General features: G+C 41.6%; 1 protein-coding gene across 21 annotated transcripts; it reads left to right on the top strand.

Moving 5' to 3' along the window:
• The first annotated feature begins 12189 nt into the window (after positions 1-12189).
• On the top strand, positions 12190-37162 carry LOC148777100 (syncytin-1-like). Of its 21 annotated transcripts, XM_088838783.1 has the most exons (6): positions 12195-13686; positions 17862-17939; positions 21119-21195; positions 21535-21621; positions 28586-28742; positions 36360-37162. In XM_088838783.1, the coding sequence occupies exons 4-6, from the start codon at positions 21572-21574 to the stop codon at positions 36579-36581; spliced, it is 429 nt and encodes a 142-aa protein (XP_088694909.1). In that variant the 5' UTR covers positions 12195-13686; positions 17862-17939; positions 21119-21195; positions 21535-21571; the 3' UTR covers positions 36582-37162. The 21 variants fall into 21 exon arrangements, with proteins under 21 accessions (XP_088694899.1, XP_088694900.1, XP_088694898.1 ...); XM_088838782.1 differs by having other exon boundaries at positions 17862-21195; XM_088838784.1 differs by lacking the exon at positions 17862-17939.
• Positions 37163-72089: the final 34927 nt, after the last annotated feature.

Here is a 72089-nt window from a genome sequence, read left to right on the forward strand (position 1 = left end):
CCAAGACCAGATCTTCTGAGTCACATCTTTGTATATACACTGTGCATCTCTTTTCTCAATGTGTCCAGGCTGAGTGTCCAACGGAGTAGTGTGGGACAGTGTCCACTCTATGCCCCTATGCTGATACTCTAGTCAAAATCCTACACGTTCTTTATTCTGGGAAACTTGCGTATCTCGTGTTATTTTTAAAAAAGGACATTATATGACCATCAGATTCATTCATTCCACATTTTCGGGCACCACCATGAACCACACTGTTTTCAACACATAAGGATGCAACAGTGAACAGATAGAAAATATTAGCCCTTCCTCTTAGAAGAGGGAAAAAAAAAATAGATGTGTAAAAACAAAAAATCTCCACTTTCTGATTGTTAAATGCATTGAGAAGGAAGCAGAGCAGGGGAAATATGTTAGGGATGTCTGGGGAAGTGAGGTGGAGGTGATGAGTAAGGTGATGTCGGTGGTACTATGTTTAGAAGGATGTTCACCGTCAGCCTGTCTCAAAACCTTCAGAGTTATGTATTACAGGTTCCATGCCAACAGATGAATTCAACGGATGCATTGCATTAGATCTTTCATAAGGAATGGTTTTTATCTTACAGTTTGAAAAAGGAGAAAGAAACTAAGAGAGAGGTCAAGGAGCTTGGTTAAGTTCACACAGGTAATTTGTGCAAGGTTAACTGCAAGGAGATCCAACCAGTCCATTCTAAAGGAGATCAATCCTGGGTGCTCATTGGAAGGACTGATGCTAAAACTGAAACTGCAATACTTTGGCCACCTCATGCGACGAGTTGACTCACTGGAAAAGACTCTGATGCTGGGAAGGATTGGAGGCGGGAGGAGATGGGGATGACAGCGAATGAGATGGCTGGATGGCATCACCGACTCGATGGACATGAGTTTGAGTGAACTCCAGGAGTTGGTGTTGGACAGGGAGGCCTGATGTGCTGTGATTCATGGGGTCGCAAAGAGTCGGACACGACTGAGAGACTGAACTGAACTGAACTGAGGGCCAGGATTTGGTTTTCCTGACTCCCATGATCAAGCCTCCTCCATCACACTGTGCAGTGTTTATCGGCACGAGCCATGCACTCACCATTCAGCAGCTTAGCTGGTCCTTCTACCTCATGCCAAAGGCTAGGGAAACTCAAGCAGGGAGACAAACAGCGTGTTCTAGGTAACTCAGAGTCATATTTCCTAAGAGCATGTTCACCCTGAGTGTGTTAGTATGCATGCAGCTTATCACAAGTTTCCAGATTTTTGGTTGTAAAAACAGGGTGTGTGTGGCAATAGGGCATGGATTTTTCCGGGACTCAGAGGACCTCTGGGCTGTGGTGATTTTTTGTGAACTATAAACAAAGGATTTGGCAAGGCCGATGGTTCTCAGGCCACGTGGCCCGTGGAAACCCAGTTGGGTCAGCTTAGATTCAGTCATTTGGTGCCATTCCCAACAGCTCACCTCTCCATCTCTATGGAGTAGACCTGGAAACACAAACTGGCCTCAAAGCCACTCGGCCGAGTGAAGTGTGCCAGTCCCAAGTCTGTTGTTTCAGTTCATTTAATCATTTTTGGCTCCACCCTTGGAAAAGTACTTTCATATAATTGCAAGAGCAAAATGTTTTATTTTTTCGCTGTAGGGAAAAAAAAATGCATGCTCATTGCAGGCAATTTAGAAATTATTGAAGAACACAAAGAAGAAATGTAAATCACTCACTCTAATCTGATTACCTGACAATGATTATTAGTAAATGGAAAGCAAAGCCTCCGTCTATTTTTCCATGACTTAAGATACCTTTTAAAAAATAGAAAAAAATGGGATCCTGCTGTAAATTGCATGGTAATTGGCTAATTTTAATTTTCTTAATATCGTCCTCCTAATAATTTAATCTGAATTTTTATTGGTTGTCTACTACAACTCAGATACAAAATTTCTGTGCAACAGCTGCTGCAATTCCTATTTTACTGCTGAAGAAACAAGGATTCTGAGATTGTTTATTCTTCCTCTCCACTGTCTCATTAGATAACCTCATTCCTGGCCAGGTCTCACAGTTCGTTTGTAAGCTCTAGCTCAGAATTTTATTGTCAGTCCTGACCTTTCCACTCAGCTTTAGGCTTTTATTATCCAGTTGCCTGTTTGACATCTCAATTTGGATCTCAAATGTGCCGAGGACTCAACCCATCCAAAATCGTGCCGAGGTCCTCTGCATTGTGCAGGACCAGGTCTGTCATCACAGCCTTGGTCTGAGCTACCATCTTAGCTGGTCTCTAGCAATACACTCTTGACCTTCTTGAATGTATCCTCTACACAGCAGCCAAAGGATCTTTTCAGAATGCAAATCTGATTATACTGCCACAGACTTACAACCCTTGAATGACTTTCCTCTGCTCATCAGGTAAAGACCAGAAACCTTAACGTGACCTCCTAAGCCGGCATGATCTGGCTGTCTCCCCAGCCTCAGTTCATACCATGCTCCTCACACTCTGCATCCCAATCACACAGATATTCTTTTAGTTTATGTAACTAAACCTCACCAGGCTTTTTGCACTTGCTGTCCCTTCTAATTGAAATGTTCTTCTCACATCTTGTTTATTCTCTATCTAAATAATTCCCACTTTCTCAGGTACCTCAGCATATGCAGTAGAGGAGGGAAGGTTGCATAATTTGTCCAAAAGCACAGGGCCACTAAATGGCTCCTGACCTCGAATTCACATTCCCAGACTCCAAGTTTGATGATGTTTCCATTGCCTCTTGTGTTTGGGTTAAGTGTTAAAACTTAAGCTCTATTTCTCTGAAATCTCTGTGAAGATTCCCACAGAGGCGGAGGTTCATCTTCCAAGTTGAAGAATATACTGGGAATAAGACAGAACTTGGAAATAGCCCTGACCTCTCCTAGGCTCTTCCCTTCTCTCTCCCAGCATCAGGCAGGATGCCAGCTCTCATGGAGCTCTCATGATTTTGTACCAAGTTCAGCAGGGAGTTTTGGATTAAGATTCTCATGTTGACAGCAATTTTTCTTGTGAAGATGCACAAAGCCAGCCTTATGAATTCCTTTCACACCTGGGAGGATTGAAATATATTTCCGTTTGCAAACATATATACCTTGATACATATCTCATAAAAAACAGAAATGTGGTTTCTTTGAAAATAATTCACAGTTACTCTTCCATTTCAATCATTTAGTGAATTTTAAATGTGCTTTTCTTTCCAGAGTCCATGAAAAGGTGTTTGTTTCCCCCCCTCTTTTAACTAGCTGGGTGCCAACGTTTTCTTTCCTTCCCTTGATCTGACGTAAGTTCCATGTTTTGCTTCTGTCTGCTATTCCAGCTGGTAACCTCAGGTTGTTGGATAAAAGAAGCTTTCTCTCAACTCAGGCAATGCACCAAGTCCCACCCCAAACACAGATATACACACACACACAAACACTGTGGAGTACAATAGTTTGACGTACAGGATGCTCTGAAGAAAGAGGGCAGTTCACTTCCACCCACAGGCCTCTGCAGGGCAGTTCGGGGCAGTGAAATTGGCTGCTATCCGTGCAAATCAGCATCCTGGCAAAGGAAGGTCTGGGTCAAGAGGAAGGAATATCCTATCCTGAGGAAGAAAGATTAGGTTTGTTCTGTATGATTGCTTGGGGATAGCTTCCAAATTTACAATGCACTTCAGCTCTTAAATTAGCCTCCTATCAGTCTAAGATTGTGAAACTGTATTTAGAAGAAAGACACATTCATTATTGTTATTAAGCACCCTAATTTTAGAACTATTACTAGAATAAAACATAGTAATATGATAATATTTAACTAGAAATGTGACTAATAAAGCTTCCCCTCTTTCCACATTTAGGTATTAATTGCAGAATTAAATGTAAGTAGTGAAACAGGGGAAACTTCTTTTGGGTAGTATGACAAAGAATGAATTGCTTTTAGCGAGCATTGTTTGGTTGAGTGAGTTACTCAAATGACAGATTTCCTTTTCAGATTTGGTCCCATTTTAATTAGATTAGAGGCTGACTATAAAACATACTCTTTTTATTTAGGCAGGATGGAGACAAAGGATTGCTTCTAGTTATCACAGGACACACAGTTACTTTTTTATAGATCAATAAGGAACCACCTTGGATGCTGTGAACATAGGATCAGAGACACAAATGAGATGTTGAGACTAGGAATTTCAGGTAACTTAAGTTTTCACTCAAATCTAGTATATAATAGTATTGTTTGTTAACTTGATAAATTTCCCTCCCTCCTTTCTTATATGCATCAATCTGTTTGTTATTTTGTTTTCTTGCCTAATTGCTTTGGCTAAGACTTGAAAATGATACTAATTAAGGATAATGATTGTAGGTATTTTCATCTTTTTCTTGACTTTGATGAGAAAACTTACAGTTTACTTTCAATTATGATAACAGCTGAATGTTTTAAGTTTGTATTCTGTCTCTGTCTCTTGTTGCACTTATTGGTAGACCTTGGAATAAAGCATTTTATGACCTTTATCATTTAAGACCTGCATGGTTCTCAGGTCACTGCAGCTGTATCCTTGTCCGTACCCAGTTAGCTTTGTGTAAGTCTCAGGACCAGTTTCTACCCTGAGTCAGAAAAAACTTTTGGAAGTCTGGCTTAGCATGCTAGGATGCACCACTAAGTTATCTTTGATGATAATCTATCATTGGACATATGCTTTGGCCCCGACACGTGGATTTTCTGCATTGTGCTTGACTTGACCTTGTACCACGTTCTGTTAAGTGAATTTCTGTGCTTGTGTTTTTGTCTCTATAAATGCCTACAACAGGTACTAGTTAGCATAGTGACTCTGGACCATAGGTCCTGGGTTCAAATCCTGTTTCTTCTATTTATTAGCTGTTTAACCTTAGGCAAGTTTTTCCACGCTTTTGTGATTTCTCAGATGTCAAATCAGTATAATAGCGGTACTTATCTCAGAAGGTTATTATGAACTTTAAATTAAATACTACATATAAAATCCTTGGAAAGATGTTGGTACATACTATGGCACTCACTAAAGGCTTGTAGTTATGCTTATTGCCAGTAGAAAATGCAGTAGTACTATTGTCCCTTTGAATGTTACCTGACTTTTTTCTATCATCCTTCTCTCAAGGTTGGGTTTCCATGACTTGAGTCTCATGTTGGTGGTTGGGTATCTACTGCCTGCTGTTAGACTTGTCTTCACAGGACACTGCATGTTAACATATTGTCCTCTGAATACAGAGTGTTTTGAAACTATCCTACTGCCTGACCTCAGGTTACACTATTCTATCTGGTGGGTGAAATTCTTTACAAAGACTCACTTCTGAGTTTAATTCTACTGCTTACCTTCCTTTCCACTGTTGTAAGCCTTCTCCTAAAGGCTCTAAAATCTCCTAAAATCTAAAGATTTTAATCAGCATATTCATGTTTTTTTTTTTTAACAGCATCTAACACACTCATTTAACTTATGTTAGTGCTTTTCCAGAAGTGACACTGATTTGTCATTAGGGATATTGTTCCAACTGTGTAAAAATCCCTACTATTTATTGTGAATGAGAGTTCACAAATATAAATTCATGAGAATTAATCAATATGTTTATTTAGTACATATTTATTTAACCTATAATCTAGGGAAAAAATTGTGTTAGGACATAAATACAAAATAATGTAAGACATGACTCTTGAAGAGATCTCTAGTCTTTCCTATTCTATTGTTTTTCTCTGTTTCTTTGTATTGATTGCTGAGGAAGGCTTTTTTATCTCTCTTTGCTATTCTTTGGAACTCTACATTCAAATGGGTATATCTTTCCTTTTCTCCTTTGCTTTTGGCTTTTCTTCTTTTCATAGCTATTTGTAAGGCCTCCTCAGATAGCCATTTTGCTTTTTTGCATTTCTTTTTCTTGGGGATGGTCTTGATCCCTGTGTCCTGTACAATGTCACGAACTTCTGTCCATAGTTCATCAGGCACTCTGTCTATCAGATCTAGTCCTGTAAATCTATTTCTCACTTACACTGTATAATCATAAGGGATTTGATTTAGGTCATACCTGGATGGTCTAGTGGTTTTCCCCACTTTCTTCAATTCAGAAAAATATCTATTTTGGCTTTATTGACTATGCCAAAGCCTTTGACTGTGTGGATCACAATAAACTGTGGAACATTCTGAAAGAGATGGGAATACCAGACCACCTGGCCTGCCTCTTGAGAAACCTGTATGCAGGTCAGGGAGCAACAGTTAGAACCGGACTTGGAACAACAGACTGGTCCCAAATAGGAAAAGGAGTACATCAAGGCTGTATATTGTCACTCTGCTTATTTAACTTCTATGCAGAGTACATCATGAGAGACGCTGGGCTGGAGGAAGCACAAGCTGAAATCAAGATTGCCGAGAGAAATATCAATAACCTCAGATATGCAGATGACACCACCCTTATGGCAGAAAATGAAGAAGAACTAAAAAGCCTCTTGATTAAAGTGAAAGAGGAGAGTGAAAAAATTGGCTTGAAGCTCAACATTCAGAGAGCTAAGATCATGGCATCCGGTCCCATTACTTCATGGCAAATAGATGGGGAAACAGTGGCTGACTATTTTTTTGGGCTCCAAAATCACTGCAGATGGTGATTGCAGCCATGACATTAAAAGATGCTTACTCCTTGGAAGGAAAGTTATGACCAACCTAGACAGCAAATTAAAAAGCAGAGACATTACTTTGTCAACAAATGTCTGTCTAGTCAAGGCTATGGTTTTTCCAGTGGTCATGTATGGATATGAGAGTTGGACTATAAAGAGGGCTGAGTGCAGAAGAATTGATGCTTTTGAACTGTGGTGTTGGAGAAGACTCTTGAGAGTCCCTTGGACTGCAAGGAGATCCAACCAGTCCGTCCTAAAGGAGATCAGTCTGGGGTTTTCATTGGAAGGACTGATACTGAGGCTGTAACTCCAATACTTTGGCCACCTCATGCGAAGAGTTGACTCACTGGAAAGGACTCTGGTGCTGGGAGGGATTGGGGGTGGGAGGAGAAGGGGATGACAGAGAATGAGATGGCTGGATGGCATCACCGACTTGATGGCCATGAGTTTGGGTAAACTCTGGGAGTTGGTGATGCACAGGGAGGCCTGGCGTGCTGCCATTCACGGGGTCGCGAAGAGTCGGACACGACTGAGCGACTGAACTGAAGACATGGCTACTACCCTTGAAGAACTTACCCTTTAGTTGAATAAGTCAGAGACCATGATTGTCTGAGGCCCAGCTATGGAAGTGAAGGTATGAATGGACAGCTTTGGAGGGAAGTAAGATCCTAGTTGAATCATGTAATTTTTATTTTTTAAATTGTGAAAGTAGGATAACACATTTACAGGAGACTTGGGAATATAGAAAAAGGTTACATATAGTTCCGCTATATATTACAATTATTTTTTTAAGTAGATAAGATTTTCAGTTGGAGTTTCAATATCAAACTCTCAATTTGAATTAATTCAGCAAATATACAGTAAAGTAGAAGCATATAGTATACCTGAAGAGGTATGAACCAATTCAACATAATTAAGATTTATACAGTTTTCACACACCAGTAGGATACAGATTCTATTCAAGTTCCCATAAACTATAAACTAGGAGACATTGGAACATATCCAGGGACATAAAACAAGGTGAATCATGCAATTTTTAAATATAGCACAATGAGTTTTGGTGAAGGAAATGGCAGCCCACTCCAATATTCTTACCTGGGAAATTCCATGGACAGGAGAGTCTGACAGGCTATATAGTCCATGGGATCACAAAAGCTGGACACAACTTAGTGACTAAACAACAACAACTGTGAATTTTGCATTTTTTTCCCTAGAGTCCATGAAAAAGTGTTTGCTCTTCTCTTAACTACTCTCTAGTTGCCTTTAGTATATTATCACTGTATTGGTTAATGCAGTTGTGAGACTGCAGTTCAGTGTCGTCCGTCCCCCACACAAAGCATTTTCCTTGTGAAGTTCTATGTCAATCGCGTTTTCTAACGGAGTAGTTGCAGTTCCATGTTTTGAAACACAGAAAAGGTAACTTTAAAGTGGACGTCGTCTGCTCTCCAGTTGCCTTGCTTGGGCTTCTTACTGTGCTGGCTTCTCTTATTGCAGAGCATGGTCTCTAGATGGACAGGCTTCACTGGTTGCAGCACAGGACCTCAGAGGCTGCAGCTCGCCAGCTCCAGAGGGTTCAGCAGTTGTGGCACACAGACTCAGCTGCCCCACTGTATGTGGGATCTTCCTGGACCAGGGATGGAACCTGTGTCCTTTGAATTGGCAGGTGGATTCTTTGCCACTGGACCACCAGGGGAGCCCTTCTTTTTCCTTCTTTTGATCTGAAGAAAAAGGAGGGGGCTCCAAATGGAGTACTAACATTGTATGTTGGTCCAATTTGATGATATTAATTACAAGTGATATGATACACTCAGTTGACTAATTCAGCTATTCTGTGCTATTTTCATGATTTTCCCTTGTCTGTACATTATTATCTGCACCATTATTTACTTAATGGTTTTAAGTCCCTGTATTTTTTTTTTGTTGTTGTTGTTGCTAAATAACTTTATTAAAGAGTTGTCATCATCTTAAAATAGAGAAGTAGTATACGTTGCCATAAAAAGATAGCACAGAAGAGATACACAACTATTCAAACCCATAAATCACCTACAGTTGTCTCCATATTGGTACTGGGTAGCTCTGGCCTTGCCATTCTGATGCTCTTGTGGGGAGGAACCCTGGACAGTTTGTTGAGATCTCTGTTTCAAACGCTGCTTGACATTTCATTCCCCCAATTCTAGTTTCCTCCCATTATTCCATTCCTGATTTTATTTTCTTCACAACATGTCTTATTTTCTAAAATTGTATTATTTATTTCCTGGCTTATTATCTGTACTTTATGGATAAAATATAAGCTCCAGGAGAAGAGGGACTTTGTCTTGTTCACTGCTGTTCCCTAGGTCTTCGTGTATATTAAGCACCAGTTGCCTGGCTTTCATGGCAAAGTGTAAGAAACTGCAAAAATCTGTCCTTGGATAAAATAACCCTGCTTGCTAGCTCAGCGCATTATGACTTGATTTTTTTTTTCTTTCCTGTGTTTTTGATGATCTACTATGACTTTACACTTCATTTCCCTACCTGAGCTCATGGGATCTTTTTATTTACTTCTCTGAATCTTTTTACCTTCTTGCACATACTTTTTTTTTTTTCTAAAAAGTGAACCTGTAGGATCCAAATCCTTTCCTGCCTAGGCTTCCTAACAAGGCACTGACTGGATTCCCCTATTCTGGTAGCTTCCTGGACTGCCCATCATTATGCATCTAAGCGGCAAAGAAAAAGCTGTATAGCATTTGTCCAGGAAAGGCAGCTATACCAATTCAATCATCCTGGATGGTGTGCTCTAACATTTGAAAAATAAACAATAGGACAATGCACAAGCACATTTGTCTGTTTGTGCCAAGAGTAGCTCTCCTCAGAGTAGGAAATGGCTACCCACTCCAGTATTCTTGCCTGGAAAATTCCATAGACAGAGGAGCCTGGCGGGCTACTGTCCATGGGGTCGCCAAGAGTCGGACATGACTAAGTGATTAAGCATGCATACATGCCAAGGGTAGGTTTAACTAAAGGCTTAGATATATCCCTCAATTTTGATTCTGAAAACTTTTTGGATTTTTCATTCTTAAGGCAATGGATGATTAATCATCAAGAATGTTCTCCCAATAGATGAGGTGATTTTCAGTAGATTTGAATGAATTTTACTCTTATTTAAAAAAATGTTTTGCTTGATATTTATGTATCAGTCAGAATCATTTAAAGAGAATATGATCTACAAGATGTTGTTGTTTAGTTGTTCAGTCATGTATGACTCTTTTCCAACCCTATGGACTGTAGCCCACCAGGCTCCTCTGTCCATGGGATTTCTCAGGCAAGAATACTGGAGTGGGTTTTCATTTCCTTCTTCAGGGGATCTTCCCAACCCAGGGATTAAACCCATATCTCATGCATTGGCAGGCATGTTCTTTACCACTGAGTCACCAGGGAATCCCATGATCTATGAGATAGAGAAATGTTATTTAAAGTATTTGCATCTAGGTTTTTATTCTTTAAAGAATCTGTTTGCTTTTTCCTACCTAATTAGATAAATAGTCAAGGGGATGAAAGTCTATACCTACTTCCTGTGACAAACCCAATGCCTGTTAAGGCCGGTTGATTAAAGAAGCCACAGTTCTTGGTGATAAATGGCTGAGTCTACGATAAGGCTCATGCACTTCCAGTGAAATCTTTCATGTCGTGAAAGAGGAAACAAGATTGCAAATTTGAGAGTAGATGTTAATGATTAGTATTGGGTGCTATTTATAATCAGTGACACAGGATGTTAATTAGTTGTTTTCAATACAGTGACTGAGCTGATCCCAATAGAAAAAGCATATGTGATTTTATAAATGAAAACTATTTTTTGAAAGTACTGAAACATTTCATGGCTTTGGAAAGATTAGGAAGAAAGCATGCTGAGTAGTTAAAAATGACACAATCGGCAATTTTTACTGTGAACAGAGATGATTATTTTAGATTTATTTTAATAAAATAAGCAACAGAGTATTTGAAGGAACTTGGGTATGTATTCATAGAAAAAGGGACCTTTCTACTTTGGCACTGATTATCCTCATAAAATAATGTTATATTCTCCAAATATACAAAGCATTTACCCTGTGGGAATAAGTACGAAATGTGATAGTAACTGACCTAAACTACAAAGATACTCTTTAATGCACTGTGGGAATATTTATTAGTGAATACCCATGTGGCCTGAAAGAGTTGATTGATGTCATTTGCTAAAGGGCCTAACTTGTTCCCAGAGAGCCATTCATAAACTGGTAGCATTTGGCGATTATTGAAAAGCATGACCCTCTCGACAAAAGTAAAACTTGTAAGTGAGCTGATAAAGAAATTCAAGTCAGAAAAGGACCAGTCTGATTATAAAACACATTCTATCTGTACAGTAATTGGAGGGCTCACCTAAACAGTGGCCAGGCATCAGAGTGAAACAGCTTACATAGTGTTTCCTGTCCTTAGTGGCCTTGATTCTTACACATCAACAGGTTTAAAATATTTAAGTAATTTAACTAAAATGACTAGCGATAATATGTCTTTATTGATATCCTACAATGGGCCAGACACTTTGTTATAATATATACATGCATTGTCTAGGTGGATTCTTGCAAGAGCCCTTAAGAAGTAACATTTTCAAAAGGAAGACACTACCTCTGGGAGAGAGGTTCTGAAACCTGTCCAGGGTAGGAGAGCAGGGCGGTGGCAGAGTCGGGACTGAAGCCTGGGTCTGCCGAATTCTGAGGTGACCTTCTATCACTGCGGTAGGGCTTGAAACAGTCTGCAGCATCAGTCCCTGCTCTTCTTCTCTGCTTGCCCCATCCTAACCCCTTCTTTCCTTCAGTAGATAGATCTCCAGCATTTGGAGGTTCTGTTTTTTTTTTTTTTTCCTTTCTTAATTTTGAAAATATTGCGTATGTGTCTTAGAGTCATTTGTATTTTTTTAGAGTAGTTTTAGAAAACCTCTTCTTATTTTTTGTAGAAAAACTGAGCAGAAAGTACAAAGCTCCGACTCACCTCTCCCCTCCCCGTGTAGCTGCTATTTGCCTGTTGTGGTTTTGTTCTTACAGTTGATGACCCAATACTGATACATCACTATTAGCTAAGGTCTACAGTTTATATTAGGGCTCACTCTCTGTGTTAACAAATGCTCCAGATTTTGACATATGCATAATCTCATGTATTCACCTTTATAACATCATACACAATAGTTTCACTGTCCTAAAAATTCCTTTTTGCTCCCCTTATTCATCCCTCCTTCTCTCCTCCCAGGGCCTTGGCAACCACTGATTTTTTTTTACTGTCTCTGTAGCTTTGCTTTTCCCAGCATGTCATATAGTTGGAATTATACAGCATGTAGTCTCTTCAGACAAGATCTTTTGGGCATAAAAATATGTATCCCTTCATGCTTTTTTGGTGGCTTGAGAGCATAATCATTTCTTCCTTTGCTGACCTATATAGTAGACTGCCAGAAGCAAAGACTTACTCAGAGCTTGTTTTTCCTGAACCAGTGTCTTCCAGGTAGGAGTTCTTCAAGACGACAGGGCTGAATGTTGACTTCGTCTTCTCAGTTGTTTTCTTTTACTCATGTGACCTTGTTATTCTTTTCCATTTGAAAAATAAAAGAGGACCAGGACCACAGGATGAGAAAAAAGAGCCCTAGTCAAAGGGACCCTGGGGCATTTTCCCCTTTAGCCTCAGCTGAGCTTGGAGCTGTAGGGACAATGCCCAGTCCCTGAGGGTGCCTTAGTCACTTTAATGCGCCACACAGCTCATGGCATAATTGATTGGGCCACTGGGAACATTATTGATCATGGAGATGACCAAAATAATTGGAGCAGCCAAACTGTGGTTCAGTCCAGTAAGTATGAGCCTATTTGATGAGTGTTCTTGTAATTTGGTGATTTTTCTTTGTTTGTTACAGAATTTCAGTGTTGGAAGGGATCTCAGAAATCATCTGGCATAACATTCTTATTTTAGAGATTAAGTCATTTCATTCAGAGGTTAAAATCTTGACCCAAGGCCTGTGTCTGGTGGTTGAAACATTTGTTCCCAGGCTCCTAATATCTTTTGCTTTCTACTGCAGGTGAGTAGGGGACTTAGAAATAAGCTTCTGCTTTTATTTGTCTCTGACATTTCGTTTTCACTGTAACTGCAATGTAACCTAGCCCAGGCTGTCTGGTTCTTGTATGACTAATTGTATGAATAATAGAGTCCTATGGACATGTACGATTCCTTTGAAAGGAAGAGGTGGGTGTAGTGCCAAACTCATAGTCCCACACACCAGTGTTGACTAGCTACTCTTTCAGAGACTTGTAGTATAAGTGTGTGTGTATGCTTGCATGCTTAGTCAATCAGTCGTTTCTGACTCTTTGTGACCCCATGTACTGTAGCCCACCAGGCTCCTCTGTCCATGGAGTTTTTCAGGCAAGAATACTGAAGTGGGTTGCCATTTGCTACTCCAGTGTATATGTTGGGGTGTGTGTGATTGTTGTTACAATGTTATATTTAATTTTACATAAATATTACATATCTTTCTTGAGATTTAGAGCTCTTTTCAGGGAATCTATGGGTTGGAAATTTATTTTCTTGAAGAATAGTTTGTAAAATCAAGGAAAATAAGGTAGACTCAGAATGCCAGCTATCAGTCCTAATTTATGGACCATTTGTTGGGATTCAGAAACCAAATCAGAGAGTAGATTGAATCATTCAAGAACTTCTCTTTTAATGGCCAAAAGTAATATATAAAAATCTCAACTCATTGAAAGAAGTTAAAAAACTTAAAGGGGGTTTTGACAAAATAGACTGAACTGATAGTATTTGAAGGATGTACATTTCCAGCCAAGCTAACCCATGTTACCTGCAACCCTGGAGATCCCACAGCTCTTAATTATAGCCCTGAGTGTGCAAAGGGGGCCAGAGAACTGGCTGGTGCCCTCAAAGTGGTGAAGACTGGGTCCCACCAGGGGAAGACCTGTTCTAGTCCAGATCCTGTGCCCAAGAAGCAGTGGAAATGATGGGAGTGGGACAACACCAACCTGGATACCTGTTCTACCAAATGAGCTCTCCTGGAAGCAGATACTTGAACAGGAGGTAAGGTGGTGGTGGTGTTGTTATGTTCTTAGGCTTCCCAGAAGCAATGACATTTTCTGAGAAGCTTCATAACACTTTCAGAAGTTCCAGTAATTATTTCAGGCTCTAGACTCTGCTGACAATAACACAGACGTTGGAAACATCCCAGGAGCTGTTTGCCAGAAAGAATACCCTCCATGCTCCTTATGATTCACATCTGACTGTTCACCTTTCCAAATTCCACAGATGCTTCCCCTCTACCTCTGCTTTTGTTTATCCTTATGCTAGAGCCTGGGTGGCCCTTATTTCCTTTCCTATCTCATCCTTCAAGGTTGAGTTCAAATGCCCCAACTTCCATGGTAAATACCCGCAAAAATGTTAAAGCCCACACTAACCTTCAGTTCAGTTCAGTTCAGTTCAGTCGCTCAGTCGTGTCTGACTCTTTGCGACCCCATGAATCACAGAACGCCAGGCCTCCCTGTCCATCACCAACTCCCAGAGTTCACTCAAACTCATGTCCATTGAGTTGGTGATGCCATCCAGCCATCTCATTCTCTGTCGTCCCTGTCTCCTCCCACCCCCAATCCCTCCCAGCATCTCATTCCTACTTATTTATCCAATAGGAATGAACATGTGTATTCATGAAAGACTTGTATAAGAATGTTCGTAAGAGCTCTATTCAGATAGCTAAAAACTACAAACAATCCAAATGTCCATCAACAGTAGATCCTAGATAAACAGACTGTAGTGTAGTCATACCATGGAATACTACTCAGCAATAAAAAGGAAGTAATTACTGGTTTTCATAACAGTGAATACCATGTGTCCCATGACAAGAAATGAGTGTATACAGAATATTTCTATTTATATAAAATTTAAGAACATATGTGATACTAATCTATGGTGAAAAAAATGAGAACAGTGATTGCCTTTGGTCAGGAGGGCAGTAGAAACTGACTAAAAGGGAATGGAGGAAACTGCTTGAGAAGTGTTTGCATTCATGAAATATCTAACTGTAACATCTAAATTCTGTACATTTCAATGTATATCAGTTGAAACAATTTAAAAGAAAAGCATGGAAGGAAGCACATCATTTTTTCCTAGCTCTTAGTTTTCTTTATTTCCTATTACTTTAGAAATTAAGCTTTCCTAGTCAGCTCTTTGCAAATTTACTATCAGAAAGACAACAGAATATAATTTCATTATACTTAATGTTTATTGCAATCAGTGGATTTAAAGTATTTGCTTTCAGGTCAAAGTGTTTTGAACATTGCATGGAAGACAGGAAAGCTATTTGGGGATGTTGCAAGGTTCTTTTTGCTTCTGACATCACAGCCAGGTGGTTTTCTCACCTGTGAAGATTGTTGTTGATACCTATGTAGTTATTTATAAGCATAGATTTCTGTCTTTCTTTCCATGTCCTCTCACTTACATCTACCTAGAAGACTGTATGGATGTGTCTGTAAACTTCCTTTAATAATCCTCCTTTAGGAAATTCCCTGGTAGTCCAGTGGTTAGGACTCTGAAGTCTCACTGACAAGGACCCAGGTTAGATCCCTGGTCAGGGATCTTCTCATAAGCGGTGCAGTGTGGCCAAAAAAAAAAAAAATAATAATAATAATAAATAAATAATTTAAAAAAAATTTTTTTTAAATAAATAAAAATAAAACCCCCCAAACCTGCTGTGAAAGTGCTGCACTCAATATACCAGCAAATTTGGAAAACTCAGCAGTGGCCACAGGACTGAAAGAGGTCAGTCTTCATTCCAATGCCAAAGAAAGGCAATGCCAAAGAAAGGCAATGCCAAAGAATGCTCAAACTACTGCACAATTGCACTCATCTCACATGCTAGTAAAGTCATGCTCAAAATTCTCCAAGCCAGGCTTCAGCAATATGTGAACCGTGAACTCCCAGATGTTCAAGCAGGTTTTAGAAAAGGCAGAGGCACCAGAGATCAAATTGCCAACATCCGCTGGATCATGGAGAAAGCAAGAGAGTTCCAGAAAAACATCTATTTCTGCTTCATTGACTATGCCAAAGCCTTTGACTGTGTGGATCACAATAAACTGTGGGAATACTGGACCACCTGACCTGCCTCTTGAGAGACCTGTATGCACGTCAGGAAGCAACAGTGAGAACTGGTCATGGAACAGCAGACTGGTTCCAAATAGGAAAAGGTGTACATCAAGGTTGTATATTGTCACCCTGCTTATTTAACTTCTATGCAGAGTACATCATGAGGAATGCTGGGCTGGAAGAAGTACCAGCTGGAATCAAGATTGCCAGGAGAAATATCAATAACCTCAGATATGCAGATGACACCACCCTTATGGCAGAAAGTGAAGAGGAATTAAAAAGCCTCTTGGTGAAAGTGAAAGAGGAGAGTGAAAAATTTGGCTTGAAGCTCAACATTCAGAAAACACAGATCATGGCATCTGGTCCCATCACTTCATGGGAAATAGATGGGGAAACAGTGGAAACAGTGTCAGACTTTATTGTTTTGGGCTCCAAAATCACTGCAGATGCTGATTGCAGCCATGAAATTAAAAGACGCTTACTCCTTGGAAGGAAAGTTATGACCAACCTAGATAGCATATTAAAAAGCAGAGACACTGCCAACAAAGGTCCATCTAGTCAAGGCTATGGTTTTTCCCGTGGTCATGTATGGATGTGAGAGTTGGACTGTGAAGAAAGCTGATTGCCGAAGAATTGATGCTTTTGAACTGTGGTGCTGGAGAAGACTCTTGAGAGTCCCTTGGACTGCAAGGAGATCCAACCAGTCCATTCTAAAGGAGATCAATCCTGGGTGTTCATTGGAAGGACTGATGCTAAAGCTGAAACTCCAATACTTTGGCCACCTCATGGGACGAGTTGACTCACTGGAAAAGAGTCTGATGCTGGGAGGGATTGGGGGCGGGAGGAGACGGGGACGGCAGAGAATGAGATGGCTGATGGCATCACCAACTCTATGGACATGAGTTTGAGTGAACTCTGGGAGTTGGTGATGGACAGGGAGGCCTGGCGTGCTGTGATTCATGGGGTTGCAGAGTCGGACACGACTGAGCGACTGAACTGAACTAATTTCATACTGGCAAAGTTTTTGAAAAAATAACGTTTTAAAATGAAAGCAATTTGAACCCCCGGAAGGGATTACTTTTCAAATGAGATTGCAGAGGTTTACACCTTGGCCTTTTGTTGTTGTTCATTCGCTAAGTCATGTCTGACTTTTTGTGACCCATGGACTGCAGCACACCAGGCTTCCCTGTCCTTCACTGCTCCCAGAGTTTGCTCAAACTCATGTCCATTGACTCAGCGATGCCATCCAACCATCTCATCCTCTGTCGTCTCCTTCTCCTCCTGCCTTCAATCTTTCACAGTCAGGGTCTTTTCCAATGAGTCAGTTCTTCACATCAGGTGGCCAAAGTATTGGAGTCTCAGCTTCAGCGTCAATCCTTCCAATGAATATTCAGGACTGATTTCCTTTAGGGTTGACTGGTTGGATCTCCTTGCTGTCTGAGGGACTCTCAAGAGTCTTCTCCAGCACCACAGTTCAGAAGCATCAATTCTTTGGCACTCAACCTTCTTTATGGTCCAACTCTCACATCCATACATGACTCCTGGAAAAACCAAAGCTTTGAATGTATGGACCTTTAGTCTTTGGCCTTTTACTTTCCTGAAGTCAATGATTTTTTTCATTAGGCTACTCAAAACACAGTATGTTCAGATTGGATTGGGCTTCAGATGTAATATTTAAAACAGAAACATGTCTGACAGATCCCAGAAATGAAATATGTCCATTTCTTTTAGCAAGGAGCAGAAGGCAACATAAAGCAGCTGCAGGAATTAATTCACCGAGATAGTTGACATTTTCGAGCTGACTGCCTCTTAGAGAAAATGATGTCATCCTCTAGCAGCCTAATGACAGTCATCAGCCTGAGAGGACACATACTAATAAGGCTCATTGCTCACCTACTTTTCTTCCTTGTTGAGCCAGAGTGTCCTTGGATGTCCACAATTTTGTGTTGTGTTCCTAGAATAATTTCTAAGAGGGACTGGAGTGTGAAACTCAGGGAATGATTTTTTCTTTTTTGGTCAGAAAAGGGAATTAATAGATTCCTTCTTTCTTCCAGTGACTCTAAGTTCTATTTTCAGTTTGTTCATAAATAACCACATTTGGGTTGACTTGTCTTTCTAAGGTGCTGGAACCAGTGTTTAAAATGTGAAAGATCACTGCATCCAGATGCTGGAGCAGTACTGACAACAAAGAAGAAAAGGTGGGATAGAAATCTAATATGTTAGTCTCATCTGTGATGGGTTAGTCGCTCAGTTCAGTTCAGTTGCTCAGTCATGTCTGACTCTCTGCGACCCCATGAATCACAGCACGCCAGGCCTCCCTGTCCATCACCAACCCCCGGAGTTCACTCAAACTCATGTCCATCAAGTCGGTGATGCCATCCAGCCATCTCATTCTCTGTCGTCCCCTTCTCCTCCCGCCCCCAATCCTTCCCAGCATCAGACTCTTTTCCAGTGAGTCAACTCGTCGCATGAGGTGGCCAAAGTATTGGAGTTTCAGCTTTAGCATCAGTCCTTCCAGTAAACATCCAGGACTGATCTCCTTTAGAATGGACTGGTTGGATCTCCTTGCAGTCCTCAGTTGTGTCCAACTCTTTGCAACCCCATGGACTGTGGCCCACCAGGCTCCTCTCTTCATGGAATTCTCTAGGCAAGAATACTGGAGTGGGTTGCTGTTCCTTTCTCCAGGGGGTCTTCCCAACCCAGGGATTGAACCTGGATCTCCTGCATTCCAGGGCAGATTCTTTACCATCTGAGCCAATACTGAACATTAAATCTGGAACTTCTGAAATGCCTAGGGTAGGTGTGGGTTTGATTTTCCTCCTGGACAAAATTTTTGTTTTTGAAGGAGTTCTGAGATGAATTTCCACAGACCAGGTGTGAACAAGAGAATGAGCAATACCAGCTTATGGGAATGAGCCATGCCAGCTCGCCCACAGCTCTCTGACCAGGGCTTTCAACTCTAATACCAGGAGTCATCTCGAACAGGAGACTTGTTTAGTTTCCCAAGCCTTTCTGTCTTTACCTCCTCCCTGATAGACAGCATCAGCACAGCCTCTTCTGAGCAATTTTGCATTGGGGACATCCTGATAAATCTAGCGGACTAACTCCCTTCCCTAGCAAGGCCTACTGGAAATCTTTCAGTTGAGAACTTTCCTGAACAGGTAAATTGTTGGCTGGGGGCCAATAAAGGAAGTAAGCCATGAATTTGGGAAGAAATCAATGAGTCGCAAGTATCAGAGGACTATCATTCAGAGTAGTGTTTATTGCTAAGGAGGTTTTCCTGGACCCCACCTTTGTCGCTCAGAGGTTAAAGCGTCTGCCTCCAGTGCGGGAGACCCGGGTTCGATCCCTGGGTCGGGAAGATCCCCTGGAGAAGGAAACGGTAACCCACTGCAGTATTCTTGCCTGGAGAATCCCATGGACGGAGAAGCCTGGTAGGCTACAGTCCACGGGGTCGCAAAGAGTCGGACATGACTGAGCAACGGAACGGAACGGAACCGGACCTTTGGCCCCCTAGTCTTGCTAGAGATGAACTTCTGGGACAAAAAAGTTCATACTCCACTTGGATGAATGCTTGAGTGTTAGCAATTAGAATCAGTTGATAGGAGAAAAAATATCTCCTTAGCAACCAGAGTATTCCAGATGATTCCACGGCTCCCTACACTGGAGGGCAGGCCAGTCACCTACCATATCAATAGTCAGTGTTGTTTTGTTGATAATACAATGAAAAAACACTTCTTGGTTGAATCTGTGAAAGCATAGATTCAATAAATTTAATAAACTAGGTAATTTATAACCTCTGGATATGACGTCCAACATCCTTTGAAGTGACTGAATGTAGAATTAATGTGGTTAATGCCAATTTAGCACTATATCTGTGGAAGGCTTCTTCCAGGCTATGGAGGAGGGGAAAGATCAAGGAGATACCGTTCTTGCCTTCAAGGATATGCCACCCAAATGGTGTATGAACATATGTACGCAAATAACTTACATTTTGTAAGGAATATGTCACATATATTTAATCATCACGACAATTTTGTGAGTTGGGTACTATTACTATTTACATGCTTTTGCCTCAGTGAAAAGTATTTCTTTTATCTATGTCTCTGTTTTCTGTAAAATGGTAATTTTAGATTAATAGTGATAACACTAATGGAGAACGTTGATTATGTGCTATTTGTCAAGTGCTTTGGAAGTATCAGTTAATTTAATCTTCACAGTAACTCTAGTGAATTCTGTCTCCTTTTATGGAAATGCAGCAGGGTTAAGTCACATGCTCCAGAGATGGAGCTCAAATCATCTGGCTCCATACCCAGTGCTTGAAAAGTGCAGCTTTCTTCCCGATTGGTAAACAATATGTCCAATAGCAAAAGACATGTGACATCCATGGAGGGGACATTACTTCTGGTTGCTGAATTCTGAGACTCTCTGGAAGAATTGGCGTTTTAGCTTTTATGCCTTGGAAACTCAAGTTTGACCATAGACAGAGGAGTCAGCTCTGTGATTCCTCTTTATGAGTGACCTTCTGCTGCTGCTGCTGCTAAGTCACTTCAGTTGTGTCTGACTCTGTGCGACCCCATAGATGGCAGGCCACAGGCCGTCCCTGGTATTCTCCAGGCAAGAACACTGGAGTGGGTTGCCATTTCCTTCTCCAATGTGTGAAAGTGAAAAGTGAAAGTGAAGTCACTCAGTGGTGTCTGACTCTTCACGACCCCATGGACTGCAGCCTACCAGGCTCCTCCGTCCATGGGATTTTCCAGGCAAGAGTACTGGAGTGGGGTGCCATCGCCTTCTCCAATGAGTGACCTTCTAGTCCCTGGCAAATGTTCTCTTTTTATTCTTTCTTAATTCCAACACTTATTCCTGACAACTTTCCAAGTAGGAAATCTTATTTCCTGTTGACTAAACTGTTGTAGTTTTTGTCTAATGTAGGGCTAATCTTTTTTAAAAAATTAACTAATTAACTAATTGAAGTATAGTTGATATACAACATTATAAGTTACAGAGGTACAATATAGTGATTCACAAGTTTTGAAGATTATACCTCATTTAAAGTTATTATAGAATATTGGCTGTGTTCCTTGTGTTGTACAATATATCCTGGTAGCTTGTTTTATACCTAATAGTTTGTACCTCTTAATCTCCTCCCCCTATATTGCCCCTCCTCCTACCAGGAGGAAAGCACTCGAGGCTGCATTTGGGGCAGAATTGGGTGCGATGGTCATTCACGGAGAGAGGGAAATTGGTTTCGGATGAAAGGTCAGGGGTGTGACTATGGTCGTGGCTTTTCTTATTGCTTCTTTTATGTCTTTGATGAGCATTCTCCTTTCTCTAGGCTAATTTCCTTCCTCACCTATGAAACCATTCTATCTTCTAGACTTCAAACAACTATTGGTGGTTTCCACTGAGGCAATGAACCTGAGAGTTCTTTGTGAGTGACTCCATCAGTGTAAGGTATGGCCACTATCATTCATAATTGTCTTTTCAGGAAACACCAATAAAAATATCCTCTAGATTTTTTTAGACATCATGGAAATTTTTTTTTTCCTCTAAGGAAAAAGAGTCAACTGAAATATCAATTAAAATCAGACATTTTTCACAGCAAGTAAAATATCTGTGGTATCTAAGTATGTAATCTCTATTTTTCTTTTTTTTAATTCACTTAAGGGTTTTGAAGAACTGGGCCTTTGATATCTTACCTTAATTCTTGAAGCCATGCATAAAGATACTTCGAGAAGAGGCTGTAGGCAACATGAGTATAGGAGAGACATGCTGGAATTTGTTTCTTTGTAGGTTAGGCCATTAATGTTGGAAGGAGAGATCAGGTTCAATGACTGAGACAAAGAGAGAAGAGACAGACTTGAATCTCCACGTTGACAGGTAAGAAGAGACGTTTTATGGCCCAAATGATAAGGCAGAGTGTTCAAGCCATTCTAGTCAAGGGGCGCAGACAGTGGAATACCAAAGAAGCACTTCTCTGAAGGCTCCTGTTAGGTGATATTCCTGGTCATTGTCAATACAGAAATATCACAACAGGTTGAAAAAAATTCACTGTCTTCATTAACATTCTCCCTTGCTCTCACTTTGCATCTCTATGTCCATTTTCTAACTCTGAATGGAAGTTTCCTGGGAAACCTTTTCTATGAATGGAATGTATGAGGTTTGTCCCATGGGAGGGAAAAAAAAAAAAACCCACAAGGAACTACAACAAAGACCTTCTTCCCCTGAAATATTGCCATGGGGAGCCTATAACACCTATCTTTCCTCAAGAATGGGTAAAAATTCCCACCCTCTGGTATTCAGGAGTACCAAGAATGTTGCTCCTTCAATTTAAAGGCAGAGTTTCCTTTCTTATTCATTAAGAAAAATTGAAAGGGGTTTAAAATTACTTAGGTTTTTAAAAAATACTATGGTGGAGCCTTCTCAGTCACTGATAAGCATCAGCTCTTTCTGATCTGCTCTATTGTCAGCTAAGGAATGGCTTGGTTTGTACATTGTTCTCCCTGTGCCAGACAGAAGGGAGAGAAAACCTTATCCACACAGGCTCCTGTTACTAGCAGACACTCCCTCCTGTCAGAGGTGGGCTCTGGGAACACAGTGCATTCAATAATTAAAAGAAGGGGATCAGCCAACATTTGCACAGGTTATTGATATAGCCTATCCCAGGTCAGCCTAGAGGTTTTGTCTGTGCATTGTTGTTTATTTATTTTTTTTTTTTAAGCAATGAGAGGGAGAATATATAGGCTACTGAGCTGTATTGATAACATAGGGAACACTTGAGGAGTAGTGGGGTGAATCACTGGTAATTAAAATCAGGTTTTTGCTTGAAACCTCTCACTACTTTCCTATAGCGGCTTCCTTGCTATAGTAAGCATTCTTTTTGACCTGGGTAAAAAATGTCTTTAAAAAAAAAAAAAAGACAGTTTTACTGAGATGTAGTTTACATACCATTAAATTGCCGCTGAATAATTGATGCTTTTGAACTGTGGTGTTGGAGAAGACTCTTGAGAGTCTGTTGGACTGCAAAGAGATCCAACCAGTCCATCCTAAAGGAGATCAGTCCTGGGTGTTCACTGGTAGGACTGATGTTGAAACTGAAACTGCAAACTTTGGCCACAGGATGCGAAGAACTGACTCATTTGAAGACCCCGATCCTGGGAAAGATTGAGGGCAGGAGGAGAAGGGGATGACAGAGGATGAGATGGTTGGATGGTATCACCGACTCAATGGACACAAGTTTGGATGGACTCTGGGAGTTGGTGATGGACAGGGAGGCCTGGTGTGCTGCGGTTCATGGGGTCGCAAAGAGTCGGACACAACTGAGTGACTGAACTGAACTGAAATTTACCTAAAGTATATAATTTGGTGGCTTTTAGCTTATGAATTTGTGCAACCATCACTATAATTTTAGATTGTTTTTATGACTTCAAAAGGAAGTACTCACTGTTGTCAGGCCCTGTTCTCTCCTTCCCCCACCAGCCCTAACCAACAACTAATCTACTTTCTGTGTCCATAGAATCTGTGGAATCTTTCATACATGAACATGCAATGTATGTTTTTTTGGTGACTAGTTTCTTTCACTTAGCATGATGCTCTCGAGGTCCATCCATGTTGCAGCAGAATTTCATTACTTTTAAATCACCGAATACTATTCCACTGTGGGGATGGAACACATTTTGTTTAGACATTCATCAGTTGATTGACATTTGGATTGTTCCTCAGTTCAGTTCAGTTCAGTCTCTCAGTTGTGTCCGACTCGTTGCGACCCCATGAATCACAGCACGCCAGGCCTCCCTGTCCATCACCAACTCCCGGAGTTCACTCAAACTCATGTCCATTGAGTTGGTGATGCCATCCAGCCATCTCATTCTCTGTTGTCCCCTTCTCCTCTACTCTGAGGCTATTATAAATAACACAGCTATTAACATATGTGTACATGTTTTTGTGTTGACATCTATTTTCATTTCTGTTTGGTATTTACCTAAGAGTAAAATTGCTAGGTCATATGGTTAACTTGATTTTTAATATTTTGAGGAGCTTCCAAACTTTTTTCCAAAATGGCTGGTCCATTTTACATCTTCACCAGCGATGTATGAGGCTGATACCTGTCTTTGTGCATTTTTCTCTTGTTTATGGGGTCCTAAAGCTCTCTGAAAGATCAGAAAGGTAGCAGGCAGTTCATGTTGACACCTACTTAGGAAGTCTCTCTTCATAAGCTATACACATTGCTATTGTCTAATGAGGAGGTACTACCACTATGAAGCAGGAATACAAATTTCAAATTTATAATAATCCTTAATAATTACAGAAGAATCAGTGTATTTAGTTTTATATATATAAATGTTCTAGAGTACTAATGTTCCTTTTTAAATTTCACATTCTTTAGTGTTTTGCTATTTAATAATTTGTACCTTGATTATAGGTCATTAATGCCTATTTTATTAATAAAAGCAAGTTCATATTTGCATTTTAAGATGTATTATCATTTATCTCATACTGACTCCAAGCGATTCAGTTTTTCATCCATAGGAACGTTTAGGCCAAGTTATAAAACAGCTCCTATAGACAGACTAACATTTAGTCTTTGGAATTGAAATTTGTGTATCTTTTGTTTATACTTGACCTCAAAGTATTAGGTATGGAATGAATTTTAGTGACTCAAATGTTGTTCCATATGCCAAACCCTTATCTTAGAGACATAGTATATAAGGCTAATAAGATAAACCTGTTTTTAAGACAAAAAACTTTGTCTTCCATGCATTTAGATTTATTTCTTCATTGTACTTAATGTGAAGGATAGTTCCCTATTTCAGACATTAGTTGGCATTTTGTCTTTAGTTTCAACATTTGCTAATAAGTTACGGGCCCAGCTAACCTTCATGGACCAACTTGGAGCAGCATTCTTAATGAGCAGTGAGCTTTCTCTAGATACTATCACTCCTGCAACTTGAAACCAAGTCTCCTAATGACATGTGTTGAAGGACAGGGCTTGATTTCAGGTTTCCCTTTGGCTTGTTTCATCTCCATTTGCTGACCCTGGATTATGCAGATAATATCCTGCTTTGAGTAATCTGGCCCCCTGTGCCAGACCTTGGCTGTCACACTACATTATAACCAAGTGTTCAAACACTTCTTTTACATAAAGACTGTTTTCTTCCCAGTGATCCTTCTAAGATATTCATGGCTAACTAAAAATACTGCTGAATCCTGTTCTCAAATAGAGTTTCAAGGTTAACATGGAAACTGTTATCACTTGCTTATGCTGCATAAAAATCTGTTTTATCTTTGTAACAATCCTTTTATTAAAAAAGCATTGCCATTCCTCTGTTACACAAGTATTTTCTAAGATACCAAGCTGACTATGGCTTGCTGGCAAGAAAACAAGTTATTGTTATTTGTATGCCAGTATGCATTTATTCCCATCCAGAGTTATATACAATTAATTTATGATAATCAATTGTGACAGCAAAAAGAACTTCTGCACACTAGCTTATATATCCAACAACAGAAGAACACAAGTCATTTTGATAATGTCTTATGTGTCCAGTGAAGTAATTTCCCTATTACTGGCTTTTAGCGAGACTTTATAATTAAATGAGAGTGAAAAAACACTGACAGCCAACATTGTGTCACATTTATTTCAGTGTAATGTCAAAAATTTCATGGATGGCTGTTGAGGCATTGAAGAAACACAAAGATTAGAGAACAGAAATGAGGTCATGAAGGTTTATGTTCATTTTCCTGCCTTCCCAAAATAAGAAGGGTAAACAGAAATAAAAGTATTTGCTTAACAAGGCACTTGAGTTTCTTTCTAAACCAAGAATGGATAAGATGGGAATCTACCCTCAGATATTTTTTTTCAAATATAGTAAATCTCTTATATTTGTCTTTTAAAAAGAAGTTGCTTGTATATACAATGTTGTCTATACCTATATATATATATAATCTCCTTTAGATAGATTAAAGAGAATTACTTTGTATATTTTATATAAAATATACAAATACTTATATATGTATATATATCTGTATAAAATATATAAAATATACATGTATAAAATTTTATGTGTCACTCATTAAGGATTTGAAAATATGTTTATTCAGGTTTTTGTTTTTCATGTCTACCTACGCACTTTTAAAAAACGTTACCGACAGAAAAGAAAAGCACTAACAGCACTGCAAGATTTAAACTATGTTTTATGGCAAATGATTTTAAACTTTAGGAAACCATCTTTAAAGGCTGCAAATGAATGCTTGATTTTCACTTAGGCCAGTGGTGATTGTGTATCGCCTAGAAATACAGAGACACTCATAGAGCGTGTGGACTAGTGTGCATTCCTGTCCTCATTATAACGTGGCCTGGGGCTTGGAGCTAAACATTTTTCTAGAACATAATGAGCTGTGTACTGTAATGAAGGTGTTTGAAATTGATTTGACTGTTATTTAGTATAAAAAGTCCCAGATCAAAGACTCTGGCAAACCCACAGACACATAGGCGTCTGCAGACAAAGGATATCGTATGATGGTCAAGGGGCAAGTGGAGAGGTGTAGTGGCTTAAGCCGAGCCAAGGAATCTATCACGCAGTTATCTGATCATTTTTATTTCACGTTGCCATATATCACTCACAAATTGCCATATGGCACTAGATGATTTGGGGGATTATTTTGAAGAATATTACAAAACCCAATTTAATTTCCCTCGTTTCCTAGTATTTTTGCATTGCTCCTTCATCACAGTCATGGACACCCTCCCAAGCTCATTTGTAAAATGAATTTTACTGAATGCCATTTAATCTTATTGCCATAGTTACAAACCAAGAAATCAAAGATTGCTAGGCTGAGCTGAAAATAGCTGACTTGATACACGGTAGAGGACTAATTCTTATGCAAAGCTCTCTACTCACATACAAGCTCTGATTCAAAGAACAATGGAAAGTTTGATCCTTGAAAACCCAACCTTCTGATGCTTTTTCACTCTTCAACACAGAACAACCATAGGTTTGAATGCAGTGTGTAATGCATGTGTAGATGAGGTTCTGCTTTGCAACTTGCTGTTTTAGCTTCTGTATTATTATTGCAATGAGTTCACAGCATATTTGTCTTGATATTTTCATAAGCAATACTGGGGATTTTTATAACCACTTGCAAATTATAAAGCTAGGAACCAAAGAGTCGGACACGACTGAGCGACTGAACTGAACTGAACTGAATGTAATGTTTATAATTTAAGAAAGGCTTAAATGACCTCTTGATTATTATTATTTAAAATTGACAAATTATATCTGTTTACCTGACATATATGTCTATATCTATCTATTAACCTGTACATATGTATGTATGTATGATCTATCTATCTGTAATTCTGTCATCCTGAAGCAAACCCATAACCTGGATCAAACATTTACTCAATGGGAGAGCCTCAGGATTTCTTACATGAAAAGCAAGTGAGGTGCTAGCCATTACAAAGCTTACTTTTGTAGATATATGTATACCAAGATTATACATACCCATATATACATAGAGAGGGAGAGACAGTAAAGAGATAAAAAGGTTATCAAAATAGAATAAATATATTTGAAGGAGAGTTCTATGATTGCTTGACAACAAATCAGTTTTTAAGATTTTTCTCAACACCAAATCTCCTTTAATCTAATATTCAATATACAAAAAACCCATTCTGCGTGCTAATGATTTGTCACCATCTAGTTTGTATTATTGGAGAAGGAAATGGCAAGCCACTCTGGTGCTCTTGCCTGGAAAATCTCATGGACGGAGGAGCCTGGTGGGCTGCAGTCCTTGGGGTCGCTGGGGGTCGGACACAACTGGGCAACTTCACTTTCACTTTTCACTTTCACACATTGGAGAAGGAAATGGCAACCCACTCCCGTGTTCTTGCCTGGAGAATCCCAGGGACGGGGGAGCCTGGTGGGCTGCCGTCTATGGGGTCACACAGAGTCGGACACGACTGAAGTGACTGAGCAGCAGCAGCAGCAGTTTGTATTATTCTTGGTTCTTGGTCCTTACAAACAATCAAATCAATTTCCTTTGACATTTATTTCATTTCCTTGGGTTTCCTTTCTCTCACCTGTAAAATTAGGAGCTTACACTTTTGAGATCTTTGTCAGGCAGAAAATTCTGATTTAATTGTTCTTTAATTTCCACTAATTCAACCTGCAATTTATCCAATTTAAATTTGATGATTTAAGGCTTTGGTGTATTAGAAAATAATTTTATGGTATTTGGCCAACAATTGAAAAACAACCATAGTCACAGAAGATTCAGAGTAAATAGGAGATACAGAATGTACTGAGGGACTCCACACAACAAGGTTTGCTACACTCAGCAGGGCAAGAAGCCAACAGGCCAGAAGCTGTATCACTATTTATAGGGCGCAAGGCTGAAAAAAGACACATGGCAAAGGCGCTCTGGTAAAGATGGCGCCTGACGGATGTCAGGAGGGCGTGGCCCCAGATAATCACAAAAAATTGTGATTGGCCCCTGAACACTTCCCCTTGCCTGAACAGTGCATGATCACCCTAGACCTCTGTTGTGACGTCAGTGCGTGACGACCTGACCTTTAACATAATTGGAGCCGACCGCAGGAAGTCCCTTTCAAAACCCCCACGCTTGCCTTTACATACGGAGAGCTTGTAACGGTAAAGCGGAACTGCCTTGACAGAACCCCCGCTGCGTCTGAGTGTCCTTCTCCAGGTGAGGAGGGCTGCGGGGCAGGCGGCCAGCTCACCCTCCCCCTGGGGTTTCCTTCCCCGCCGCTTAGGTGGGGGGAGGCAAAACGGGCTCCGCATCCGAGGTCGAGGATTCGCCAATGCCTTGCTCTCCCCCGCAGCGTCACCGGGGGAGAAACAAGGGGACCCTACATCTGGTGCCGTGACTCGGATCCCCTCGGAGCAAGAGAGCCCTCTTCCCATGGTCTTGAAAGAGAGATGACGAAAAGGTTCCACAAGCCTCTGTGCGACGCTCCCATCGAGGAGTGCAACCCCAAGGCAAGTGTATTAAGGTTGAAAAGAAAACTTCAAGGGTGGGCGCTATAATCCTTCTCTCTCTCTCTCTCTCCCCCTCTCTCTCTCTTACTCGGGGGGTTCAGTGAACGGCAATCGCTCACAGGCGTAATTGAGGCTACCTGCCCAGGGCACTCCCTGGGGGAAGCCAAAGACCCCTCGAGCTGAGAACTTAGTAACGGGAGCCCAATTGGGTGAACCCCCCCCCCCTTTTTGCTTCCCTTTCTTTCTCTCACTTCTTGCTGAGAGTGAGGCCAGAACCCCTGTGGGCACAGGATGGGCACTTAAAAGCCAATAGGGCGCCTGCCACTTGAAGACTCCCGTGACAGGATAAGGGGGTCACGGAACAGGCTAGAGGCCCTTAGGGTGCCCTCCCCCTTCAAGAAAATTTCTGTGCAACGACGAAGGCACATGGTTCCATAAGCATCACACAGGCCCAATCACTCGGCCACCACCGCTCCCCATAGGACCTTTCTCAGTGGACACTCTCGGCAAACGTGCCTTCCTCTGTCTGCTCACCATGGGGACTAGCATTAGCAAAACCGATGAGCCCGCTCTGAAGGCCCTGAAGTACATGCTTAAAAGTAGAGGACTGAAAATCTCCGACACCCAGGCCATCAAAGTCTGGGGGGCTATTACCAGATTGACCCCATGGATATATTCGGCCAACCTATTCTCAAGGGGTACCTGGGATAGGGTCCAAACTCTAGCTAGAAAAAGGGAAATCCAAGACGGAAAGGAGCCACCCTTGGGGTTCTACCCCACAATGTCCGCCCTTAAGACCCGTTTTGCCCCTGAAAAGGGACAGGTAAACGAGGGAGAAACCACCACTCATAATACCGAGAGGCAATGGGAACAATTTGACGGTGAACGGGCCACCATAAATTCCAGGGAGAAAGAAGGAAAAACCACTATAGCCAATAATTTATGGCCTCCCTCGGGGGAAGAAAAAGGTCCAACCAGACTGAAGACTTCCTTAGCACTCCCAGCGCCCCAGAGGTCCCAACTTATACGTCTAACTTGTGTCCTCCTCTAGCCCCCCCTTTCAAGGGGGGACTCAATAACGCCTCCTCCTGGAGACTGGGGGAATCCCCATGGAGAGGGAGGACCTACCCTGAAGACCCTTGGGGGACACCATCACCATTTAATGCAGACTCAATACAGGCCTTCCCGGTAAATGTAAACCCCGGGGGGAACCGGCCGGTGGCCTGGTACCCTTGGGAAGCCCAAGACCTAAAAGAGCTCAAGAAGGCGGTAGCAGAAGATGGCCCCAGTTCTCCATGGGCGGAGACTATTCTCCAGGGTCTAGCTCATCAGCCTTGCACAACCCAAGATTGGAAAATGCTATGTAAGGTGGTACTCCCCAGTAACACCTACATTAAGTGGTGTGCCTTTTCAAGGAGGAATGTCATGCCCAAGAGGAAAGAAACCAAGCTGCTAACTCCGTCATCCCTGTAACTTTCGGGATGTTATCCGGGATGGCAGATCAATGGAGCATGGGACCTCAACAGGCCACTATCCCTGCTCCTTATACAGACCAGGTGTGAGCCATATGCCTAGCCGCCTGGAGAAAATTAGCTGAAGGTCCCAGCGAACCCCCCATATCCGGCATTACCCCAAAAAATAATGAGGATCTCTCCACCTTCATAGATAGAGTAGAAAAAAGCATGCAAAGAAAATTCCCCCCAGGTCCCTTAAGAGATCAATTTGTCAAAATGCTGGTATAGGAAGGGATGAATTCCGACCACAAGGTGGCCTGTGCAGGGCAGAAAGATCGATCTATGGAACGATGGGTAGTAGCCACCAAAGATATTGGGACATAGCACCACCAAACGCAAGCAATGGTGGCTGCGATGGAGGCTCAAACCAAGGTGATAGCTGATGCCCTCGCCTCTCTCTTCAGCAAGGTGTCCATGGCCCAAGATGCCTCCCCTGAAGGGACCCTCAAAAATCAACAAACAGGCAATTGTTTTCAATGTGGAAAGGAAGGGCACTTTAAAAAGGACTGCCCTCTAAGGCCAGGGAGAATTGGAAATAGAGGGCCACCTACAACCCCCTGTTCGCATTGTAAAAAGGGATACCACTGGAAAATAGATTGTAGGTCCAAATTTGATAAAGATGGGAAACCTTTAAACTAAATGAGGGGGCACTCCCCAGCCCCGTCATCCCAAGGGGAAGCCCCAAGACCTCCTCCCAGGGTATGCCAGCCTGAGGTTACTGAACTCTCCCAAGAGATGTCTGATAGATTAGAAAAGCCCTTCCCCGGGTGCAATTCTACCAGAAGGCCCCCTTACAAACTAATGGGCATTAATAAGCCCTGACCTACCAGGCAAGAGATCAAATGGACCGTCCCTATAGTACCAGGGCTGAGATAAAAAATGGATATAACAATAGGAGGAAAAAGACTTAGATGTCTAGTAGACACTGGGGCAGACAGAACTATACTGAGGCAAGAAGAGGTTCCTCCCACGTGGCCCATGGCTGAGGGACCTCAACTAGCAGGTGTCGGGGGCGTTACATCCTCTAAGGAATCCTCCAATTGGCTCAAATGGGAGGATCCTGATGGCTCCGAGGGCCTAGTCAAGCCCCTAATTGCCACAGGACTCAATGCCAACCTATTAGGGCAAGAAATTCTAGGGCAAGCCAACGCCTATATAACCACTGACTATCGGGGTTTTTACCAAGATTCATTAGATGAAGAAGAATATCAACAGTGATTCCAACCCCCCGGAATCCCCAACTACCGGGGGGAATCCAGAATTTGAAAAGATAAGGAAGGGAGAACCACTGACTCGATGGAAGCCTCACCCCCAATCCTAAAGGCCCCTGCTCCCTCGGCGCCTCCTAACGTTTGGACGCCGGGACCCCCTATATGGGTGGAGCAGTGGCCACTTCCCCTTCCCAAACTCCAGGCATTACAATCTTTAGTAGAGGAACAACTTAAATTGGGACATATCCGGCCATCTAACAGCCCCTGGAATACCCCTGTCTTTATTATCAAAAAGGCCTCTGGGAAATGGCGCCTCTTGCTAGACCTCAGAAAGGTTAATGAAAGAATGAAAATTCAAGGGACACCCCTAAGAGGGATGCCCTGGGTCCCTGCCATTCCCGTCGCCCTGCACCTCCTGATAATAGATATTAAAGATTGTTTCTTTTCGATACCTCTGGACCCACAAGATTATGAAAAATTTGCCTTTTTGGTACCTTCTGTTAATTATGAAGGTCCAGACAAATGATATGAATGGGTTGTCCTGCCTCAAGGGATGGCTAACAGTCCATCCTTCTGTCAACAATATGTGGCTAATCTTACTCAGCCCGTCCGACTGTAGCATCTTATTATACTTATATATGGATGATATCATTCTTGGGGCACCCAATACCACCAAGCTTACACGGGCCTCCAAATTACTATTTGATTGTCTTGTCCGGGGGCAACTCATAATCTCTCCTGACAAAATCCAGCATGTCCCGCCTTTCAAAGTCCTGGGGACCCAACTTACCCTTGAGGTGGTCTCCCCCCTTAAGCCACAGATAACTATCAAAGAAACTTATTCCTTGGTTGAGCTCCAAAGCCTTCTGGGGGAAATCAACTGGCTACGGCCCTGGATCCCCATATCCACAGGGGACCTAATACCCCTCTTTAATTTACTAAAAGACAGACTCCCCCATGAAAAAAATCACCCTGTCCCCGCCCCATAAACAAGTTATTAAAAAGGTTCAACAGGCTCTCGATACTGCTCAACTTTCTCACTACGACCCCACTCAAGAGCTTCAATTATGGATCTTAGCCTCCCCAGAAACACTCCTGTCTGTGCTAATACAAACAGACAAACCCTTACAATGGATCCATGTCTCTCTGGGGGGAGGACCCCGAGTCTACACCTGCCTAGACCAGATGGCTGATCTAATACAAAAGGGAAGGGACACTTCAATCAGGTGTTTTGCCCGTGAACCCGATAAGATTGTTATCCCCTACAGATTAGCTGACTTCCAATGGATCCAGAGAAACAACAACCGAAGGGTTGTTGGGAAAGAGTTCTTAGCTTTCGAAGGGTTCTTGGGAAAGATTGACTGTCACTATGGGCCTCACAAATGGGTTGCCGCCTTTCGCCAGTTACCCTGGAGGGCACCTCAATTATTTCCTTCCAAGCCCGTAATAGATGCCTCCAACGTCTTCACAGATGGAGGAAAGCACAGCGCAGCCATTGTCATCTTTGAACCCTCCTTCCCTGGTGGCTCAGAGGTTAAAGCGTCTGCCTCCAATGCGGGAGACCCGGGTTCGATCCCTGGGTCGGGAAGATCCCCTGGAGAAGGAAACGGTAACCCACTCCAGTATTCTTACCTGGAGAATCCCATGGACGGAGAAGCCTGGTAGGCTACAATCCACGGGGTCGCAAAGAGTCGGACACGACTGATGGAATGGAACAGCCCCTACTGGCGCCCCCCACCGACACCATTGCCCATGCCAGGGCTCAGTGCAATACAAAGAACTCTTTGCCGTCATTCTGGCGCTCTCTAAGGTCCCAGGTCCCATGAATCTTTTTACCGACAGTCTCTATGTGAAAAATCTGCTCCCTGGACTTCCCCAATCTCATATTCGGTTAGATGATAATCCTATTACCCCTCTTATGATACAGGCACGCACGCTCCTTCAGGCAAGGGATCAACCTATCTATTTACATCACCTCAGAGGACACCAAAACCTGCCTGGAATGCTATCATTAGGGAATTCCATGGCAGATCAGCTGGCATCTACCCATGTATACACACTCCAACAGGCACGGGATCTCCACAACCTAACCCATATTAATCGGAGAGGCCTGCACCAAAGGTTCCCACAAATACCTATCAAGGATCTAAAGAGGATCATACATACCTGCCAGTCCTGTATCCCATTCTTGCAGGTTCCTCCATTACAATCACCAGGGGTTAACCCTTGAGGACTAAAACCTAACATAATATGGCAAACAGATGTTACTCACTACACCCGCTTTGGTAAACTAAAATATATCTTTGTATCTTTAGATACATATTCCCATGCCTGCTGGGCCACCGCCCATACAGGAGAGAAGGCACAACATGCCAAGAGTCACTTTCTCCAGTGTTTTGCTACTCTGGGCCTCCCAGCCCAAGTGAAAACAGATAATGGCCCTTGCTTCATAAACAACTATTTGCAAGACTTTTTTAAACAATGGAACATCCAACACACTACAGGCATACCTCATAATCCTCAAGGGCAGGCTATAATAGAATGCCAAAACAAAACTTTAAAACTGCAACTACAAAAACAATAAACCCTCATCAACAGTCAGAAATATCTCTCTTTACTCTACATATTTTAAATTTTTCAAAAAATGAACCACTCAATCCATTCCAGAGACACTGGTCCAACCAAGAGCCAAGACCAGAGATAACAGTCAGATGGAAAGATCCCCTTACAGGGTTATGGAGAGGGCCAGACCCACTCTTAACATCAGGAAGACGGTTTGGATGCGTGTTTCCCACAGGGGAAACAAGACCCATCTGGATACCAGCAAGGAATCTTACATATCTACATGATAACCACCAATCAGCCCAAGAACCATGAAAGTTCATGAGGCCGCCTTCTACTTTGGATCTCTTACAGATTGGCAGCTAAGAGGCCTTGTCAAAGGCTTAGATGAACTCTCCCCTTGCCACCTGTAAATCCCAGGATCATCGGTCTAACTGCGACCTGCCCTCGGACCCCATAGCTGATTTCACGCGGACAACCAAATGACCGTTGTGTTTGTATTAGCTGCACTATTAAGTGTGCTCTTTGCTATAGGCCTTGCATCTGTTGCACCAGAGGAGTGGCCTCCTGCACTCCGCTTCTCTCAGGCGCTAGGATATCTTGCCTGTTGCGGCTTACTGTCAATAGCTTATTCCTTTGTAACGACCTATCACTCTCGCTTTCTGACCCGCCCACTGGCATAACGGTTTAGCCATGATCTTCTTGTGCCTTACCCTGATGGCACTCCCCGGGCTTTTAGACACTGCTTCCTGTCCCTGCTCAGAAATTTATAGCTATGTCCATTCCTCATGCTACCGCACAACCCCTACGCCATGCACCATGCGCATCAACAACAAACAGACCAAGTCCTTACTTACTGTTAAGGTGCAAAAGACAGGGAGCCAAACGAGCAACTGCTATAAGCCAAATGGGAAAAACATATGTTTTTACCCCCGCACTCACATTGGATACTCAGATGGAGGTGGGATACAAGATATTAGCAGACATAAGGCACAACAGCAATACATAAATAATATAATTACCCAACTAAAGGTGACTCCCGAACCTTACAAACGCATAGAACTACTCACTCAGCTGAGGCCTCTCCTGCACCCCCCCACCCCCGACGATCTACATGTCACCCGCCTCCTCAACTCCTCCTTCCAATTTTTTCAGAGTTCACAAAAAAAGCCCTCCGAGGCATTCTGGATATGCATGTCACTAACCCCCTCACCGCATATTGCAGTCCCTTTGGCCGACACCTGGGTATCAGCAGGCAATTACACTCTCAAAACCAACAATACCACCAAAAGTGTCACACAGCTTATTGGGCCAGTTGTTGACGATGTCTTGCTTGCCACCTCTTCAAATCTAACTTCCCTTCTTAATACCTCATCCTCTAATGCTTCCTATTATAATGACACCCACTCTTGCACCTCATGGGTCCCATGGAACAGTAAAAGCAACTGCACCAGCCCTGGGATCTTTCTCCTTTGTGGGACCTATGCCTATTCCTGCCTCCCTCCGGACCCTACAGGGTGCATCTTGGTTTTCTTAGCCCCAGGACTAATCTTCATCAATGAAGGGGATATGGATCAAATCGTTGACCATCATGAGGGGTTACCAACAAAGCCTCCTCACAGAGAATGGTGGGCTATTGTTCTGTTCCGTTCTCCGTTCCATTCAGTCGCTCAGTCGTGTCCAACTCTTTGTGACCCCGTGGACTGTAGCCTACCAGGCTTCTCCATCCATGGGATTCTCCAGGCAAGAATACTGGAGTGGGTTACCATTTCCTTCTCCAGGGGATCTTCCCGACCCAGGGATCGAACCCGGGTCTCCCGCATTGGAGGCAGACGCTTTAACCTCTGAGCCACCAGGGGGCTATTGTTGCTCCTATCCTAATCGGGACTGGCATAGTGATGGCCCTAGGTGCTGGGATTGGGGGCATCTCAACTTCTGCTCATTTTTATTACAAATTGTCTCAGGAACTTAATGAAGACATGGAACAAGTGGTAGAGTCCCTTGTATCCGTCCAGAGACAGATTAATTCACTGGCCGCAGTAGCCCTACAAAATAGACGGGCCCTTGACCTCATCACTGTGGAAAAGGGGGGAACCTGGCTCTTCTTGGGGGAAGACTGTTGTTACTTTGTTAATGAAACGGGCATAGTCCAGGGAAAGGTAAAAGAGTTAAGAGATAGAATTAAACGCCGGAAAAAGGAATTGCAAAACTTTTATGACACCCAAGGCCTATGGCATCAATTCCTCCCCTGGCTGCTCCTCTTCCTGGGACCAATAATGATCACTGTTATACTTCTTTTAGTTGGACCCTGTCTTGTCAACCTTTTCCAGAAGTTCCTGCAGGAGCGGATTCAGACCATTTCCCGGGAACAAGTGAAGACCATCCTCCTCGCTCAAATACGGGCGACAGACCCAAAATCCCGAAAGACCCCTGGCGACTGTCTGCCTATAGGCTACAAGCCTAAGATGGGGGGCACTCCAGCTGCCCCAACAAGCCAATCTACTCGCCCGGGACATAAAGGGCCCAAGAACCTCAACACACGATGGGTCTAGGGCCCAATGGCTCTTGCGCAAGGCCCTTTACTAGTCCTACCCCTGTCCAATTATAGGCCAAGCCCCTCGCCACAAAGCCTAAGTCCAGCCAGCCCTCCAAAAGACCTTCAGCCAGGTCTTAAGCCGCCGGGGCCTATGCTTGACTGGGTAGCCAATGACGGGTAAGATCCCCAGAGGGGGACAACCTAAGACAGGCACAGTCACTGAGTCTCCGGCGAGGCCATGCGGGTGGCCCCCGATGGCTCCCAAGAAAGACCCCACAAATAAATAAATAAGGGGGATATGTAGGGCGCACAGTTGAAAAAAGACACATGGCAAAGGCGCACCCATAAAGATGGCGCCTGACGGATGTCAGGAGGGTGCGGCCCCAGATAATCACAAAAAATTGTGATTGGCCCCTGAACACTTCCCCTTGCGTGAACAGTGCATGATCACCCTAGACCTCTGTTGTGATGTCAGCGCGTGATGACCTGACCTTTAATATGATTGGAGCCGACTGCAGGAAGTGCCTTGCAAAACCCCCAGGCTTGCCTTTATACACGGAGAGCTTGTAACAATAAAGCAGAACTGCCTTGACAGAACCCCCGCTGCGTCTGAGTGTCCTTCTCCGGGTGAGGAGGGCTGCGGGGCGGGCGGTCAGCTCACCCTCCCCCTGGGGTTTCTTCCCCTGCGGCTCTGGTGCCGGGAGGTAAAATGGGCTCTGCATCTGAGGCCGAGGATTCGCCGACGCCTTTCTCTCCCCCGCGGCGTCACCAGGGGAGAAACAAGGGGACCCTACAACTATTGCTATGTAGCACTTGCTGACTGTCCTGGGGCTTCTGTACACTCCTTTTTATATGGAAAAATCTCTGGGGACTTTGACTGCCCTGGGGAACTTCTCATTGAATGTTGGAGGCACAGAAGCTACCATGGTGCGTGTTCTCTCTCACCACCTCACTCAAGAGGCTCTGGGGCATACTGGCCTCACCCATGTAGGAAAAGGGAATGCTAAAATAGGTTTTGCAATGTACGTTCCAAGGGACCTTCTGTTGGTTTGAAAGTGTGAGAAATGCTGGGTTAAGCAAAGGAAACAGGCTTCTTTTTTAAAATTTTTACTTTCACATACGTAACTATGTATGCAGTAGATAATATAACTGTTAGTCAGTCAGTTCAGTCCCTCAGTCGTGCTGACTCCCTGCGACCCGCTGGGTTGCAGCACGCCAGGGCCCCCGTCCACCACCAACTCCCGGAGTCCACTCAGACTCACGTTCACTGAGTCAGCGATGCCATCCAACTTGTTTACGGTAGGACTCCTCTAGGTCTTTAAAGTTCCAGTTTCCAAAAATTTAAGTCCCTTAAAGTAGGAGGATGTAACATTGCTTACTTTTTTATTAATTAAAAAGAAAACACTGCTTACTTTTTATTAACCTTTCCTCCTCTGGCCCATCAGTACTGTGTGAAATGACTCTGTCATTAAATGCAATTGGGCAGAGTAGCTAATAGGTGTCTTCTTGAGTGTCGCATTTGATCAGTAGGCAGAGACTTCCTATAGTTATTCTAAGAAGGGCTTGGAGTGCTGGCTCTAGTTAGAAAGAAAGAGAGGGATAGCAGGGTTTGATATACTTGGATTTGCCATCCCCACTCTTGTTCTTAAGAGTCTTTCTGAGTCTTTCTAACATCACTCATAAATATGTCCAGATCCTGGAGATTTCAGTTACAATTTGACTGAGTCTAAGATACTTTAAAAAAAATTAATCTTAATTGGAGGATCATTACTTTACAATGTTGTGTTCATTTCTGCCATGCATCAGTGTGAATCAGCCATAGGTATACGTATGTCCCCTCCCTCTTGAACCTCCCTTCCACCTCCGAACCCAGCCCACCCATCTAGGATGTTACAGAGCACCAGGTGTTCTGCAGCAACTTCCTGTATAACAGGAAGCTCCCTGTGTTATACAGCAACTTCCCATTAGCTATCTATTTCACATACCGTAATGCATATGTTTCAGTGTTACTCTCTTAATTCATCCCACCCTCTCCTTACCCTGCTATATCCATAAGTCTGTTCTCTGTGTCTGAGTCTGTATTCCTGTCTGCAAATAGGTTCATCAGCACTCTTGATTTCACATAAGTTGGAAGCTCAGAAAACACTGTGAAGACTCTAGTTGGCTGCAGGTCCAGAAGCTATGGCTCTGTTCATTGGAGGTGCTGCTTTAAGGGCAGGAACTATTAGAACCAAAAGAGCAAGAGCCCTTTACGTCAACACACACTTTCTAGATATAAATTTCATTCACACAAGTACAGTCAATTAAATACTGCATACATTAAAGGCATGCTCATCTGTTTATTATGAAAGAAGAATTATATTTTGGGCTACCTTTTTTAAAAAACCTGTTGAATGAAACTTTATTAGCTATTTGGAGCAAAAAACCCCACACCTGTTTATTGTACACTATGTAAACTGTAAAATACTTATTAAACTTTACTGAAAATGTAGTTACCATTCCTTGCATTCTTATGAATATATATCATCACATTATCGTCAGACCAATTAGATCACAACTAAATATAATCTGAGTTTGGATGATGTTAGCAGATGTTAACATACTGAGTTATTGCTTATACATCATCTGTAATTCAAAAAATGTGGTAGACATGGTTTATTAAAGATAATGTAGACAGATTTTTAAAGGTGACCTGTGGTTAATGACAAATGATAAAATGTTAGGGTTGAATTAATTCCCCCAAAATGTCTGTGAGAAGAACAGAATATAAAAGCAGACAATTTGAAGCAGACAAAAAGACTAGAGCCCAGTGCTTCTGAAATAGCCGATTTGTGTGAGACCCATGTCTTGCAGGCTCCAGTGTATGCTCGGCTCTTCAATTAATGGGGGAAAAGGTGACTACACTGGAACTGTGGTAGGGTGCTTAGTACAGTTACAGACAAAACAAAAAATGATGCCAGCTCCTCCTATGAGTTTTTTACCCAGAACTGTTTATGGAAATCATTATCAAAATATTCGTACTTTGATTTCAGTTTCTTTGATCCACCTGTCATTGTTGGGAGAGTTGGGTAATATGGAAACTTTAGTACTTTGAAAAGAACAATTTTTTAGGAACTAATGGCATCTGTATTATTAATATTTATGTTTGGAATACACCCATGGTTCAATTTCATACCTTAGGTAGGTGTTTCTTATAGGCAGAAACTACCAGGTATACATCTCTATTTCCAATCATCTATCTCCTCAAATAGTGACACTGACCCATTTCCTAAGGACTGCTTAAAGATAAATGAAAGCTCTATGCTTGCTATACCCAAAGTAAAAATAAAATCAAATATATATGAAGGAGGAAAAGGGCTCATATGAAACATTAAATGTTGCCAACATTTAAAAATGTGGAGTATCAAAAGTCCATCACAATTATGGTTGTGAATGACTGTGCCCTCTTTTCAGCTTGCCTTTTTGAGTCTTCTTGACAGACATTAAGGCAGAGATTGGGCTCACATATATATATAGACTTTGGAGTCAACATCCGAATGTTTTGGGGAAGATTTACTTGTTTCTCCCAGGCCTGGCCCGTAGTAATTATTAAAGGAAAAGTTTGTGAGCAGTGAGCAAATAGATAATGGGTGTAAGAGATGCTTATCTAGGATCTTCACCGGTGTTTCTGAACTGTCGATTTTGGGGGTGTTTTAAATCTTAGCTCTGAATACTTACTAGGTATATGATAGATCCTTGTTTATTTTGGAAAGGTAAACTTTAATGTGGTAAAGGATTTTAATTAAGTTAGTTATTGAATCTTTATCAAAGCCTTTGTTACTGCATTTTTCTTTTTCTTAGAGCAGACCTTGGAAAGGCAGAGTTTTACAAACCAGTTATTATATGATGCTGTGGTCTGGAATTTCTGAAAACATTCCCAGTTAAGAAATGTTGAAAGAATTATTTCTCATAAAAAATCAATGCTAACTAGATGGAGCATTTTTTTGCAAAGATGGCTAATGAGCAAAACCAGATCTTTACCTCTTAATAAGTAATATAAAAGGTTAAAAATAACCACTGTGTTACCAAAGGCTGGATCCAGATATGCCCTGTATCGACATTTTGGCATATTTTGACTTAACATAAGATGACTAAGAAAAATCTTAAAATGCCTCTAAATGGCTCAAGCTAATGAACAAGTAATTGAAAGTGAGTCTGGGGTAAGTAATGCCCCAGGAGGAAGATGAGAGTGGAAGATAATGATCTTTGATTTTGTCCCTTGAATTGAGGCCAGCTGAGCATAGGAAACTGCTTAGTTGGAGCCAGGCATGTGGAAAAGGCAAGGGCCACAGCTGTGAAACTTCACTGAGCCTTGTCCTGATCCCTGGACAATCCTACCACTCTACCTTCCTACATCTATAGGTCCTTTGTGGTCTAGATTAATTTAATCAGTGAGTCTTTCATTTAACAGGTTTTTAAATGCTACCTATAATAGAAACTTTTTGTCTGAAGCAACGGGGACTGGTAGTGGGTCAGTGAATGAAGAGTCAAAGCAGGGGAATCACACAAAAATATCTTTTTTAACTTAAGTATTGTATTTTAATATGACATATATAAATACACATTCATCTACTAATCTTTGATATTGGCCCATGGGCTATTCTTTGGAGTTTTCCATAGCTTTTCTCATCTAAACTAGACCATAATGCACTGTCATTGATTTCCATTATCAGGGATATATTTAAAATGGAGCAAGAACTCAAATATACATGCAAAGCAATTTGAGTGCAGAAGTCTGTATATTTCCCTGACCATTTACCTTTCGCCCACAACTAATTTAACAGCATTTTTTTCTTAGTGACTGATTTGTATCGTTTGTCAAAGCGTGCCTTTGATTTTCATAGGAACAATGATTTTTTCTTATTCTGCTTTTAATATCTTTATTAATGATAATAAAATGTGCAGGTGGCACCAACAGATGTACAGGGCAAAAGTCTAACCAACTCTAAGGGAAGCACTACCTGCTCGGAGCCTGTCTGGTGCTCTGGCATGAGTCACTCCGTTAAGGGAGCTTCAATTATGTATGTGACAGGTTTCAGGAGGTGAGAAAACAAAAGGGAATAAGATGCCTTTATGGTGTAGTGCCAATCCCAAAGAAACGCAGTGACAAAGAATGTTTAAACTACTGCACAATTGCACTCATCTCACATGCTAGCAAAGTAATGCTCAAAGTTCTCCAAGTGAGGCTTCAACAGTACATGAACAGAGAACTTCCAGATGTTCAACTGGATTTAGAAAAGGCAGAGAAACCAGAGATCAAATTGCCAACATCCATTGGATCATAGAAAAAACAAGAGAGTTCCAGACAAACATCTACTTCTGCTTCATTGATTATGCCAAAGCCTTTGATTGTGTGGATCACAACAAACTGTGAAAAATTCTTCAAAATGGGAATACTGGACCACTTTACTTGTGCCCTGAAAAATCTGTATGCAGGTCAAGAAACAACAGTTAAAACTGGACGTGGAACAACGGACTGCTTCTAAATTGGGAAAGGAGTATGTCAAAGCTGTATATTGTCACCCTGCTTGTTTAACTTATATGCAGAGTATATCATGCAAGGATGGATGAAGCACAAGCTGGAATCAAGATTGCCAGGAGAAATAGCAATAACCTCAGATATGCAGATGACACCACCCTTATGGTAGAAAGTGAAGAGGATCTAAAGAGCCTCTTGATGAAAGTGAAAAAGGAGAGTGAAAAAGTTGGCTTAAAACTCAACATTCAAATAACAAAGATCATGGCATCTGGTCCCATCACTTCATGGCAAATAGTTGGGGAAACAATGGAAACAGTAAGAGACTTTATTTTCTTGGGTTCCAAAGTCACTGCAGATGGTGACTGCAGTTATGAAATTAAAAGACGCCCACTTCTTAGAAGAAAAGCTATGTCCAACCTAGACAGCATATTAAAAATCACGGACATTACTTTGCCGACAAAGGCCTGTCTAGCTAAAGCTATGGTTTTTTCAGTAGTCATGTATGGATGTTAGAGTTGGACTGTAAAGAAAGCTGAGCGCCCAAGAATTGATGGTTTTGAACTGTGGTGTTGCAGAAGACTCTTCTGAGTCCCTTGGACTGCAAGAAGATCAAATCAATCCAATCCTAAAGGAAATCAGTCTTGAATATTCATTGGAAGGACTGATGCTAAAGCTGAAGCTCCAATACTTTGGCCACTTGATGTGAAGAACTGACTCATTTGGAAAGATCCTGATGCTGGGAAAGATTGGAGTCAGGAAGAGAAGGGGATGGCGGAGGATGGGATGGTTGGTTGGCATCACCAACTCGATGGACATGAGTTTGAACAGGTTCTGGGTGTTGGTGATGGACCGGGAAACCTGGCATGCTGCAGTCCATAGGGTTGAAAAGAGTCAGACACAACTGAGCGACTGAACTGAACCGATGTTCAGTTCACACACACACACACACAGGCTTCCCTGGAAGCTCAGCTGGTAAAGAATCCACATGCAATGCAGGAGACTCTAATTCAATTCCTGGGTTGGAAAGATCCCCTGGAGGAAGGGTAGGCTACCCACTCCAGTATTTTTGAGCTTCCCTGGTATCTCAGATGGTAGAGAATTTGCCTGCAATGCAGGAGACCTGGGTTTGATCCTTGGGTGGGGAAGATCCCCTGGAGGACAGCATGGCAACCCACTCTAGTATTGAATCCCCTGGGACAGAGGAGCCTGGTGGGCTGCAGTCCATGGGGTTGAAAAGAGTCGAACGTGACTGAGTGACAAAGCACACACACACGTGCATATAAATAAATACATGTATGCTGCTGCTGCTAAGTCGCTTCAGTTGTGTCCGACTATGTGCAGCCCCATAGACGGCAGCCCACCAGGCTCCCCCGTCCCTGGGATTCTCCAGGCAAGAACACTGGAGTGGGTTGCCATTTCCTTCTCCAGTGCATGAAAGTGAAAAGTGAAAGTGAAGTCACTCAGTGATGTCTGACTGTTAACGACCCCTTGAACTGCAGCCTACCAGGCTCCTCCATCCATGGGATTTTCCAGGCAAGAGTACTGGAGTGGGTGGCCACTGCCTTCTCTGAAATACATGTATATGCATAATTTAAAAAAAAGACATACAAAGCAGTACAAGAGAACAAAGGACTAATTCTGTGTGTTTAAAGCAGCTTTCCACGATTAACACTTCATACTAATCTTTCTCTTCTCATATGGTTAATTTCAAATATGCTTCATATGAATGATAAGGAAATGAGGACAAAGGCACTTCTATAAAATTTAAGTTTATTGGAAAAAGTTGTAAGTTAGAAGTAATTGTTGCAAACAGTGTGCATCATTGAAACACTGCCTCGGTGGTACCATTTCTGTGAGGGATGGGTGCGTGAGTTGGGTCTAAAGGGGTGGGAGGAGGTGAAAGCATCTATTATAAAATAATTTAAAGTTTAATTGAGAATGTTCTTCTAAACCTTTGACAGAGTGACTGCAGTTTTTTGATATTTCCAACTATACCATAAATTTCACCGTGCTGGACTTGGTTCCAGAATATCTGTCCTGTCAATGGCCTACATGGTATGCTTGAATTGATGATTTTCTTTTTGATGACAGTTCTAGGTCATCAGTTCAGTCACTCAGTCGTGTCTGACTCTTTGTGACCCCATGGACTGCAGTTCTAGGCCATAATAATGACTTAATTAGGGAGGCAATCAATGGAATGTGCATAGTGCATTTGATTCAGTGGGATTAGGATGACTGCATAATGTGACAGAGATTGTGACATTTAAAACATTTAATTGAATTACACACATGGCCATTCTATCTACTGGTTACTGTTAGAACCCAAACACCTACACTGACAGGCCAGAAAAAAATTTGATTTTAAAGACTGGGCATCATTACTGAAAAGCAAATCATGTTAATACAAAAGTTTTAAATCAAAAAGGTAAAAATTTAAGGTATTCTTTTGGAGTCAGGATATGCTTGTTGGAGACCAAGAAAAAAAAATTAGAAAATTACAAAATCTCTCTGGAATTTGTGTAATATTAGGACCTTACATATAAAGCATTTCAGTGGCTGTTATTCTTGCAGTCAAGTTTTCTTTGGCTGAGGTTACTGTGAAAGTTAAAGATCAGACAATAGCACCTTAGATAAATGAGAAATGAGACAGAAATTGAAATACTGAAAATATTAACACTTAGGAAAATAAGATGAAATACAGCTTTTAAATTACATCAGTGGCAGGAAAAATAATCATTCGTCACATGCAAGGTTGTTTTATTATGAAAAAAAATGATAAAATCATTCAGATTGTTTGCTGTTACCCTGGCCTTCAGATGGAAACTCTGTCCTTGGTTAAACAAAAGCCAGCCATTGGTAATAAGCAATCACAAATGTCTGGGGATATCTTTTTAGCTGGGAGCTTCTGAATTAAAATTGGAACAAATCATTATTGTCGGAGTGTCAGTTAGGTTGTTGTACCTTGGAAAGCTATAGTACCGATCTGCCAGAAGCCAGAGAATTAACCTTTTCTATTTGCTTTTGGAGCACGTTCTTATTTTGTACTTAGAAATAATTACTTCCACTTTTCACACTCTTTCCCTGTTGTTGCCAGTTGTAAAATGTGTTATCACGTTTTGATTCCTATGTGTTATGAGGAATGTGTTCAGATGGGAGAAAGCTTTCGTAAGGTCTTATTGCCTAAAATGTGGGCTACTGGTCTTTAGTTTCCCAGGCTGAGAGTCAATGTTAACAATTTTTTTATGTCCTTTTCCCCCCAGATATCTATAGTTAGCAATTCTAATATGAGGTTCTTTCTCTAAAGCTTTATTTAAAAAAAGGAATTGTTGAAGAATGACTGGTTTTCTCTTTTGAAATAATGATAGATGACATTTATTGACTGTTTAGTGCATGGTAAGTTTTGTAAACATTACTTCATTGACAGAGTGGCTGTAACTCTTTGATATTTCCAACTATGCTAAATCTACATTTTAGCTTTCTGAGATTGGTAATGTTCTCACTTAGGTTAGAAACCATTTTCAAAAAAGGTAAAATCATGACTATCATACAGATCTAAAAAAAGAATGTCCATTAAAGGTTTTATTATTAATCAATGAGGGGAACATGCTGATGCTAAAACCTGTCTAAAAGAGAATCCAGAATACAAACACATTTGTAGATCAGAAGCATTGAAGTGAGTGTACAAATGGAGGCAAAACACGTTTTCCATAGCAGGACAAAAAAGTCAATTGATCTTCTACTTAATTGAACAGAATTTGCATCTCTGCAGACAAGAAATGTATTGTGTTGCTGTCAGTTATGTATGACATACAGAATTGTAGAATAGCTCCCTGGAGAGAGATCCCCTATATAATGCATAGTTTTCCACTTAAGCACAAAATTTCCCCTCCCTCCATGCCCATTTGTGTATGTGTGTGTATTCATGGATTGTAAAAATAAATTAATTTTTAAAAAATTTTTATTTTATATTGGAGTATAGTTCATGTCAGTGGTGTGTTGGTTTCTGGTGTACAGCCAGGTGATTCAATTATACACACACATGCCCAGTTTATAGATGGTGATATCAAGGTTCAGAGGGGACAGGCTTCTGAAATATTCGTTAGTAAAGAAAGTCACTGTACTACGGTAAAGGGAGATATCTGAGTTGGTGGAAATAAGATACAAGAGATGAGTGAAATCACTGAAAGATGTCCACACCTCCAGAATCTTACAGAGAAACTAATGAAGTAAGGAGTGAAAGAGGACTGCAGAATGTTTACATTTGACCCATTTGAAGTCTGACCAAAGGCAAAGGATCCAAAGTGATGTTCATGCCCTTCAACCGATTCCTGGCAATGGGAAAGTGAAAGTGTTAGTTGCTCAGTTGTGTCTGACTCTGTGATCCTCTGTCTGTGGCATTGTCCAGGCAAGAATACTAGAGTGGGTTGCCATGCCCTCCTCCAGAGGATCTTTCTAACCCAGGCACTGAACCCGGGTCTCCCACCTTGTAGGCAGATTCTTTACTGTCTGAGCCAACAGTGGGAACCCTTCTCCGAATACACGGCATTCCAATGAAAACAAATACACAAACTGTTCAAATGGTGCTTAGAGCCACGCTCATTTTTTCCCCCCTTCCGTCGCTCAGTCGTGTCCAACTCTTTGTGACCCTGTGGACTATAGCCTACCAGGCTCCTCCGTCCATGGGATTCTCCAGGCAAGAACACTGGAGTGGGTTACCGTTTCCTTCTCCAGGGGATCTTCCCGACCCAGGGATCGAACCTGGGTCTCCCGCATTGGAGGCGGACGCTTCAACCTCTGAGCCACCAGGGAAGCCCTTTTTCCCCCCTTAGTTTCACCTAATATGAAAGCCTGGGGAGGAGTTCTGTAGGGAGGGGCTTATGATGCAGATAAAGAATGAGATTCTTTGGGGCCTATGGGTAAGACAGCTTCTGGGTGTGGTTCAGGTTGCTCCTGCATCTCTGACTCTAATACAAGTTAAGATATTAGACTGTGCAGTCACCCACTGTTACATCCTCACTGCATGGATGGAAGCTAGGTAGGACAGGTGCATGACAGAGGCTCATTTGCTTGGTGCTCTGGTAGGTTCTCTCAAGGCTGGAGCAGTTGCTGAGATAACTATCATCTCTGCCACATCCCAGGACCTGGGGGTGCTGAGCCAACTCAGGGGAGGTTGTAAGAATCAAATAGAAAGCATGATTGGCATGCTAGTGGACACAAAACTGCTAAGTGAGAAAGCCCACATTCAAACGCCATGCATGTTCAAACGTCATGGATCTAAATCCAGGTCATGTTCCTACTTCTCCACTACACCATTTACCCTGGTTCCGGTAAAAGCTGGATGCCAGAGATCTGCAGTAACTTCTGATTGTTTTAGTTGAGTGTTTTTTGTCAGTCTCCAGTGTGTTTTTATGGAATAATTTGGTGGGTCCCATCACTTCATGGCAAATAGATGGGGAAACAATGGAAACAGTGACGGACTTTATTTGGGGGGGCTCCAAAATCACTGCAGATGGTGACTGCAACCATGAAATTGAAAGACACTTGCTCCTTGGAAGAAAGGCTATGACCAACTAGATAGCATATTAAAAACACAGAGACATTACTTTGCCGACAAAGGTCCATCTAGTCAAATCTATGATTTTTCCAGTAGTTGTGTATGGATATGAGAGTTGGGCTATAAAGAAAGCTGAGCACTGAAAAATTGATGCTTTTGAAATGTGGTGTTGGAGAAGAATCTTGTGAGTCCCTTGGACTACTAGGAGATCAAACCAATGAATCCTAAAGGAAATCAGTCCATTGTAAGGACTGATGCTGAAGCTGAAACACTTTGGCCACCTGATGTGTAGAGCCAACTCATTGGAAGGGACCCGGATGCTGGGAAAGATTGAAGGCCGGAGGAGAAGGGGATGACTGAGGATGAGATGATTAGATGGCATCACCGACTTGAGGGCATGAGTTTGAGCAAGCTTTGGGAGTTGGTGACGGACAGGGAAGCCTGGCGTGCTGCAGTCCATGGGGTCGCAAAGAGTGGGACATGACTGAGTGACTGAATTTACTAACTCACTTGGGATCAGTGTTGATTATGATTGGTGACAGTCTCTGCTGTGTGCTGTTACTATTGGAGAGTGAGGTTTCATACACCTTTAACAGCAAAGTGATTTCATTTAGAGTATAAACTGAAAGCCGATTTCCACTACTTGAGGACAGGAAAATGTCCAGGGTGGCATTACACACCATCCACAGTGTTTCAGGTGTTCCCATTTATCCCCTTCACCTTTAGTATCATACTGGAAGTGCATGGGCTCAAAAAAGAACAACAAGTTGAAAGTCGTGGATATTGTTCCAGACCTTGAACATCATTACCTTTTGTGCGTCTCCATTCTTCTCATTAATGAAACAAGGATAATAGCATTTGAGCTATATAGCTTCTGTGTAATTAATTCCATGAAAGAATTTAATATAGGGAAAATGTTTCACATATAAGAGATGGCGCTATTTGTTGTCAACCATAGAAATGCAGACTCTTGGAGGGCACAAGCAAAACCTTGTGCACCAGGACCCAGGAGAAAGGAACAGTGACCCCACAGGAGACTTGCCTGTGGGTATCTGGGAGTCTCTGGTGAAGGCATGGGTTGGTGGTGGCCTGCTGCAGGGTTGGGGGCACAGACTGTAGCAGTACCTGCATGGGATCTTTTGAGAGAGGTCACCATTGTCTTCATTATCTCCACCATAGTTTGACCCCAGGTAAATAGCAGGGTTCAAGCAGGTTTTAGAAAAGGCAGAGGAACCAGAGATCAAATTGCCAACATCCGCTGGATCATGGAGAAAGCAAGAGAGTTCCAGAAAAACATCTATTTCTGCTTCATTGACTATGCCAAAGCCTTTGACTGTGTGGATCACAATAAACTGTGGAAAATTCTGAAAGAGATGGGAATACCAGACCACCTGACCTGCCTCTTGAGAAACCTGTATGCAGGTCAGGAAGCAACAGTTAGAACTCGACATGGAACAACAGACTGGTTCCAAATAGGAAAAGGAGTACGTCAAGGCTGTATATGCTTACTTATATGCAGAGTACATTATGAAGAACACTGGGCTGGAAGAAGCACAAGCTGGAATCAAGATTGCTGGGAGAAATATCAATAACCTCAGATATGCAGATGACACCACCCTCATGGCAGAAAGTGAAGAGGAACTAAAAAGCCTCTTGATGAAAGTGAAAGAAGAGAGTGAAAAGGTTGGCTTGAAGCTCAACATTCAGAAAACAAAGATCATGGCATCGGGTCCCATCACTTCATGGGAAATAGATGGGGAAACAGTGGAAACAGTGTCAGACTTTATATTTTTGGGCTCCAAAATCACTGCAGATGGTGATTGCAGCCAGGAAATTAAAAGACGCTTACTCCTTGGAAGGAAAGTTATGACCAACCTATATAGCATATTGAAAAGCAGAGACATTACTTTGCCAACAAAGGTCAGTCTAGTCAAGGCTATGGTTTTTCCTGTGGTCATGTATGGATGTGAGAGTTGGATTGTGAAGAAAGCTGATCGCCGAAGAATTGACGCTTTTGAACTGTAGTGCTGGAGAAGACTCTTGAGAGTCCCTTAGACTGCAAAGAGATCCAACCAGTCCATTCTAAAGGAGATCAATCCTGGGTGTTCATTGGAAGAACTGATGTTAAAGCTGAAACTCCAATGCTTTGGCCACCTCATGCGACGAGTTGACTCACTGGAAAGGACTCTGATGCTGGGAAGGATTGGGGGTGGGAGGAGAAGGGAACGACAGAGAATGAAATGGCTGGATGGCATCATCAACTTGATGGACACGAGTTTGAGTGAACTCCGGGAGTTTGTGATGGACAGGGAGACCTGGCGTGCTGTGATTCAGGGGGTTGCGGAGAGTCAGACACGACTGAGCGACTGAACTGAACTGAACTGAAATAGCAGGGTATTGCTTTTGCTTTGGCGCCATCACTTCATTCTTTCTGTAGTTATTTCTCCACTGATCTGCAGTAGCATATTGGGCACCTACCAACCTGGGGAGTTCCTCTTTCAGTATCCTATCATTTTGTCTTTTCATACTGTTCATTGGGTTCTCAAGGCAAGAATACTGAAGTGGTTTGCTATTCCCTTCTCCAGTGGACCATATTCTGTCAGACCTCTCCACCATGACCCGCCCATCTTAGGTGGCACCACACAGCATGGTTTAGTTTCATTGAGTTAGACAAGGCTGTGATCCATGTGATCAGATTGACTAGTTTTCTGTGATTATGATTTCAGTGTGTCTGCCCTCTGATGCCCTCTCGCAACACCTACCGTCTTACTTGGGTTTCTCTAACCTTGGTCGCGGGATATCTCTACGGCTGCTCCAGCAAAGCATAGCCGCTGCTTCTTATCTTGGATGAGGGGTATCTACTCATGGCTGCCCCTCCTGACCTTGAACGTGGAGTAGTTCCTCTCAGCCCTCCTGTGCCCATGCAGCTGCCACTACCTGGACGTAGCATTCTTGGAAGAATGAAGGGATGGAGCCGAAGAATGAAGGGATGGGGCCAAAGAATGAAGGGACGGAGCCAAAGCAAAAGCAATACCCAGTTGTGGATGTGACTGGTGATAGAAGCAAGGTCCAATGCTGTAAAGAGCAATATTGCATAGGAGCCTGGAATGTTAGGTCCATGAATCAAGGCAAATTAGAAGTGGTCAAACAGGAGATGGCAAGAGTGAACGTCGACATTCTAGGAATCAGTGAACTAAAGTGGACTGGAATGGGTGAATTTAACTTAGATGACCTTATATCTACTACTATGGGCAAGAATAACTTAGAAGAAATGGAGTAGCCATCATGGTCAACAAAAGAGTCTGAAATGCAGTACTTGGATGCAATCTCAAAAACGACAGAATGATATCTGTTCGTTTCCAAGGCAAACCATTCAATATTACAGTAATCCAAACCTATGCCCCAACCAGTAACACAAAAGAAGCAGAAGTTGAAAAATTCTATGAAGATCTACAAGACCTTTTAGAACTAACACCCCGAAAAGATGTCCTTTTCATTATAGGGGACTGGAATGCAAAAGTAGGATGTTAAGAAACACCTGGAGTAACAGGCAAATTTGGCCTTGGAGTATGGAATGAAGCAGGGCAAAGGCTAATAGAGTTTTGTCAAGAGAATGCACTGGTCATAGCAAACACCCTCTTCCAACAACACAAGAGAAGACTCTACACATGGACATCACCAGATGGTCAACACCGAAATCAGATTGATTATATTCTTTGCAGCCAAAGATGGAGAAGCTCTATACAGTCAGCAAAAACAAGACCGGGAGCTGACTATGGCTCAGATCATGAACTCCTTATTGCCAAATTCAGACTTAAATTGAAGAAAGTAGGAAAAACCACTAGACCATTCCGATATGACCTAAATAAAATCCCTTATGATTATACAGTGGAAGTGGGAAATAGATTTAAGGAACTAGATCTGATAGATAGAGTGCCTGATGAACTATGGACAGAGGTTCGTGACATTGTACAGGAGACAGGGATCAAGACCATCCCCATGGAAAAGAAATGCAAAGAAGCAAAATGGCTGTCTGAGGAGGCCTTACAAATAGCTGTGAAAAGAAGAGAAGTGAAAAACAAAGGAGAAAAGGAAAGATATAAGCATCTGAATGCAGAGTTCCAAAGAATAGCAAGGAGAGATAAGAAAGCCTTCCTCAGTGATCAATGCAAAGAAATAGAGGAAAACAACAGAATAGGAAAAACAAGAGATCTCTTCAAGAAAATTCAAGATACCAGGAGAACATTTCATGCAAAGATGGGCTCGATAAAGGACAGAAATGGTATGGACCTAACAGAAGAAGAAGATATGAAGAAGACGTGGCAAGAATACACAGAAGAACTGTACAAAAAATATCTTCATGACCAAGATAATCATGATGGTGTGATCGCTTACATAGAGCCAGACATCTTGGAATGTGAAGTCAAGTGGGTCTTAGAAAGCATCGCTATGAACAAAGCTAGTGGAGGTGATGGAATTCCAGTTGAGCTATTTAAGTGCTGCACTCAATATACCAGCAAATTTGGAAAACTCAGCAGTGGCCACAGAACTGGAAAAGGTCAATATTCTTTCCAATCCCTAAGAAAGGCAATGCCAAAGAATGCTCAAACTACCACACAATTGCACTCATCTCACATGCTAGCAAAGTAATGCTCAAAATTCTCCAAGCCAGGCTTCAGCAATATGTGAACCATGAACTTCCAGATGTTCCAGCTGGTTTTAGAAAAGGCAGATTAACCAGAAATAAATTGCCAACATCTGCTGGATCATTGAAAAAACAAGTGAGTTCCAGAAAAACATCTATTTCTGCTTTATTGACTATGCCAAAGCCTTTGACTGTGTGGCTCACAATAAACTGTGGAAAATTCTGAAAGTGATGGGAATACCAGACCACCTGACCTGCCTCTTGGGATATCTGTATCAGGTTAGGAAGGAACATTTAGCACTGGACATGAAACAATAGACTCGTTCCAAATCGGGAAAGGAGTATGTCAAGGTTGTATTTTGTCACCCTGCTTATTTAACTTATATGCAGAGTACATTATGAGAAACCCTGGGCTGGCAGAAGCACAAGCTGGAATTAAGATTGTCGGGAGAAATATCAATAACCTTAGATATGCAGATGACACCACCCTTATGGCAGAAAGTGAAGAAGAACTAAAGAGCCCCTTGATGAAAGTGAAAGAGGAGAGTGAAAAATTTGGCTTAAAGCTCAACGTTCAGAAAACTAAGATCATGGCATCTGGTCCCATCACTTCATGGGAAACAGACGGGGAAATGGTGGCAACAGTGTCAGACTTTATTTTTTTGGGCTCCAAAATCACTGCAGATGCTGCCTGCAGCCATGAAATTAAAAGATGCTTACTCCTTGGAAGGAAAGTTATGACCATCTTAGACAGCATATTAAAAAGCAGAGACATTACTTTGCCAGCAAAGGTCCATCCAGTCAAGTCTATGGTTTTTCCAATAGTCATGTATGGATATGAGTTTTGGACTATAAAGAAAGCTGAGTGCCGAAGAATTGATGTTTTTGAACTGTGGTGTTGGAGAAGACTTTTGAGAGTCCCTTGGACTGCAAGAAGATCCAACCAGTCCATCCTAAAGGAAATTAGTCCTGGGTGTTCATTGGGAGGACTGAGGTTGAAGCTGAAACTGCAATTCTTTGGCCACCTGATGTGAAGAGCTGACTCATTTGAAAAGACCCTGATTCTGGGAAAGATTGAAGGCGTGAGGAGAAGGGGACAGCAGAGGATGAGATGGTTGGTTGGCATCACCAACTGTATGGACATGAATTTGAGTAAACTGTGGGAGTTGGTAATGGACGTGGATGCCTGGTGTGCTGCATTCCATGGGGTTGCAAAGAATCAGACATGACTGAGCAACTGAACTGACTGACTGATAGAAATGCAGATTCAGGCAATGTGTATACTGACCAGAGAGCCAGAGTAGATAAAGTTAAGGTAATCTGGATATTGGGTAATTCAGAATGATCCTTTAAAAATGCCTCCTGTCCAAGTGTTTTAGTTGAGTTTCTCTCCATTGCAAATAACCAAAAACCTATTTCAAATGATCTCAAGCGAAAAAGAGGGTCTTACTTTTCACTTAAGATACTTGAAAGGTTCAGGGGTAGATGTGGACTTCAAGTGTGACTTGATCTGATGGTTTAAATGTCAGTATCAGGACCTGGTTCTTCCCTTCCCTTTCTTCTCCATCTGAACTTTGCTTCTCTTTGAATTGGTTTCATTCTACAGCAGACTTCTAGATCAAATGACAGCATATCTGCTGGTCACTTTGAATTTGCCCTGGAGAAAGAATACCTCTCTTCTTGAGCCTGCAAAAGATATGGGGTTAGGTAGGATTGGTTCTGCTTGGCTATCCAGGCCAGTTTTGGTTCTAAACTCTTACGGCTGGAATTGGAGTCAGCCTCATAGAAACCATATGAACTGAGATGGGGGAGGAGAAAATTCAAAAATTCACTTTGAATTTGCCCTGGAGAAAGAATACCTCTCTTCTTGAGCCTGCAAAAGATATGGGGTTAGGTAGGATTGGTTCTGCTTGGCTATCCAGGCCAGTTTTGGTTCTAAACTCTTACAGCTGGAATTGGAGTCAGCCTCATAGAACCATATGAACTGAGATGGGGGAGGAGAAAATTCAAAAAGAAAGTAAAGGTACTCTTAAAGGGAAAGAGCAAACGTTGAAAGGCAGAAGTGGAAACATTCTGAAAGTATTTGTGGTAGCACTTTGAGTTATCCAGATTGACTAGCTATGGCAAGCAATACTGTAAAGTATGAAAGGAACATCAATTAAAATATCATTCTTATTTTGCTATGGGGATGTTAGGGAGATTGAGGTTGAGTGAAAAAATTGCTCGGAGTTAGAATAACAATTCTATCAGAAATATTTCTTAAGGGGGCTATAGAATGAATATTTATTTAGTTGGATTTAAAAATTTTATTTCTCTAGTAGAATAATGGAAGTTTGAAAAGTAGTGATATAAACTTATCATTTTTCTGTCTACCCTGATACTCTGAAATATGGAACCTGTGTTAAAAATGATTTCAATTCAATTTTTCTTTTCTGTTTTGAGGGAGAGATTTTCATGATGTTGGCTGTTTTATTCATCTGTTCAATAATTATTTATGAAGATCTATATACAAGGCACTGTATAGTCCTGAAAAAATAATTTTGCCATGGTCTTGCTGTATTTTAGTATATGTTTTCCTAATCGAAAAAAAATGACATGAATTATATTGTCAGTTCACAAAAGATGAAATTCAACAGGCATGTGGAAAATTGCTTAACCTCATTAGTAAATAGAGAAATAACATAAATAAGTTTCCTTCTTGACTCATCAGTGTTGATAATATCAGGGAAGATATGGTAAATATAAATTATACTTAATTTATAGAGAGGAATTTTGCAATCTATGAAAATTTAAATTGTACACAAAGACTCATAAAAAATGCTTATAGTAGCATTGTTTGTGGCAGAAAAAAGCTGTACATACACTAAAATTCTAGCAACGGAAGAATGGTTAAAGTGGTCAAATAAGCTAAACAAAAAGTCTACATTAGGAGTGTTACACTACACACACATATTGAGAACAGTAAAATATACTAGCATGAATATATATATTATATCATATCTATGTTTAAAGACATAAAAATTCTGAAAATATACTTATCTAACCTATAATAGTGTTTCCTCTGGCCCCCCTCAAAGGATGTGTGGAATGGACATAGCTGATGGAGTGGGAGTGGGGAGACTTCATGTAACTGCATTGTTTGACAGGTTTGAAAGAATGAGCTCATCTATACTTTTTAAAATTAAAATTCAATTCATTTTTAAATTGGAAATGTGCATATAGCTATGAGTAAAATATATACTGAATTTCTACAGGCAATCAATTTATTACTGACTCTGTGAAAAGAGTTTTATGTTTTGAGTAATTTTATTCCTTAAATGTATTTAAACATGACAGTTTTTGTGTCATTGTAAGGTGTATGCAGATGATACCATTCTTATGGCAGAAAGTGAACAGGAACTAAAGAGCCTGTTGATGAGGCTGAAAGAAGAGAGTGAAAAAGCTGGACTCAACATTCCAAAAACTAAGATCATGGCATCCAGTCCTGTCACTTCATGGCAAATAGAAGGGGAAAAAATGGAAACAGTGACAGATTTTATTTTCTTGGGCTCCATAATCACTGAGGATGTTGACTACAACCACAAAAATAAAAGACGTTTGCTCCTTGGAAGAAAAGCTATGACAAACCTGGGCAATGTATTAAAAAGCAGAGACATCACTTTGCTGACAAAAGTCCGTCTAGTCAAAGCTATGGTTTTTCCAGTAGTCATGTGTGGATGTGAGAGTTGGACCATAAAGAAGGCTGAACCGGTGCTTTCGAATTATGGTGTTAGAGAAGTCTCTTAAGAGTTCCTTGGACAGCAAGGAGATCAAACCAGTCACTCCTAAAGGAAGTCAACCCTGAATATTCATTGAAAGGACTGATGCTGAAGCTAAAGCTCCAGTACTTTGGCCACCTGATGCGAAGAACTGACTGATTGGCAAAGATCCTGATGCTGGGAAAGATTGAAGGCAGGAGGAGAAGGGGAGGACAGAGGATGAAATTGTTGGATGACATCACCGACTCAATGGACATGATTTTAAGCATACTCTGGGAGATAGTGAAGGACAAGGAAGTCTGGTGTGCTGCAGTCCATGGGGTCACAAAGAGCTGGACACAACTTCATGACTTAACAACAAAGACATATTGCAAAGCCTTGAAAAATTTGTGCTCTTCAATACAGTAGCCACATGTGACTTTAATTTTAGATTTAGATTAATTAAAATTGAACATTTATTTTCTCAGTTGCACTAACCATGTTTCAGGTACTCAGCAGCCTCATGTGATTGGGAGCTACCTGATTTAGAACATTTCCATCATCACAGAAAGTTCTAGTGAACAGTGGTAGACTAAACAGCTTTATTTTCCAGGTTGTCTTCTGTCTTTTGAAATTGTACATTGCTTTTGAAAACATAAAATATATTAACTCTGGCCAATGAAAGGGAAAAATCCATATATTTATATCTGTCATCACCTAACATTTCTTAAGTGAAAGGAAGTGAAAGTGAAAGAAAGTCCCTCAGTCATGTCTGACTCTGCGATCCCATGGACTATACAGCTCATGGAATTCTGTAGGCCAGAATACTGGAGTGGGTAGCCTTTCCCTTCTCCAGGGGATCTTCCCAACCCAGGGACTGAACCCAGGTCTCCCGCATTGCAGGTGGATTCTTTATCAGCTGAGCCAGAAGGGAAGTCCAGCATTTCTTGAGCTAATAGGAAAAATATTTTCCAAGCCCATGAAAATATAGTATTTGAAGATACTCAGATTTTCAGTGTTTTAGTTAAACTTTTCTCTGAAGTTGCCCCAGCCTTCTTTCATAGGAGAACCCTGCGGTACACCAAGTGAGGGGTTGAGGCATAGTGTTAGAGTCTACCAGGATGGAGTTCACCAAATTTCCTGAAACTTGATTAATATGGAACAACCAGCCCCCCAAGGAAGAGCATTTCTACCTTTGCTCTTGTGGCCTACACTAGGGTGCCTGTGGATTTTCAATGAGTTGATTCCTGTGTATTCTCCCAACGGAGCTTTGGGCTTTGTGATTTTTTTTGTTGTACATTTTCTAGGAGATTCTAGCTTTCCCAGGCTGTAACTGTTATGAGCTCAGAAGGCAAACTCCTGGGTTAATATCTTCAGCTCCAAGAGAGTCTGTAAGGTAATAGGTGTAAATATGACTAATATGACCATGTCAAGACAGCAGCAGCCGCTTCAGATTCAGGGGGAATGAGACATAGCCATTGCAAATGTGGGGGAGTGGGAAGAGGTTTAGGTTAGGAAGGCCACTTTCGGGAAATCTTAATGTACCTGAGCAAGACTCTCTGGGGCCTTCCCAGGACAGACCCTCCCCTGCTATTCTCTGCTGTAGCTCCTCTCTGAAGTACCTAGATATTAGTATCTGAGGCACACTTTCTGAGTTGTTTTACAGATACTAAAACTACCAACAAATGGAAGAAATTAACTACTTGATGATCGTGAGCCCCTAGACCTACTAGCACCTAAGATTAATAATGTTAACCATCTTGTTATCCCACCATCAACTAATCAGAGAACTGTGCATGAGCTGATCACATACCCTGGGACAGCCCCCTGTCCGCCCCCCATTACCCCTGTCCCACCATCTGGCCTTTAAAAATGCTTTACCGAAACACTTTCTGGGAGCTTAGGAGCTTCTTAGTATGAGTCACCTATTTTTCTTGCTTGAGTCGGCAGTAAACCTTTCCCTGCTCCAAACTCCAATATTTTGGCTTATTTGGTCTCACTGTGAATCCAGGAGACTAGAAAATCCCATGGATGGAGGAGCCTGGTGGGCTGCAGTCCATGGGGTCGCTAAGGGTCGGACACGACTGAGCGACTTCACTTTCACACATTGGAGGAGGAAATGGCAACCCACTCCAGTGTTCTTGCCTGGAGAATCCCAGGGACGGGGGGGCCTGGTGGGCTTCCGTCTAAGGGGTCACACAGAGTCGGACACGACTGAAGTGACTCAGCAGCAGCAGCAGCAGCAACATTGGAGAAGGAAATGGCAACCCACTCCAGTGTTCTTGCCTGGAGAATCCCAGGGATGGCAGAGCCTGGTGGGCTGCCGTCTATGGGGTCGCACAGAGTCGGACACGACTGAAGTGACTTAGCAGCAGCAGCAACATTAAGAAGGGCTTCCCTGGTGGGTCAGAGGTTAAAGCGTCTGCCTCCAATGCGGGAGACCCGGGTTCGATCCCTGAGTCGGGAAGATCCCCTGGAGAAGGAAATGGTAACCCACTCCAATATTCTTGCCTGGAGAATCCCATGGGGAGAGAAGCCTGGTAGGCTACAGTCCACGGGGTTGCAAAGAGTCGGACACGACTGAGCGACTGAACGGAACGGAACATTAAGAAAGCCACCACCAGAGGTCTTGGGTATCTTCAGCTCCTAGAAGTTGATGGCAAACACCATAGTCACCTACCTGCCTGTAACTACACACCTGCCAGGAACTGCTGCTGGAGACGCATGGCTTCTTCCTTTCTTTCTCATCCCTCCAAACTGAGCATGACTGCCAGACATTGATAGAGTCCAGCTGGAACTCGCTGGTATGGAAGCCTGAGAAAAGTACCAAGCTTTGTGCTCTGGAGGGATTGGCAAGAGTTCTGGAGACAAGGAAGACACAGAATGTCACAAACAGCATCCAGCAGGCACTGTACCCTAGTGTATTGCCATTGGGCATGCAGCAGTGGGGTCTGGCATTCCTTGCTTCCAACCTCTGATTTTGAACATGTTTATTTCTATGATTTGTTCAGTAAGTACAAGCAATTAAGATAAAGGTTTTGAAAACTCTCAAGGGTGATTTAATTCATTGGGTCCCTGAGTTACTACTTATCTGTGTTACTAAGAAGTATTCTGAAAACCTTGATTCTTGAACCCTACTTCAGGACCACTAAAGTAGAATCTTCATGGTGGGGGTTGAAGGTAGGGGTGGGAAGGGAGATCACTAGACATGAGTGGTGCTGATTGGGCTCTAGTTGTCACACCAGCATCGGAGAGACTGATGAAATAAATTTCCTTACTATTTTCTGGAATGCCATGCAAATTTTTCTGAGAATGATGAGAATCTGTCCTCTCTTAAAACTGTACATTCTGGTTTTAGAATGGAAAAGGACCACCAGATGGTGGTACATAGTCATATCCTTGGGGGGGCCCAAGTGGCTGTTAATGAAGTCAAATTAGCCTGAGCATGATCCCGGAGATGATGAAGACACCCCTGGAAATGAAATGTTGATAAAAGCCTAAGTGTTGTTAAAGTTTCATTTTGCAGGGAGAAGAAAAGAGAAATGAAATATTTTGGAACTGTTTATATCAGTAATAAATATATGTTTTATCCATTGGAAAAGGTCAACTATAAATAAGTATTACTGCTGTCATTGCAAATAAAAGATACACAAAACACATACTGGGCTGATTATACTACTTTTTATTATAAAAACATATATTAAGCTGAGGCCGATTCTGAACTTGTGTCTGTGAAAGGTGCTCATGGAACTTAGGGGTGAGCAGGTGTTGGTTGCAAAGATATGGCAAGTATATTAAAAATCCTTTTGTTGGTGTGATTAATTGGATGTTCTCTGGAAGCATGAAATATGAATTGATTTCCAGTTTTCATAAGCGTTCTGGTTAATTTGTAGGGTGGCTGGAATATATGATTTGCAATATTTTCTTATAACTAAAGTGGGAGGGGAAGTGACTTGGTAAAGAAAACAAGGGATGGATCTCTGTCATCTACTGTTTCACAGTCTAAATAAATTTGCAGAGTTAATGTGTGCTGGTTGGAGTATCTTGTGCTCTCATCTTTCATTCCTTAGTGTTTTATTTTTAAAACAGCTTTATTGAGATATAATTGATATACCAAGAACTGCACGTATTGAATGTATACAATTTCTGGTACCCTCATCTTGTGCCAAAATTTTCAAAATGAATTTTTGCCAGAAGACCATGTAAAAGTCATTCAGCCAGGTAGATTGTGAAATCAGACTTGCTGGCGCAATAAACTTGATAAATGATGCTATTAATAATTGATGAAATTTCCTTTTATGAATCTGTGTTAAGAATGGAAAATCTGCGAACTTTAAACATACATGGAACTTGGCTGGCTTTGCAGTATGCATTTTGAGCTATTGCATTTGAGGGTTTAAAAAATACTCATTTCTTCCAGTGTCAAAAGAAAATTCTAGACAATGATGTCAACATGGGTCCATGAAAGAGTTTGAACTCTTTACATCAAGAAGAGATTGTAGACATGAACTGACCCTGGAACTACATGAAACATAGGAATAAAGCAAAGACTAATCAAACCGGCAAAATTACATGACTACTGTAGCCAAAATGCAACGTGACTTTTTAATTTTTTTAAGAGATCTTTCCTTCACCTTTGTTTTTTAAAAAAATCTATTTTATTTTGGTTGCACTTGGTCTTCGTTGCTGTGTGTGGGCTTTCTCTAGGTGGAGTTAGTGGGGGCTACTCTTTTGTGTGGTGTGAGGGCTTCTTGTTGTGGTGGCTTCTCTTGTTGCAGATCACAGGCACTAAGCACATGGGTTTCAGTAGTTGCAGCACACAGGCTCAGTACTCGCGGCTCGTGTGCTCTAGAGCATGGGCTCAGTAGTTGCGGTGTGCGGGCTTAGTTGTTCTGTGGCATGTGGAATCCTGTACCAGGGATCAAGCCGGTTGCCCCTGCCTTGGCAGGCAGATTCCTATCCACTGTGCTACCGGGAAAGTCTGCAACATGACTTTTCAAAATCTGAGTATTAACTTTAAGAAATAGTTGATTTGGGAGAAAGTCAATAATAGAATCTGAAAATCTGATAAATCCTTTGAACATTTTATTCATAAAACCGAATATATGTGAAAGAAACACTATATATTTATATTAAATTTCTATAAATTGAATCATACAGTATTTTGTGTGTCTGGTTATGCTTTTAATAATATGTTTGTGAAATTCATCATGATTTTATGTGGTTTCAGTTATTTATAATGCTTTATTCTTTCAATGTATGAATATATCACCATTTAGTTATGCTTTATTCTGCTGGTAAACATTTAGACTGTTTTATGTTTGTTATATGAACAATGTACATGAATGCATTCATTCTTGTTGGGTGTGTGCTTAAGACTGAAATCATTGCATATGCAAATTTTCACATTTAGTAAATGACGCCAAACTAACTTTAGATTTATTGTGAAAGTTTATACCCCTACAAATAGAATGTAAGATATCCTTTTGACTCATTTTTCTTGCCAAAATTTGATGATGTCAGAAAAGCAAGAAAATTATCATAATATGTTGTTATAGTGGTTTCTTGGAAGCAAGACGGACTAGTGTGATTGGAAGAGAACAAAAGGGGCCTTTTGTAGGTACTGACAGTTTTCTGGTTTTGACCTGGGTTATGCTTGTTTGATGTTCGCTTTGTGATAAGTTGTTGAATTGTACATTTTGTGCACATTTTCATATATTCATTCTTTAACAAAAAGTAAAATAAAACACATTTTAACATAAAATTTCACATATGATTCATGACATTCTCAGATATTTTCTGTTGTAAAAGATTAGAAAATAAACAGTCTTAATTGTGAATATAAAATTTAATGTTTGACATCATCCAGTTAGGAAGTGGGATTTTTTTTTCCCCTTTGCTAAAAATGACCCCAGAATGCTCTCAAAATTAGAGAGGAACACAGTATTTGCATGATAAATTCATGAACTTATGCTATTTAAAAAAATTACCGTCTTCATCCCTATTCAAGATGGAAAATATTATGAAAGTAATCAAGAGTTTTGGCTTAGGGCTTAGTAAAACTCTGAAGTTGCATCTTGGCATCATGGAGTCCACTCATGTTGATGTTGATCCTCAAGTGGGGGTTCATAAGTGTTAGCGTGCTTGAGAACTAACTGAGGAGATTATGTCAGTTACAGATTTCTGGGTCCAAGCCCCCAGAGAGTCTGACTCAGAGGTTTAGTCAGAGAACAGTTTAGACTGTTCAAACCCAACAGTCTGGGTTTGAACAAGTACTGCAGGCAGTTTTCATGCTTCTCTGAATACATGCTGAATAACGCTGATTTGAAGTGATGAGTCTCTTGGTCTTTTTTTTTTTCAATATTCTTTTCTATCTTTCAGTTTGCCTCTAGCACTCAGTTTATTTTCTCTTTTAATTTAGAACTCTCCAAATATCTGTAAGAGTAGAGTTTTTCTCTTTTTCAGTTCAGTCAGTTCAGTTCTGTGGCTCAGTCGTGTCCAACTCTTTGCGACCCCGTGAATCACAGCACGCCAGGCCTCCCTGTCCATTATCAACTCCTGGAGTTCACTCAAACTTATGTCCACCGAGTTGGTGATGCCATCCAGTCATCTCCTTCTCTGTCGTCCCCTTCTTCTCCCACCCCCAATCACTCCCAGCATCAGAGTCTTTTCCAGTGAGTCAACTCGTCGCATGAGGTGGCCAAAGTATTGCAGTTTCAGCTTTAGTATCAGTCCTTCCAGTGAACACCCAGGATTGATCTTCTTTAGAATGGACTGGTTGGATCTCCTTGCAGTCCAAGGGACTCTCAAAAGTCTTCTCCAGCACTACAGTTCAAAAGCATCAATTCTTCGGCGATCAGCTTTCTTCACAGTCCAACTCTCACATCCATACATGACCACGGGAAAAACCATAGCCTTGACTAGATGGACCTTTGTTGGCAAAGTAATGTCTCTGCTTTTCAATATGCTGTCCAGGTTGGTCATAACCTTCTCTTTTTACTAATGCTTTACTCTGTCTCTGTTAATGTAATCCTTCTTCGATTGTGTTGCTTTCTCTGATTTCCTCCCGTTTCTTCTTTTCTCCTTTCCGTGATTTTTACCTTAGCACAACCGGTCCACACAACTTCTCATTGTCGTTGTTGTTCAGTCTCTAAGCTATGTTCACCTATTTGTGATGTAATACTTATTAAATCCATTATTTAAAAAAAACACATTTATTTATTTTGGCTGTGCTGCGTCTTTGTTGCTGTACAGTCTTTTCTCTAGTTTCCGTGTGCAGGCCTCTCATTGCAGTGGCTTCTCTTGTTTCGGAGCATGGGATTTAGGGAGCTTGGGCTTCTGTAGTTGTGGCTCCTGGGCTCTAGAGCAAAGGCTCAATAGCTGTGGTGAACAGGCTTAGTTACTTCACCGCATGTGGGACCCTCCTAGATCAAATCTGTTTCCTGGATCAAATTTGTGCCAGTGTCTGTGCATTGGCAGGTGGATTCTTTACCCTGAGCCACCACGGAAGCCCTAATGGTCTTTTCTTAATTTAAAACACAGATAGGTGAAGCATTTGATATTTCTGTTTCTTTAAATGTGACAAAAAAATTAGGTTGCTTTTACTAATGAATTCATTTATTTGTTTGTAGTCTTCCTACTCTCTTTTGCTGATTTATATGTCCCCAGTTTTAGGTATGGGGTTTCCCAGGTGGCACTAGTGGTAAAGAATCGGCCTGCTAATGCAGGGGATGCAAGACATATGGTTTCAGTCCCTGGGTCTGAAATGATCCCCTGGAGAAGAAAATGCAGCCTGTTCCAGTATTCCTCTCTGGAAAATTCCATGGATAGAGGAAGCTGGCAGGCTACAGTCCATAGGGTCACAAAGAGTCAGACATGATTGAGTGAGTAAGCATAGCAAAGTTTAGGTATTACTGAAGAAAGAAACCAGGTAAGTAAGAGTTCAAGAGGACAAGATGATTGGATGGCATCACGGACTCGATGGACATGAGTTTGAGCAAGCTCCGAGAGATAGTGAAGGACAGGGAAGCCTGGCGTGCTGCAGTCCATGGGGTTGCAAAGAGTCAGACACGACTGAGTGACTGAACAACAAAAAAGTAAGTGTTCAAGATGCCTCTGTGTCAGGATAAAGGCTGGCTTATAGTCCTTTAAAAATTACAGACCAGAGGAAGCTGGGTGTATCTGCTGACAACTGACAGACTTTTACTCCTTTTCTTCTCAGAGACAAAGAAAAAGAAAGTAGATTTGTTTCCTTTGTAAGACCTGTTCATTTTTTCCTAGGAAATCAAATCACTATCTTGGGAAAAAAATGATCAGTTAACTCTAGTCTGTCTATAAGACATCAAAATATAAGTTACCTAGCTTTATTTGATACAGAACAGATTGCCAGTATATTTTGGATGAAAAACCTCTGGCAGAATGTTATTTCTGGTGTTTCTGAATATATGCCAGGTATTAGTTATCAGTTTAATATATGCTATCATAAATACCATATTTGTGTACATAGCATGCAAAGGACAGATAGAAAGTAAAATTTGAAATATATCTATGTTAGTGATTTACTCGGAGAAGGCAATGGCAAGCCACTCCAGTACTCTTGCCTAGAAAATCCCATGGATGGAGGAGCCTGGTAGGCTGCAGTCCGTGGGGTCGCTAAGGGTCGGACACGACTGAGTGACTTTACTTTCACTTTTCACTTTCATGCATTGGAGAAGGAAATGGCAACCCACTCCAGTGTTCTTGCCTGGAGGAAGGGGGAGCCTGGTGGGCTTCCGTCTATGGGGTCACACAGAGTCGGACACGACTGAAGTGACTTAGCAGCAGCAGCAGCAGCGGTGATTTACTTGTACTCAGATTTCACTCTCATGTGCTTCCTGGCTTGTCTGAGCAGCTGCATAGCCTAGTGATTAAGAGCTATGGAGTCAAGTGGACCTGAATTCAAATGCTCACTCAACCACCATATAGTAGGAGACACCACCAATTCAATGGACGTGAACTTGGGCAAACTCCAGGAGATTGTGAGGGACAGGGAGGCCTGGCGTGCTGTAGTCCATGGGGTCACAAAGAGTCACATACGACTTGGTGACTGAACAACAAGTTCCTTAGCCTCTCTCAAGCCTGTTTTTCATCTGGGTAATGGACATGGAACAACAGACTGGTTCCAAATAGGAAAAGGAGTACGTCAAGGTTGTATATTGTCACCTTGCTTATTTAACTTATATGCAGAGTACATCATGAGGAACGCTGGGCTGGAAGAAACACAAGCTGGAATCAAGATTGCCGGGACAAATATCAATAACCTCAGATATGCAGATGACACCACCCTTATGGCAGAAAGTGAAGAAGAACTAAAGAGCCTCTTGATGGAAGTGAAAGAGGAGAGTGAAAAAGTTGGCTTGAAGCTCAACATTCAGAAAACAAAGATCATGGCATCTGGTCCCATCACTTCATGGGAAATAGATGGGGAAACAGTGGAAACAGTGTCAGACTTTATTTTTGGGGGCTCCAAAAGCACTGCAGATGTTGATTGCAGCCATGAAATTAAAAGACGCTTACTCCTTGGAAGGAAAGTTATGACCAACCTAGATAGTATAATAAAAAGCAGAGACATTACTTTGCCAACCAAGGTCCGTCTAGTCAAGGCTATGGTTTTTCCAGTGGTCATGTATGGATGTGAGAGTTGGACTGTGAAGAAAGCTGATCGCCGAAGAATTGATGCTTTTGAACTGTAGTGCTGGAGAAGACTCTTGAGAGTCCCTTTTACTGCAGGGAGATCCAACCAGTCCATTCTAAAGGATATCAATCCTGGGTGTTCATTGGAAGGACTGATGCTAAAGCTGAAACTGCAATACTGTGGCCACCTCATGGGACGAGTTGACTCACTGGAAAAGAGTCTGATGCTGGGAAGGATTGGGTGTGGGAGGGGACGTGGATGACAGAATGAAATGGCTGGATGGCATCACCGACTTGATGGACATGAGTTTGAGTGAACTCCGGGAGTTGGTGTTAGACAGGGAGGCCTGGCGTGCTGTGATTCATGGGGTCACAAAGAGTCGGACACAACTGAGCGACTGAACTGAACTTAACTGAACTGAATGGGGATAATAATAGTAGCTCATTATTGGTTTGTTTTGAGGCCTCAGTGAGATATGTAGGCAAAGCATTTAGCACTCTTCCTGATACAGAGCAATGTTAGATAAGTGGAACTATTATGATTTTTTTTGGAACACAAAACCTTTGTTACTTCCAATAAAGTCTCTGCTAACAAAAGGAAACTATCAGCTTTTACAATAATACTCATTATTGCTTCTCAATAAAAAAGTACAATCAAGATGTTGTTTATGATGCCTGCTACTGCTGCTAAGTCACTTCAGTCGTGTCCGACTCTGTGCAACCCCACAGACGGAAGCCCACCAGGCTCCCCCATCCCTGGGATTCTCCAGGCAAGAACACTGGAGTGGGTTGCCATTTCCTTCTCCAATGCATGAAAGGGAAAAGTGAAAGTGAAGTCACTCAGTCGTGTCCAACTCTTAGCGACCCCATGGATTGCAGCCTACCAGGCTCCTCCATCCAGGGATTTTCCAGGCAAGAGTACTGGAGCGGGGTGCCATTGCCTTCTCCATTATGATGCCTAGAATGCATCAAACAAAACCACTGAAAAACTATATAATTTTGAAGCCTTTGCTTTATTAACCGAAATATATAGGAAATCCAACCAAGCTGTATAACTTCACCGAAAATGTAGATCTTTCACTGGAAAGTACATGGGCTCCAAAACTGCCACTTACTGTGTGGTCTTTGACAAGTAATTGAGCATCACTTATTTTTTTCAAAATGGGGCTAAAATCCTATGTTCTCAGATTGTTGCAAAGATGGAAACAACACATAAAAAGGCCTAGCAACCAGAGTCTGAATAGATACCTCGGTACTTTCTGTAAGAGTGTCTATAATTCACAACCCTCAACCTCCCAGTCAGAGCTATGGGATCTTTTCCCTCCCTAGGTGACATGGTTGAGTGGCTGATCTAAGCTAGGCCAGTCAGAGTCTCTTTTCTGGTCATTTGTAATTGGGACACGGAAACTAATATTTGGTCTTCATTTCTGAAGATGAGAGGTCATTGGTCAGCCAGGGGTGTTGGCTATTTCTTTCTTTCTTTTTTTTTTTTTTTACCATTGAGGCCACTTTTCACTAATGCAAAGAAAACCAAAGAGAAAGGGCAAATAAAAGCAACACTCAGAAAAAAGTAAGAGCAACAAGAATCTGTGTGGGCAATAATTTAATGAAAGTCATATGGGCTTCCCAGGTGTCCCAGTGATAAAAAAAAATACGCCTGCCAATGCAGGAGACACAGGAGATGCAGGTTTGACTCCCTGGGTTGGTAAGATCCTCTGGAGGAGGAAATGGCAACCCACTCCAGTATTTTTGCCTGGGAAATCCCGTGGACAGAGGAGCCTGGTGGGCTACAGTCCATGGGGGTCACCAAGAGTCAGACGTGACTTAAGTGACTGAGCACGCAGCATGCACACATGTTGGCTCTGGAACACCCACTTCTTGGACCTAGTGCCTTGTCAGGCCCTATTCTAAATGCTTGCATTTGAGTATTATACTTTCCAAAACAGTTGCTTTTTTGTTAAGCTAGCTTAGGTATGTTTTTCTTTTTTGCAATTGCATGATTAACTTCCAAACACAAGCACTCACCAAATTTTAGCTGTCCTTTCATTTACTTTATAAATTTTATAAAGTCATAATCAGGGCTTAAAGGGCAGGAGTAATGTCATGAAACTCTTGTTATACAGATTTGGAATGTGAGGCCCAGAAACCTGTTTCAATAGTATGTCCAATATCACATGGCAGAAGAGTTAAATTTCAACCCAAGTATTTCACCTACCAAACTTGTTCAGTTGCCCAGCCATGTCCGACTCTTTTCGACCCAATGGATGGCAGCACTCCAGGCTTCCCTGTTCCTCACTATCTCCCGGAGTTTGCTCAAACTCATGTCCATCGAGTCGGTGAGGCCATCAAACCATCTCATCCTCTGTCGTCCCCTTCTCCTCCTGTCCGCAATCTTTTGCAGCACCAGGATCTCTTCCAGAGATTTTGCTCTTTACATCAGGTGGCCAACATATTGGAGTTTCAGCTTCAGCATCAGTCCTTCCAATGAATATTCGGGACTGATTTCCTTTAGGATCGACTGGTTTGATCTCCTTGCTGCCTAAGGGATTCTCAAGAGTCTTCTCCAACACCACAGTTCAAAAACATCAATTCTTTGGTGCTCAGACTTCTTTATGGTAACTCTCACATCCATACATGATTACTGGAAAAAACACAACTTTGACTAGATGGACCTTTGTCAGCAAAGTAATGTCTCTGCTTTTTAATACTGTCTAGGTTTGTCACAGCTTTTCTTCCAAGGAACAAGTGTCTTTTAATTTCATAGCTACAGTCACTGTCCAAAATGATTTTGGAGCTCAAGAAAACAAAGTCTGTCACTGTTTCCATTTTTTCCCCATCTATTTGCCATGAAGTGATGAGACCAGATGCCATGATTTTAGTTTTTTGAATGTTGAATTTCAAGCCAGCTTTTTCACTCTCCTCTTTCACTTTCATCAAGAGGCTCTTTAGTTCCTCTTCTCTTTCTGTCATAAGGGTGTGTTATCTGCATATCTGAGGTTATTGATATTTCTCCTGACAGTCTTGATTCCAGCTTGTGCTTCATCCAGTCTGGCATTTTGCATGATGTACTCTGCATATAAGTTAAATAAGCAGGGTGACAATAGACAGCCTTATTATACTCCTTTCCCAATTTGAAAGCAGTCTATTGTTCCATGTCCAGTGCTAGCTGTTGCTTCTTGACCTGCATACAGATTTCTCAGGAAGCAGGTAAGGTAGTCTGGTATTCTCATCTCTTGAGGAATTTTCCACAGTTTGTCGTGATTCACAGAGTCAAAGGCTTTAGCATAGTCAATAAAGCAGAAGTAGATATTTTTCTGGAATTCTCCTGCTTTTTCTGTGATCCAGCGGATGTTGACCTTTTGATCTCTGGTTCCTTTGCATGGCACAAATAACAACTGAGGTTTGTCTGTACGTGTGTGTATGGCGTAGGGGTCCTCATTTACATATTTTACATTGTTTACATGGCTTATCCTGATGCATTTCAAACTTTTAGACAGGGATGGAATGCTTCATTTGTGATCAATTCAGTACAGTTTGGTCACTCAGTCATGTCCGACTCTTTGCACCCCCTGGACTGCAGTTCGCCAGGCTTCCCTGTCCATCACAAACTCCTGGAACTTACTCAAACTCATGTCCATCGAGTCAGTGATGCCATCCAACCATCTCATCCTCTGTTGTCCCCTTCTTCTGCCTTCAATTTTTCCCAGCATCAGGGTCTTTTCCAATGAGTCTGTTCTTCGCATGAGGTAGACAAATTATTGGAGCTTCAGTTTTGGCATCAGTCCTTCCAAAGAATATTCAGGACTTATTTCCTTTAAGACTGACTGTTTTGATCTCCTTGAAGTCCAAGGGACTTTGAAGAGTCTTCTCCAACACCACAGTTCAAAAGCAACAATTCTTTAGCTCTCAGCTTTCTTTATAGTCCAACTCTCACATCCATACATGACTATTGGAAAAACCATAGCTTTGATTAGATGGACCTCTCTGATCTTCTTGGCTAGTGGTTAGTTGAACCTATTATCTTACATGAAAATATTCTATGGACATATATCTAGGGGCTTTTGAATATAAGTGAAATTAATTATGCATTTTAGCATTTCTGATGAATTAATAAAGATGGACTATTTACATTGATGCTGTGACTCATGGGGTCACGGAGAGTCGGACACAACTGAGCGACTGAACTGAACTGAATTTTAGAAATCAGAACCGGAATCAGCAACAAGTCTCTTCCTTCTCTTTCAAGGTTCCCAAACACTGGAAGCAAATTCCATAAGAGATAATCCTTTTTACTATCATACCCAAGAACATAAGTTGAGAAGCATGAATTTTAAACACTTAGAGATGCTCAGCTTTCTTGCACGTAAAGAACAATACCTGAAAACATTCCTGGCTATATGTAATGTTTCCTTTCTTTAACATCATTTTATTATTTACTTTCTATAGTTAGATTGAGAAATAATGGTGAGTTCTTGATGATATGGGGACATGGGTCTGTTTTACTAAGCCTGGGAGCTGACACTGTGCACACAAGAGGTAGGTAGAGCTTGGGAATTGGAGTTGCATGGGTCCTGCATCCACTGGATAATGTCTTCCATATTTGGGAAATGATTTCTCCAGTGATCTCCATAAAGCACATTGAACTTTTAAATTGTATTTCTCTGTTGAATTAAATTGAATTCCAAAAATATTTATTGAACATCTATTTTATTGAAGGGGTAATTTTGGTCAGGATTGGGGATTGGGTAATGTTCTATAGAAATGAACAGTGTGCCTTCTTCATCCTCAAGAAGTTTATAACCTAGGAGTTTTACTTAATGACGTTTCTGATCCATATTTTTATGAATGGTGGTTCTTAATCTTGGATGCATATGAGAATCACTTGGGGGACTTTAAAAACTCTTAATGTTCGAGGCTGTGCCCAGACAAATTAAGTTATAAATCTGGGGATAATATCCAATCATTCGTTTAAAATGTTCTCCATGTAATTTCAATGGGCAGCCAATCAGTATTTCTTGAGTGGATTATAGGTATGTCCAGATATTGATCTTGTGGACTCTTGGAGCTGTTGAGAAAGGCCTGGGGTAGGTGGAACTCACAGCCTGTTAGCTCTTGCCAAAACATCTTTCACCAAAAAACTGTTTAGTTATATTTCCTTTGTACTATGACATGAGGAAGGCTGGGGATAACAGAAGTGTCTTATTTAAACCTTATAATAACACTGTAAGATAACATTGTTTTTTTCATATTTTATAGATGAAGCATTCAAAGCTTTGAGAACTGAAAATTGACTGCTAAAATCACAGGGCAATTCACAGAGCTGATATTGGGTCTACATTTTTCTTACATTGCAGCTTCTCAGGTATATTACATTGCAGACTGTGAAAAGTACTGTGGAGTCATGCAAATAAAATGCTCTGGGAACCTGGAGAAATTTACCTTAATTTTGGTCTAGTGTGATCAGGGATGGCTACCTGGAGAATTTGTCTTTTGAGGTGGACCTTCAAGAATGTATGGAATTCCATAGGTAAAAACTGTGGCATTATACTAGGTTTATATAATATAATAAACAGTGATCTTATTTGGCTATAAAATTAAGCATTAGAGCTTATCTCTCCTGGATCCCTAGTAGAACTGTTTGGGAAACTTTCTAGTTAAATTAATGCCAGAACCCTACCATAAACCATTAAATCAGAAGAGTCGGGTAGGACTCTCTGGGCCAGGGTGGAAAGAAGCAGCAGGATGTAAAACTGGTTTGGGGTTAGATCGCAGAGAATAGAGAATGTGAAATGATTTATTACTTAGATATGGCAGGCCAGGGAAGGCTTTTAAGCAGGACAGTGATGAGGCAATCAACTTACAAACTCTGTCCAACTCCCTGCTATCTTCTGTTTTGTTACTTATTTAGAGAATATCAAGAATCCCAGTGGCCATGGTTTTACTTCCAGGAGCCTACCAGGATTCTCTGGGAAGGATTTTCATTGACACCCTCTTTCTCTAGTTCTGGGATGAAGCCTGAGTCTTGAGGATGCCTGGATAGTTTCATAAATTATATTCAAAGACAACCACATCTCTGGCTGACCCCAATTTTAATGTATCCAGTTAGGGGGCAGAGAATGTTATGCTGAGGTACAAACCATCCTCCCTTCTGGCACCCATTTCAAATTCAGGGCGTTCTCAAAACCGTCTTCCATTTTGATTATTCATCAGAAAGATTCGTGGTGTTCACCGAACTCTGTTATACTCCCAGTTGTGGTTTCTATGGGGCAAGACCAGAATCAGTTGAGACAAGAGATGTAGGAGGCCGAGTGCAGGAGGGTTCCAAGGGACTTTTCAATTGTCCTTTCCTGGCTCTGAGGGAGGGTAAGTTCCTTCCTGTGGCCTCAAGAGCTTGGAAC

Source organism: Moschus berezovskii, chromosome 8 (assembly GCF_049115385.1).
Source record: "Moschus berezovskii isolate FMDL1 chromosome 8, NW_MosBer_1.0, whole genome shotgun sequence".
Lineage (NCBI taxonomy): Eukaryota > Metazoa > Chordata > Mammalia > Artiodactyla > Moschidae > Moschus > Moschus berezovskii.

Coding starts and splice junctions, on each gene's coding strand:
- LOC148777100 (XM_088838764.1), top strand. CDS start 34,723: ATGATCTTCTTGTGCCTTACCCTGATGGCACTCCCCGGGCTTTTAGAC.